We start from the raw sequence: 55,535 nt of genomic DNA, 5'->3' as shown, positions 1-55,535 counted from the left end.
TGCAATGATTGGTCAAATAATAACTTACGATCACAATCGGTAAAGTGTTTGAAAGACTACTGTGCAATAGTCAAGCGTACTTTTAACTAATGCAAAACACCGATTGTTTACCGCAACAAAATAGATGACACATCTATTGAAATGAGATGATTGATGTACGGTACTTCATAAATATCTGAAATAAGATCAATATATCTCATACATTAAAGAATTTTAATTCCATTGGCGTTACACGTATGAGAAAGAACTGCCTAAATCGTTCGATCTCGCCACCAGAGCTATCGAAAGAACGTTGCATTACTTGTGGTTTCGATCACGTCAACTGCCAGTCACAAGTATGCAAATGATGGCGATTAACACTCTCCTAGTACAGGTAGATAATCTGATAATTAGGTCGACGGAAACAAAAGACTGACTGATGTACCTGCGGGTAGTTGTTCACGGGTTGCTGCGTGCGGGAAGGTGAGGCACAGCGAGGTGTGAAGTCACATGTGCCTGTGGTCATAATCAAATGGTCAATTAGTGTTAATTTAGTGGTCGTTGGGACTATTAAAATTGGTCGTAAAACGGAATAGCGGTGTGATTGTATTTCTGAAGAGAAAAAAAATCGGAACTGAAAATAAGTGGCCGTAATAGTGGGATGTTCGTAATTTAGTGTATATGCTATACATGTCTATGTTTGGAATAAACTTTTGGAAAATAAAAATGAAATAAAACAAAAATAAATATAAAGACAAAATAAGGAATATTTTCAAGCATGGTGAATTAACAACAAAATAAAAATATGAATTAAAAAAAAATAAAATTAACCTGTCGACGATAAGGGTTGAACCCGGGCCGTGAGCTTAGAAAGCTCAGGACTTACCACGACACCACTTGTACCTGTTGTTTGCCACGGGAATATTATTAAGCTACTAATGAAATGCAGTTCACTATATTTTCTTATTTTCTTCGCAATCCACTTAAAATGATATTGATGCTGCTGAATAAGTTTACAGAATGATTCTAAACTAGTTTATATTGTATCTGGGTGCAAATTACAACTACATATACCACAAATGTGTGGTTATTCAGTTTATTCTTCACGACACCAGCCGGGGGGGTAAAAAGCTAGTTCCGGAATTGCGATACCAATACTGGTAAAACCAAGTTTTACCGTAAAAATCTGTGACTTAGGGTTAATTCACAGTATAATGTACAGTATATTACATTAGTCAGATCCACATATGAGTATTATTTATAAGACAGTTATTAGTATTTTTCATGCAATTTAAGGGAGCCCTATAGCAATCACCAGTCTGTCATAAGGGATCAAAATTTCAAATATATCTGATTGTAATGAAAATTGGTATATTGTTATATTAGGTCTTGGAAACACTGAATACCTACAATGATTATTGTACATGTATTGAATAGTCTCGAAATGTCACTAGTCATTCATTATTATATTAATTGGACCACTCTTGGTAAATTGAACATACTGAAGCGGAACTGAACGGGCCCAAAAATGTGTGACCAGTATCCCAATCACAGACTACTGTATAATTAATAATTGAAGAGGTCTGGAAATGTCACTAGTCATTTATTGGACCACTCTTGGTAATTTGAACATACTGAAGCGGAACTGAACGGGGCCAAAAAATCTGTGACCAGTATCCCAATCTCACACTACTGCATAACTAATAACTGAAGAGGGTCTGGAAATGTCACTAGTCATTCATTGGACCACTCTTGGTAATTTGAACATACTGAAGCGGAACTGAACGGGGCCAAAAATCTGTGACCAGTATCCAAATCTCGGACTACTGCATAATTGATAAATTATGCAGGTGTAAAATTTTGCAATTTACTGTTCAGAAATTATTTTTGTAGCCTTGGACAAAGTTTGGAATGTAAAACCTTGCCTATGAAAGGTTATGATATTGTACTAATTTTGGACCAATCCATATATTTAGTGAAATTCAAACCATGTTTTAATACATGTATTACCAGACAATACAATAGTATTCAGAGGGCTCGGGTTCGAGCCGCGGTCTGGCCTCAACATTATCTCCTCTCCTGTTATACACACTATTACATAATTTTCAGATGGAAATAAATTCAAATGAGAGAAAAGAGGGCGATATCAACATGGAGCTGGTAAGTAACATTTTTAATCAAAATAGGTTTCTGAAAATCTTGATTATAAATATTTCCATGTTTTTACAGGTATGCTTCACGATACTTTTACATGTATATACTAAGTACATATGAAAATGGTATCATCTCCCTGCAGGCAAATATCAAAATAAAAATTAATTGAACACTTATCTAAATATTAATTATAGTTCTTTATACTTTTCTCCAATGGATAACTTTACCAAGGATACGTTAAACCTCCGGTTAATTTGAACCACTGGATAGTTCAAACACACAATTTTTTCCGGAAAAACTGTAATTTTTTAACTAGTGATAGTTTGAACACTGAATTTTTATAATAGATCATATTTCGGATAGTTCGAACACGTCAAATTATGAACCTAAAAGTAAGATTTTTTGTCGTCAAATGGGGTCCCCAAAAATGTCAATATGTTTTGCATATTGCAGCAAAATTGTTTGGAATAAAGATTGTATAAATGATCATTATACAATGACCATACGACAGATAAGGAATTAACATGAACATTTTAAGTCAATTTAATGCCGATATATCGTACACAAAAACAGCAAGGCCAAATATTTTAATCATAGGCCCTGACAATGTAGATTTGAACTCGCTGTACCTGATGGAAACACACGGAAGAAATTGCCAATGTTTTTTAAGTCCAATCTAGATACAGATATCAGTTTAAGTTGTCATTAAAATTATGCATTCAGTCTTTCTTTAGAAAGCCAATCAAGGAGTTAAATTATCTGTAAACACGTGCCTCATACTGGATTGGACAGGCAAGTTACGAGGTGTCACAGCGAGCATCAAAAGCCAGCCGCTGGGTCACAGCAAATGGGTGTGATTACATATTCAGCTCCAGCCCAGAAATCCACTTGTTGGCAAATTAAACAATAGTTATCATACGAAGCTTTTCATCAGTTTAAAACTAGTAACGTGTCTTAATTAAGAAGCAGACAATATGTGCAATCAGATTTTGGATAATCTGACAGTCACAGTGCGATTGTGATCTAATTTTACGAACTGAATGGAAACAAATATTTTCAACAGCAGTTTTGTAAATGCAACGGGATTTTCTTAAATAATTTTTTTTTTATTAATTAATTAACTTTTGTAACGAAATATGACAAAGATCTAAATAGATTTTCTGAGGTTTGAATAAAAGTTTCTATCTCACTTAGCGGGTCACGTTGATTTCTACATTCTAGGCTGCGATCGTGAACGGTGCTGTTTGCAGGCCTTTCCACGTGCACATATGCATGCGGCATTCACTCTGCAATTAATTATAAATACACAAATTAAATGCTCATGTTTACGAGAAATTGATTGAATATTATCTTTGATGTAAATTAGCATTCTATATACGATTCTATTATCTTTGAGGTAAATTAGCATTCTATATACATTTCTATTATCTTTGAGGTAAATTAGCATTCTATATACGTTTCTATTATCTTTGAGGTAAATTAGCATTCTATATACGTTTCTATTATCTTTGAGGTAAATTAGCATTCTATATACGTTTCTATTATCTTTGAGGTAAATTAGCATTCTATATACGTTTCTATTATCTTTGAGGTAAATTAGCATTCTATATACGTTTCTATTATCTTTGAGGTAAATTAGCATTCTATATACGTTTCTATTATCTTTGAGGTAAATTAGCATTCTATATACGTTTCTATTATCTTTGAGGTAAATTAGCATTCTATATACGTTTCTATTATCTTTGATGTAAATTAGCATTCTATATACGTTTCTATTATCTTTGATGTAAATTAGCATTCTATATACGTTTCTATTATCTTTGATGTAAATTAGCATTCTATATACGTTTCTATTATCTTTGATGTAAATTAGCATTCTATATTACGTTTCTATTATCTTTGAGGTAAATTAGCATTCTATATACGTTTCTATTATCTTTGAGGTAAATTAGCATTCTATATACGTTTCTATTATCTTTGAGGTAAATTAGCATTCTATATACGTTTCTATTATCTTTGAGGTAAATTAGCATTCTATATACGTTTCTATTATCTTTGAGGTAAATTAGCATTCTATATACGTTTCTATTATCTTTGAGGTAAATTAGCATTCTATATACATTTCTATTATCTTTGAGGTAAATTAGCATTCTATATACGTTTCTATTATCTTTGAGGTAAATTAGCATTCTATATACGTTTCTATTATCTTTGAGGTAAATTAGCATTCTATATACGTTTCTATTATCTTTGAGGTAAATTAGCATTCTATATACGATTCTATTATCTTTGAGGTAAATTAGCATTCTATATACATTTCTATTATCTTTGATGTAAATTAGCATTCTATATACGTTTCTTATAGATTTTCTGCTAGGTACTTTGGTACTCAAAACTGATTTTTACCGATTTCAACTCAAATAGTTCAAACTCACAATTTTTTCCTGAAGCTTAATTTCGGATAATTCGAACTGGTCCATCGATATTTATTTATTTTGTTCGAACTAACCAAAGGTTTACCATAATCTTTTCAGAATTAATATTTTGAAGTTCAATAAGAGTAATCTTTTAGATAAATGTGAAATGCAAAACATGGTCTTTTCATATTACAGTCTAAACTTGTTATCTCAAACTCGCTTGAATTGAAATTCCGGATGAGTCAAATTAATTTTGAAGTCCCGTTTTTTCCCTTCTTTGTATATATATATGTTATTTTAAGATCGGATGACTCGAATTTCAATGACTCGAAACTCTGGTTAAAATATGTATTTTAAGATCGGATGACTCGAATTTCAATGACTCGAAACTCTGGTTAAATCAATGTCAATGCCTGGTCCCTAGAACGGACATTCAGCGAAAAAAAATAGTTGCTTTCTCGAATTTATTTCAGTCAAAATTTTAAATTGAAAAAAATCAATTAGGTAAATATACAATGTATACAAATAATAGGAATTCACCTGTGGTTTGTCGTAACGCTTGTTTTTATTTGTTCAACTACTACATTTTGTATAAGTTTTTTGTATGCACCACTGAAGTCAGTATACCACCTACGGGAAATCAGGGCGTATGCCTATTATCGTGACAATCATATTATCGTAATTCAAGTTTTGTTATGTATTAGAAAAATCCAAAACCTTATGAAAACATATAACCAAAAATGATTTAATACAAACCTTATCAATTGGAAAATCATGATAATATGCTGATAACAGTAATAGGCATGTACCCGGCTTTAATAGTCATTAGATAAAAAATCGTTAAAAAACATGTTTTTGATCAAACCTAATGACATTACGTTTGAGTTGAATTATCCGGATGAGTTGAATTATTTTTGTTGGTCCGTTGAATTTCAAGATAACGAGTTTTGACTGTACATGTATGTAAAAATAATTTTAGATAGCTCGTGTTTGGTTTATACTTTTTGTAGAATCCAAATTCCAAGAAAATTCACCGTCTTCCTCCGTCTCCACTGGTATGTACACCTAGAATTTTATGTTTGATTCCAGAGGATTTCACTCAAACTGATCTGTAGAATTTACATTTATCGTATTTGACCCTATAAGCGCCCCTCCCCTTTTCGAGGGCACAATTTCACTCACGTTGATTTTAATGCAGACTGAAACTATGAAGTCTCTATTTGATATCTTTTGCAAATTAATTAATGACTTAAAGATGCTCAACCACCAACAGAGCATAAATGATATTCATTATTTGAACAATAATTGGTGTTTTATCGTGTATATCTATGTCTAATTAACACAAAAAAATAATATAAAATAATTTATTTTACCTTTTGGTGCATGCGCAATCAGTACTTCATTCCATATAGGATATAGTGCCACGGATTTTTTCTTCCTACCGGGATGCAATTAATTATTTTTTATATTTTCAACTTGAAGTAAAATAAGAAGTTCAAATTTTCCAATGGTTGGTAATGGTGTAAAGTAACTTACTTTTGTAACTGAAGAAAAATACTAAATCGTCTGCTCCGGTTTTTGATAGTAAAAAAATACCATATGTCGGCGGTGGGACCATCTTTAAATTGTGTGGTTAGTTCAAATTTGGTCCTATCCAATACCTCATCATTTATTGGGTCGAATACGGTACATAGAATACTTTATTATGTGAGTTTTATGGTAACATAAGATAGATTACGAAGTAGTTCTCCTCATTTTGTGGTGATTTTAATCTAAAATATAGACATTTTTTTTTTTTCTATCATTATTTCAATCTTAAAATAATGTTTTTGCTTATCAAAATGACAAGAATGAAACCGATGAAGGCGGTTTATGATGAGAGTACACTCAGATTTTTGTGTTATATCTCCATAACAATAAAAAAATTATATCAAATTAAATACCTTATAATTCAAATTTACAATTTAAAGATAATCTCTTCAATTACTCAAAATTTATTTTGCGGGACTTCCGTCAACCTTTTTTGTCTAATGAAATCATAACGCTGTCATCTCAGCCAAACAGAAGCAACGGTCACAAACGGCAACGCCAGTTTTTCCTTTATGGGCTGATAAGAGTAAAATTTTATAAGACCGAGTGAAAATGCCTCGTAACAATGCAAGCAATTGAGATTAAGATATATATGTAAACAGGAACATAGAGAAAATTATAATTATATTACCGTCCTGTTGGAGCTTTGAGTGCACCTACCAGGAATCAACGCTTGATCTTTTGCATAAAAAAATTGTTGAGAAACAGAGATCGTTGTTTTTTGCTCTGTAACACTTTTGTTCTTAGATGTGCAGGACCATATTCTGGGCTATAGCATATTATCATTACTTAGTGCATATGATCAGTTATATTTACTAGTAAAATTTTTTTGGGTTGGGACCACTACAATTGTCTATCGGATATCGATGAGAAATAAAATAATTAACTCCGGCAAAACTTACCAGCTATAATAGTAATCAAGTGAGTAACGGTGTGTGTTTGTTTTACAGAAACCTGTGTGTGATTAAAACTGTGTGAAATCCTTTCTGGATTCTTATTACACGCTAGTTGTGGCAACTTCCTTTCGGGCCTTGAAGAACTTCAAGGTGTGTTTCAATAATTATATAATCATCTTTCGCAGATATGGTTTGTCTGTCAGCTCCGCACAGTTGAAGAAAAATTGTCCCTGACAACTTCACAGCATACTGGGCTTTATAATTCAGTGAAATTTCACAGCAGGGGGGCGCGGAAGTATAATGTTATGCAAGTACCGCTTTGCCAAATAATTTGGTTCCCTATGATATACCAGTGTCACTGATGTACACAGTTAATTGTAATATATGGCAGATAATACATAAGGATTATTGTGGGTAATGGGGGGTTGGATTTTGTGTCACTTGTTGTAACGAAATTGATGGGCGACACTTGGACCAATTCACATCGATTAGTCAATACTGGATAACAAGTACAGAGGTTACTTATTTCAGACAAAATGAAAGGTACATCATGTTTTTCCTTAATCGCATATAGTGTATCTGTGACTTTCAGGTAGTTGAGCCACTTGACCCGTAGCATTGATTATAAGAAGGGGAAGCTGGTGTAGGGAGGGTAAGAATAAACTTGTTGTATGCAGTATAACTTTACGCTTCGGTGGTTTATGTGTAAATGATGCATGTATTTTAGACATTTTCCACGCATACAATACCGCGATGCTGGATAACAGCATTCTGTCATTGCAGGGTACGGAATACCAACACAACGAATGACTTAAATTAGGGTAGATGGGACAACAAATTGGCGGCATTTGTAGTGTGAGGTGGAACACGAGTGGAAAGTTAGATATCATCGATAGTGACTTTTATATATTATTAATTAATACGGTTTTACAATATTGTAGTAATAATGATAATCATGTAAATATAGGCACTATGAAAAATTAATTAGACACTTCTTCATATAGGAGAAATGAAAACATGTAAATTAGAGGCATCCAAAAATGGAGCTGTCACCGTAGCATTGGAAAATCAGTGGTAGCTCTGCCGTCGTCTCCCTCACAAATATTTTATAGGCTTATCTGTGTACATTTATCCTAAAATCAATAACAAAATAAGAAACACCAAAACATTAACAGTTTACTCTTAGTTCCATTATCTGAGCAAGCGTACACCGGACAATGACTTTTGTACCCGCAGACATTTCTACCCAGGTATTCTCTGCCTATAAGTGTCACCGCAATGATGGAAAAATTGCCGCTACATGTTAAAAATATCGCGGTTCACATGACGGCAAACGTCAAATGTTTTCTATCTTCCTACCCAGAAGAGTTCCTTGTATCCCATTCTGATTAGATGGAATAAATACATGCAATGATATTTCGAAGTGAATTCTAGAAAATGTCATACGTTTACTTTTAATCAACTTATTCCTTTTGGGGGGGGGGAATAGTCCTAGAAAATGTCCACTTACTTTTTGGAGGAGAGTTACCGGAATAAAAAAATAAGAACTCATATATAGGAAAATTATAAGCTCATGAACATACATAATAAATTCTCTCTAATCTGCCTACAAAACTGAGTGAGAGTTGACTTAATGTTCTCTCATTACAACCTTGACATTTTAGTTGCTGCCGCCACACGGCTATCCCGTACAGATGTGGTGTACCGCGACCCATCTCCATGACTGGTGCTTGTAAGATCAAATACTTAGCGTCATCGTGGTATTAGTTTATTTGTATTCATCGTAAGGAAAGTTGAAGCGGCTTTACATTTTGGAATGAAATTGGGGACTCAATTGATGTTCATCATGGTCACTAGAGCTTAAATCAACTGAAGGAAGTGTTAATATTATTAGGGTAGAAATTCAACAGGATAAAGGTCAAGGTTACTGAACAGTAAGGTCACTTAAGGTAACAGAATCAACTGACTGAAGGTCAAGGTCACTTAATAACACAAATTGATATTAGTTTCAAAACTAGTTTTCAAATCAATAAGTTTAATGAAAATGTTTTTTGTCGTGTTTATTTAGTCAAGTTTAATATTGACCAAAATACAAACTTTCTTTCAGGTTGATGCTAATTAGCAATGCCTCCGAGTCTGGGGGATTCAATGGCTTCACTCCCGTCTTGGGAAGCGAGATGGGATCTCATTACAAGCATTAAACCATTACAATTACAGAGGTACATTATTCGTGCCTTGTTAGATCCACCTGCTCCAGAAATGGAAATCCAAGATTAGCACCCTGTCTATCAGTCATTTGTTTGTGTAACAAATGATTGGACTGATAACCTCCAGGGGACATGGGAGCAAAATTTGTCATTTTTGTTATTTCCCATAACATAAAAACAATTCTTCTCTGTTTTGTGGCCTCTTGTTTTATAAATAGAAATTATTCTTGCATGGAGCCTATCTCTAAGTTTTATATAAACCTCTAAAACATCCAATGTTGCCCTTTTCATTTTCCAGATGTCAACAAGCGCCAAAGTATTTATAGACAACTGGAATGCTCAGGCTGTGAAATGGTTCCAGATATGATGTGTGTTACACACGAAATTCCCGTTCCAGCGAACCCAATGTTTAACGTTTGTACTCAGCGCCCTCTGGCATGGATTTTCCCTCGGTTACTACTTTACCTTCATATAAGCAGCTTTTTTTTTATCACTGTGTCACGACATGGTTAGAAGCTCAAATCTTCACAGAGTCACGATAATGGTTAGAACAAATATATAATACGTCCAATTTACACCGGTCTTACTTTACCCCTTTCGCGCGTACGGTACGTATTGGTATCTATCCTGTGTTCGTAGTGGAGAACTGCCTCCGAAAATCAACTTGGGCAGTTTTCTAATACTTCTTTTGTAGGGTTTTTCCGGGATTCTATTTTATGCGTATACACTGCATTTACATATTATTTTTGTCCAAAACAAACATAACTACCATTCTTTATATCTACCGTACCGCTTCAAAGACTGTCCAAATTCACAATTTGTGGACTAATGCTCTGGTATAAATTCCCTTCAGAAAGAGCTACATATGTATTATGTAAACCCAAAAAAAATAATGCCATCGCACATGAAGAATTTGATATTTGCATAACTTTGCTCCATTAGCATGTAATAGGAACCCAATTGTAGCTCTAAAGACTGTTCATTTTCCTGTCTGAAAAGTGCTTTTTCTGAGGCTACATTATTGCAGCTAACGTCAATGGTAAGCTCAAATCTTACTCGACCTCAGTGTCACCAACATGGTAAGCTCAATCTTCAGAGTAAAGAATAGTAAGCTCAAATCTTTCAGAGTAAAGAATAGTAAGCTCAAATCTTCAGAGTAAAGAATAGTAAGCTCAAAAATGTTCTTCCCGGATGTGTGTCATGAATGGTAAGGTAAAAGTTTCACAGACTAAGAATAGTAAGCTCAACACATGTCTTCCCAGTGTCATAATGGTAAGGAAAAAGTTTCACAGAGTCAAGAATGGTTAAGGTCAAATCTTCACACGAGTTCAAGAATGGTAAGCTCAAACATGTCTTCACAGGTCACGAATTGGTCACCATTCTTAAACCATGAAAATTTTCATTTTGAAACTTTTCTCTCCCCTGAAATGTTTTTTGTATTGTCAAATGAATATACAGATGTATTTAACTGATGATGCCATTTTAAATATTTTCTGTTTTGTAGGTTCGAGCAAACGATTCGTCCATATTTCTTACAGTCAAATTCGTAGTGGAAGATGTTTTATGATTTTTATGAAACCTTCTTGGCTCACCTATATTGCCATATCCTATGTTGGTGTACCATTCAATGTCCTCTCTTACGAAAAAATTCAATGACATTCTAATAAGTGAGTATTCTTTATCTTCCATCTGCCGTATTTAGTTTAGTACATTAATTTCTGTGGTAAATGAACAAATTCATATGTAGAGAAAATTTTTAAATTCAGTCAACTTGAAGAATGTTTCAAATTTATTTTTGTTTCAATAAGAAAGCATTAAAACAGTTAAAAAAGGTATATCAAACCCTTGTGAATGATTTTGGCAAGTTAGCACTCGGCAAGCCTTATATTTTTTCAGTCTTTTGGTGATCAATCAATATTTCTAATATCAGACCAATGTATTGATTTCTTTGTTTCAGTAAACATGTATTGGTACCTGCATATAGCATCGGTGATAATGATGCTGGTTTGTACTTTTCTCCTTCCTAATCCGCCACGACAATCTGAGGTCAACGGTCACAGAGGCACACAACAACGATCGGAGGTCAAGGTCACAGAGGCACCACAACAATCGGAGGTCAAGGTCACAGAAAAGATAAAAATCCAATTAAAAAATGGCATTACTGTTGTTATAAATTATTAGTTTTTTTAAGTGTTTTTTAGGTATTAACTTTCTGTTAGATGTGCTCTATCATGTAATATATAATTGTTTGAACTGTTAATTCTTATATAAAGCTCTGCAGTAACATACTCAGGTGATGTTTGTATTTTATTCAAATATTTTATTCGTTTTTTACCAGTATGATGGTGGGCTATGATTGATGGTGGGATATTTCAAATAGCTTTTCATCCGTGGTCCGTGGTTTGTCCATCCATACCAGTTAACAATTCTTGTTATCGCTTTTTCTATTCTCAGAAGAAACTGCTGAAGGAATCTTTCTCAAATTTCATGTGTAGGTTCCCTGGCCGCTTGGGCCCTAGTTGTGCATATTGCATTTTGGGATCAATTGGTCAACAAGATAGCCGCCAGGCAGCCATCTTGGATTTTGATAGTTAAAGTTGTTTATCGCTATTTCTCAGAAAGTACTGAAGGGATCTGTCTCAAATTTCATATTAAGATTCTAACTAGGGCCCTAGTTGTGCATATTGCATTTTGGGACAGATCGGTCAATAAGGATGGCCGACAGGCCGTTTGTATATAGCTACCTTACTTGGAAAGTTAACTGTACGTATCTGGTCTTTAAAAATCCATAAGTAAGCTCGTTCTCCTAGGTCATTAGTAGCTGCATTTTGTACTTTAGGGACACGAAATGGTCAACAAAATGGCCAACAGTCCACCATCTTGGATTTTGATAGTTAAAGTTTATTTATCACTATTTCTCAGAAGTCACTGAAGGGAAATCTCTCTCAAATTTCATATAAAGGTTTACCTGTGGCCCTTGCAGTGCATATTGCATTTTTGGAAAGATAACTCATCCAGATGGCTGACATGCCGCCATTTTGATAGTTACAGTTTAAAAAGCAAAGAAAAATATCCCTCTTTCCAATGTCAGACATAGATCATTTCTTTGGTGGGGCGCCAAGATCCTCCTGTGGATCTCTTGTGATATGTTTAAAGTTTGTTATCGCTATTTGTCAGAAAGTACTGAAGGGATCATTTCTCAAATTTTGTTTGTAGGCTCCTCTAGGGCCCTTGTTGGGCGTATTGCAATTTTTGGAATACAATCCATCGACAAGATGCGTCGCCAGGCAGCCATCTTGGATTTTGATAGTTAAAATTTGTTATTGCTATTTCTCAGTACATGAAGGGATATTTCTCACAAATTCATATGTAGGTTTCCCTAGTTGTGCATACTGACCTATGGGGACCTATTACCCCCCCCTTCCGATCAGTCAACAAGATGGATTGGGGAGTCCGGTCGCATTCTTGAATTTTTGATAGTTGAAGTTTGTTACCACTTCTTCTCTAAAAAATTACTTTTAAGGATCTGTTATCTCAAATTCCAAATGTACGGTTCTCCTTGGGCCCCAGGTTGTGCATGGTGCATTTTTGAACCGAATATTGGTCAACAAGATGGGCCATCTTGGATTTTGAAGTTTGAAATAGTAGAGAAAAGATCCATGATTGTCAGTTAGGTCCATCTGACAATTATCAGACATTAAATCAATCTTTGGTTTCACGTCAAGATCCCTCTGGGAGGCTCTCTTGTTTACACTCAATTAATGGCACAGGGTCAAAGAATATTTTTGCATTTATTCCTTTACCCCTTGAAATTTAATAATGGGCTGTTCCAGTCTTAGACCCAGAAGATTTCAAATGTTATTATTTAGGGAATGAATTAATTAATACTTCTATTTTATTTATTGATGATTAACGGTTCTCTGTTTTACCTACTATCGAGTAAGGCCATTCGAATCGGTCTTATTATCATTGTTATTTTGTCACAGAATGACATGCTAGAGGTAAAAAAAAATGACTCATCAGTTGAATTAATTCAGAGCAGAATAATTAATTTTTTTTCTGGCCACCCCCACTACCATGGAAATGGGGGTTGTGCCGTACTTACTTTCTTCATTTCAATCTTGCCCAATCATGTCACGTTTTAGGTGCTAATTTAATCAGTGATTACCTAGACTGCTTGATTAATATAAAGCTTTATTTTTAATAGAGTGAATGAAAGTATATTTGAGCACTTTCCCCTGCCTTACATTATAATTTTTTGGATTTTTTTTATAATATCTAGCTGTAGTAGTGTCTCCCCTGTCTGCATTTAATTAATTCTCCCCTGCATATAATAATGATGCACAATATGATAAATAGTTTTTTTTACTAAAATGGTATTTTTTTGGTGGTAAAGGGGTTTTAATTATAAAAAACTACCTTGTACTCATCCATTGGTTGTTGTTCGTTTTTTGGTCAATATTTATTAGAAAGGTATTGCTTTCATAACTATATCATCCTGCCATAGACTATATAAAGTGCCTTTCATATGGTTGTTACAGAATTGTTATTTGATAAGTAAAGCTACTTTTTTATATAAAATTTTAGAATCTCTGCCCTAGACTTTGGTGTTGGTATTTGATTATCAATGTGAGTTCATATATTAATATGAAGTTCACACAAATGATTACCCATTTATTGAACTCAAGATCTAATTTTTGAAATTCATCTGCCATATTGTATTTTCTATTTTTACATGATATCTGTATTTTGTAAGTTGGAGCCCCAGTGGTTTTTACTTTTATAAAGATGTCTAATGATATACTGTTTAAACCGGTTATGAATGTTATGTAAAAAACAGGAAAATGTAAATTTTTGCTGATTTTAAATTTATGTGATATCAGGCTTTCGGGGTAGATGTTACATGTTATGATTCAATCGTCGATTAGAATAAACATCCCTTGCTATAAACAATCCATTCATATAGAGGATCTGATAACAACTTCCTAAAGGGGTCATGTTCAGATGACCTTTATACCACCTGTACTTCAGCTCAAACACATTTAACTACCCTTACTATCACATATCAATTTGAAAACTCCATTTATCTAGTATACATTTTCTTTGTGCTCTTTGGGGTTAGATGATACGTACACGGAAAACAATTATGACAAGCTTTTGCAAACACTATTTTTTCCCCAGTCAGGATAAATAGGATGTACGTCGCAGAGCGCTAATTTGAATGGCATCGATTTCCAAAGTATTGGTCACCAGAACATGACCCCTAATAGGGGTGTTTGTCAGATCCTCCTATCCAACTATTTAGACACAATAAGGATTTTTTATTTTAATAGATTTTATGTGATTCAGCCATGCGAATTCTCCATATTTCCTGGATCTTAGCAAAAAATATTATACCTTGAAAAAAATTGGCCGGCTCTCTAAATTGAAATACGTAATGTATTTCAATGTCTGTGGGCAGGGAGCTCAATATCTACAAACTTTTCATTTGCTTTTACACAAATGGAGCCCATATATGACACAAAATCAGCTGTATTCATCACTTGAGTGAGTTATTTGTTTGTAATACTTCTTTTTCATTTATATCAATATCATTTTTTATTAATATTAGAATTGCTTATCGCAAGATATAGTTTCAATTCATTTGCTTTAGAAATGAAGAATGTTGTGTTCATATATAGGGAAAGGATATCTTATATGTATATATTTATATTTTCATGTGTATGGGCAATTATGAATTTTGAGGAGGTATCTTATATTGTAGATATCTGCTTGTTTCAATTATTCAAGGTTTAATCTGTGCTATTCAATTAGCTTAGGTGTTCCAAAGTGCCTGCTTGGCGGATTTTTGGTCTTTGTTTCTCCCAGGATTGCAGACGCCGAAAATTGTAAGTGAATGAGCATTATTTCAAGCTTTTTTGAATACCTGCTTTCTTGGTCGGGATTTATTACTTTGATTCTGAATGAACTTCAAACTATAATGGCCTTTCTTCAAAAATCTTAATTGAAAGTTTGAAATCATAATTGAAAATAAGATTATTTTTTTCAATATTCAATTTGAATTAAGATTATCAATTTTACATGAAATGTGGTAATTAATAGTTTTATTTTTTCAACCAAAATCAATATATGAAATACCACTTATAAATGTTAATTTAAAGATGTTCCACAGCTGACGAATGGTATTTTTTCTCTATCAAAAAACAAGAGCAGAAGAATTAGTATTTTTCTTCAGTTACAAAAATAACTTACTTTACACCATTACAGGGAATGAAAAATTTCAGCTTCTTTTTTTAATTTAAGATTGAAAATAATCAATTGCTTCTCGAAAAAATACCATGGCACTATGGTCTATATGGAATTAAGTACTGATTGACCATGTACCAAAACCAAATATATCTTAGACACATATTTAAACATGATTAAACATCAGTTGTTGTTCAAATGATTGGCATCATTTATGCGCTGTCGGCTTTGGAGCATCTTTAAAGTATATCGGTAGTTATTTTTTAAATACAAACCTGCAAAGGTCTTTCGGATCTAAATAATTGGTTATCACAGATAAAGCAGAAATGTTTCTTATTGACAATTCATACACAATGTCCACACAAAGTAGTCCCATTTTTCGCCCAATCAATCGATCTGGCTCCTTAGGGGAGAATTTTTGCAGGACTTCATTAAAACGGTCAGCAAGACTAGAGGCAATGAGAGCTGGACTAGTGCTTGGGGAATAATGTTCCTCACTACATTTGCAATCACATTGTTCAACATTATCACATTCAAAATTCAGTCTAGAATATGGTGGATTTGTCAACATTTGCTCCGTTTCTGGAACACAATATTGACTGATGTCCCTTCTCTCTGCCACACCTTCCACAAGACTTGATTTTTGGGAGTCACAAACACTTTTACCATCAAAACAGCCATCACTTTCATCATCTTCCTCATCAAAATTAAGTCTGTGCTGGGGTGTAGTCCTGTAGGAATGATCAAACTTGGGTTTGTCCTCAGGAATTTCCCAGTCTCTGTCATGTTGGATGTCTAATCGACTACTGACCTCAGAAAAAGATGGATGATATTCAATTGTTCTCTCACAAGGCACCGGACTGAGTGGAGTGAAGGCTAGCTGCCGACCAGGATGTTGGAAAAATCCAGAAATTGGTGTTTGAAATTCTTGATCAACAGAATTATTAATAGTACTTGTGATGGACGTGTACCCACTGTCATCCACAGGGGATAAGGAATGATGATGACCATAGTTTAGTTTATGGTAAGGGGTACTAGTAACACTCTGGGTTCGGAACCTCAGATCAATGTCTGCTTGGTGTCTTTTCTCTAGGTTTGATATTGCACATGATTTGTTGGGTATTCGTGGGTAAAATGTTTTTACTGGTATTCCAGACATCTTGCTGAAAACAACAAAATGGAAAATTTGAATGAATGCTTATGTATACCTATACTAGTACAATCAAATTTAATTTCAGAAAAATTTTAACTTGACTGATGTTCCAATGTATGCTATCATTGTATTTCTAAAGTATAAAGCAGCTAAACTGATTTGAGCAAACAAAACAATAGTACCATGAAGGCAGAAGCATGTCTGGAATTCATATATTTTATTATTTTGATAAAAGAAGTAAAATTGAAAGTAGCAAGGACAAACATCCATGTTTCAAATTTCAATACATGTTCATATAGTTCTACAGTGTGTTGAATGAAGATCAAATTTTATATTATATAGTTATCAAGTTATATGGAGAGAATCTCCGATAGAAAAATGATGCATTGATTTAAATATGATTTGCTGAAGATTAGGTGCACATTCAAATGATAAAGCTAACTGTTGATCATGGCATGTGGCTTCAGTTCAAACCCAGAGATAACCATTTATAATGGGTTTGAATGATGAAATAGTCTTAAATCAAAATCAATGTGAAGGTTATGATCATCATATCACACAACAAAATATTATAACAATTTATCAAATACATGTACCATTTGGAGATCCGATCGCGTTTGCGTGTGACGATCGCGACTGAGAGGCAAACCAGGATGGGCGGGCGCTTTTTATTAGGACACGTCAAATTCCCTCCTAATTTTAAATCGAAATCAAAATCAAGCGCAGTTCGTAATAAATTTGTCTTTTAAAATGCTATTCTTTAGTTAATTACCATTAAAGTGTGTCATGCGAATATTGGGAATTATGTTATTTGCGTAATTATTAGACACAAGCGAGCGGGAAGTTGGGCTTATGTAGGACAAGTGCACAAATGAATGGAGTTGAAAGACTCGAAGTGGCGAAAAACTCACCTTCAGCGAAAAAGATTATTTGCAAAATATATCGGTAATCGTAACACTTCATGGGGAAACATGGACTCAAAAATATGGCAATGTGTTGTCGAATCGATCAGATTCGTCTTATTCGTGGAATAATCGTAGTAGCGTCCTCTCGTGTTGTTGTCATAAATTTTTCTGTTCAAATCGGTCGCCAAAACCGTAGAACCAATCAAATGCGAGCATTGAACTGACACAAGGTCTCTGGACTTTTGGCTCACAAATATCGATAAGTCCAGAGAGATCCGAAGGCCGTGTTTATATCTCGCGAGAGGTAGTGTCGAGACTTCCGGTTGTAAACTCTCACATGTGAGCGATTACTACAGGATTTGTAAGAAGAATCGTTCCATTTAATGCGGTAAGGGATGTCATATAGCCTAAAATATGCGCGAAATCATAATCCAATATTCTTATCCACTGTATTTTATAGGAAGATAACCTTGTGGTGTAGATGCTACCTTAAAGATGTTGAGTACAAGTCGTGTACATATGTACTAACGTTACTTTCATATGCTGTGCTCAAATATCGACTCGAGAGTATTTGGCAAAAATCATTTAAATGGGTATCATTATATAATTAAGCTAAAAACATCGTGGTATTAATCCAATACTTGCACCTTACATCACAGGGCCATGTATAGTTAGTCTTAAAAAATAGCCAGAAATACATATAAAATATTGTACTATTTTTCTATGTTTTCTATTATGTTTTTCTATATTCTGTAGTATTTGTCTTTACATCATTATTTAGCGTTTTTCTATAGCGCATCTATCTGTTGACATCTGGTAATTAGATGGGGGACACGTTGGGCCCTTAATCCGTGAAGTAATGAATTATCTACGGCCGTGGCACTTATCGTCTGCGAGGCTCCCTCAATTTTATTGCCCCCCAATTTGAGAGGTATTAATCGCCGCCCATCCCCATTATCTATAACAAATGGCTACATCGGTCTGGAAAATCTGCCAGTGTCCACATCTATATTACACATGGTCAACATTTACTTGTGGCTAATCGTTTTTCCAAGTGTTATGTTTTAGTGTTATTGTCAATTTTGGTAACCAGAGCCCACCGCTCCTGCAAAGGAGCGGGGTGCTCCTGCAGCGCTCCTGCAGGGCTCCTGCATGTTTGGTATAAAGGGGCACGAAACTGAAGCTCGGGGAGTTCAGGTGTTAGCTTGTTTGAATGACGGAGTTCAGGTGTTAGCTGGGTTAAATGACGGAGTTCGTATGTTTGCTGGTTTGAATGATGGAGTTAGTTCAGGAGTTAGCTGGTTTGGACTATTGTTTAAGTGCACGTTTCTATGCTAGAGAGAGCGGAGTGGTTATCCTGTGAACTGTAACTGTATCCTGTAAATGCTATTGTTGCTGAATACACGTGGATCATTATTACGGCGTTGAATTGTGTTTTACTCGACGACCCACTCTACTTTAATCAATCTACTGGGAATACGTAATTACACGTAACTCCCGCAGTTTTTCGCTACAATATTTTATATGTATTTCTGGCTATTTTTTTCATATAGAAACTTTACATGGCCCTGTGCTTACATCAAGGATTCATTCATTTTATTAGACAAACATATACACTACTAAAAAATCAATACCTGTAGATGTTTGTAATTTAACTGATGTTTTTTTTCAATATTTTTCACAGATTGGCGAGATGGATCAAACAAAGGATGAAACTGCAAAAACGGCTGTCCCAGGAAAGCAACCAACAATGATCTACATTTGTGGAGGTGATAACTTATATGTAGTGTAGCAGGTTCAGTTGTAAATATATAGCAATAGAGTCGCCTTCTAGATACACAGTAGGGGGTATTTCCCTTTACGTCAGCCGGTAGAGCCACTTACCAGTATGTCCAGGTGTCTTGGGTTTAAGTCCGAATGGCGGCACATTTCTGAGACTTAATATATAGTGGTTTTGTGAAAATATTATTCACACAAATTTGAAATTTACAAATTTTAATACATATAACTGAACATACCACATTACGATGATGATGATGATGTATGGAGGTATGTACGGTATACTTCAGCTAAAGCTACAAAACATTTTGAAAAAAAATCCATCCGATCAGTTTATAAATCCCATACAGTATTTTAGTCATGTGACTAAGCATTATCTGGAAACACAATTGAAGTTTATACTTAACAAGAGAAGAACAAAAGTTGAAATTAATGTAATACAGATTGATTTCAAAAATAATTTCACTCATTGGTTTGTCTTTACATTCCAGAATGCCACCAAGAAAATGAGATCAAGGCTCGTGACCCTATCCGATGCAGAGAATGTGGATACAGAATTATGTACAAGAAAAGAACAAAGAGGAGTATCCTTAACTATGGTGTTATGCTGCTTACTTACCCATTTTCCCAGATCCCTGATTGGTTTCCTGTCTTTATTGGAACCCTCCATGTCGTTTTATCTTGACTATTTCCTCTGTTATTGAAGGTCTTCTCTTTTGTAAACATATATATGTAGTGTCTTTGATGAAGGAATTTGTATTAATCAGGACATCCAGTTGACTCTTTGACTTTTTAATTATAAAACACCTGAAGGGTCAAAACATAGAGCAAATACTCCCAAACTCAAGAGTCTTAACAGATTTTTGAGTCTTAACAGATTTTTGAGGGTCTACTGGATGCCCTGTTAATTCTTAAACTTTATCTTACTTTTATCAGAGGGACTTGTTATAAATGTTAGATACACTTTTGTGTATATGAAAATTACCACAGTCCATCTTATTATCTTACATTCATAACAGGTCCCTGTGAGTTGATTTTTCTGAAGACAAAAATAATAATTTGAAATCTATTTTTCATGTTTTAAGTCCCCCCTTTGCTTTCTATTATTGTGTGTTGAAGCCTATTACCTGGTATACACTGCCCTCCAAAAGTTCTATTACATGGCAGTTTTACAAATATACATTAAGTCCAGAAATATGTAAATGGTTATAATACAGACATCAGTAACTATATATTATTTATCATCTTATTTACCTTCTCTAACTCTTTAATTTTTTTTTTCGATAGTTTTCTTAGATAAATTGTCAGCAAATGTTAACATATGTAACTGAATTTTAGGAGGACAGTTTATACCGAGTCAATATCATGATAATTCAAATCATTATCAATTCAGTTTTTCCTTAACATTGATTCAGTGATTGTGTTTGATGCAAGATAAAAGTGAAATATTTAAACATCGGACATTATTTATCTGCCACAGACAACTGGAAAAAAGTGCTTCCTGAATAGGGGATTCAGCAAGAACAGATGGACTTTAGAATCTCTAACATTTAAAAATTTGGAGGCTATCAAGACAAATATTCTATTGGTGCAGTTAATATAATTTCATGTTTTTGTAGGCTTTACATGAAGTGATAGAATTATTCAATTCAGCCACATGCCATTTACTTAACTTCATCAACAAAAATTTCATTTTCTTTTCTATATCAGAGCAAAATTTCAAAAGTTTATTTCTTTATTTTTTTTCCTACACGGTGTATATAATGTCATATTATGTCATGTTTGATTGTAGTTGTTAGTGAGTGATTAGTGAATGAGGTTGAGTATGATTGGTATGAAAGGATGTGTGCTGAATGTTTCAGAAAAATGGAAGTTAGAATAAAGAAGTGTGAAATGTAATGGTTTGTTACTTTTTTCTTTGATTTTATTGCCAATTAAGGCTTTACTGAAGACAAACATAAATTGCTATGAAGGCCCGTAATCGGAGATGAAGGAGCCTGTTAATTATGACTGTGTCTGTCTATCCATCTGTCCATCTATTTATCTAACCACCCACAGCTGCTAAATCCCCTGAAGGGATCATACATTTTAAAATCAATTGCAATGGAAATTGGAGTGAACCAGGGGTTGAGTAGTGTTTAGTTCACTCATCAGTTATCTTCCCTGTGTACACCAAAACCAGTAGATTTCTAAGGGAATGAACCAGTCTTGAGTAGTGTTTAGTTAACACATCATGATCAGTTATCTCCCCTTAGCTGCAATATTGTAGCTCAAAAGACTTTTTGACAGAAAATGGTGTCGTCTTTAGAGCTACAATTGGTGCCTATTACTGCTAATGGAGCAAAGTAATGATTATGCAAACCATTATAAAACGTTTGTTTGCATTTTTATCGTACTTGTTTGATATCGCTTACCTACTAGGCAATAAAACTGAACCACATAAAATATCAAATTCTCATCGAGGCATTATTTTTTTACATAATACATATGAACGTCTTTCTGAAGGGAATTTATACGGCAAGTCCACAAATTGTGAATTTGACGTCTTGTGAGCGGTACGGTAGATATTAAGAATGGTAGTTATGTTTGTTTTGGACAAATATATAATATGTAAATGCATGTATACGCATTAAATAATTGGAAACCTACAAAAAAATATAGAAAAATATGCCCGAGTGATTTTCGGAGGCAGTGCTACACTACGACACATAGGGACCAATTCGTACCTGGCCGAAGTAGTGCCGAAAGGTAAAGTAGGCCGTGTACACCAAAACCAGTAGATTTCTAAGGGATGAACAGTCGTGAGTATATTTAGTTCACACATCATGATCTCCCCTGTGTACACCAAAACCGTCTTGTAGATTTAGTTATCTAAGGGAATGAACCAGTCTTGAGTAGTATTTAGTTCACACATCATGTAGTTATCTCCCCTGTGTATACTAACCAGAGTAGATTTTAAGGGTGAACCAGGAGTGAACCGGTTATCTCCCTGTATATAGCAAACAGAGTAGATTTTAATGGAGTGAACAGTCTTGTATTTTAGTTCACTCATCAGTTATCTCCCCTGCGTATACAAACCAGAGTAGATTTTAAGGGAGTGAACCAGTCTTGAGTAGTATTTAGTTCACTCATTAGTTATCTCCCCTGCGTATACTAACCAGAGTAGATTTTAAGGGAATGAACCAGTCTTGAGTAGTATTTAGTTCACTCATCAGTCTCCCCTGCGTATACTAACCAGAGTAGATTTTAAGGGAATAACCGGTCTTGAGTTGTATTTAGTTCACTCATCAGTTATCTCCCCTGTGTATAGCAAACAGAGTAGATTTTAAGGGAGTGAACCAGTCTTGAGTAGTGTTTAGGTCACTCATCAGTTATCTCCCCTGTGTATACTAACCAGAGTAGATTTTAAGGGAGTGAACCAGTCTTGAGTTGTATTTAGTTCACTCATCAGTTATCTCCCCTGTGTATAGCAAACAGAGTAGATTTTAAGGGAGTGAACCAGTCTTGAGTAGTGTTTAGTTCACTCATCAGTTATCTCCCCTGTGTATACTAAACAGAGTAGATTTTAAGGGAGTGAACCAGTCTTTAGTAGTAATTAGTTCACACATCAGTTATCTCCCCTGTGTGCACCAAAAACAGTAGATTTCTAAGGAAATGAACCTGTCTTGAGTAGTGTTTAGTTCATGCATCAGTTATCTCCCCTGTGTATACTAAACAGAGTAGATTTTAAGGGAGTGAACCAGCCTTAATTTGTGTTTAGTTCACTCATCAGTTTTCCCCCTAAGTACTCCAAACACAGAGTGGAATTTTTAGGGAGTGAACCAGTCTTGTGTGTTTAGTTCACTCAGCAGTTATATCCCCTATGCACACCAATCACAGAGTGGTTTTATAAGGGAGTGAATCAGTCTCGAGTGGTAAGTTCACTCAGCAGTTATCTCCCCTGTGTAGACCTAACACAGAGTGTAATTCGAAGGGAGTTAACCTGTTAACACTAGTGTCCAACACCACAGAATCTACCTACCCTACGCAAAACAAAAGAAGGTATATTTCTAAGGGAGTTAACCAGTCTGGACTAGTGTTAGATTCGCTCCTCAGTTACCTCCCCTGTGAACTCCATGACTAAATAGATAATTATTTTACCTCAGCTGGGCACGCCTGGCAGACAATAAAGAGTAGGGAAAGAGTGTGTTTTGTTCTATGTTATAGTTAATATCCTTTAGCCTAAATGATTAGCATTAATAAGTCATTGTTGTAATCCCATTTACCACCTTTCCCATATTAAAAAAATACTACACATTAAACTTGAGGCAAGCTTAATAATGTTCTTCTGAAATTTCTTCAGCATGTTGGTGAAAATAATTTATTGTATATTTTTCCCTTGGGCATATACATGCACACACATTGAAACCGTAGCAGCCAGCCACAAATGTAAAAAAAAATACCTGCTTTGTGGTTATTAAGACCACTTTCTGAGGATTCCAAATGATCACGTAACACAATTTGACCTGTATTTTACAGACATGTTTGAATGTACGTGAATGTATGTACATTGGACGGAAGATCCATATTCCCATACACGTTAATTAATGAAAATGTCCCTTTATAAGATATCAAATGACACTACTGGGCTATGTTGATGCTATGTACATACATCATGACAAGGTGTTTCAAAGCATTCAGTGCATAAACTCCGTTGAAAATTTAATTTATGAAATATAAAATGAGACCAAAGATTTAGCTTTATCTCTGATGAGACAAACGAGGTTTTAATACATGTAAGTTTTCCAAATGATGAGCCTGAGGGTAAAACCACAGGCGAAAGCATTTTGTTTGTGCTGAAGATATAATACATGTCTTGGTAGTATTCCCTGAAGTCAGAGTAATATATTTTACAAACTTGACATGGGCTACTCTGAAATATACCATGTAGATGATATAACGTAAATTAGCTTTATTGCATCGTTACAACTCCTATCAAAAACAAACACGTTTTACTCATGGGCATTTGCACACTATATTATCTACATGGGTATATGTATATTTCGGGAGACCTATTACATCGGGGCTAATCACAGGGCCTCGTTACTAATGATGATATATTTAAGATAGGTCACGTCTATTTATAAGTATGTAAATAGACGTGACCTATCTTAAATATATCTCCACCGCCGACAGACCAAAAATGATATTCATCATTTGAACAATAATTGGTGTTTAATCGTGTATATAATAGTCTAATTAACACAAAAAATAATATAAAATAATTTATTTTGGCTTCGGTACATGCTCATTCAGTAGTTCCTTTCATATAGGATATAGTGGTACGGATTTTTTTCGGGATGCAATTAATTATTTTTCATATTTTTAACTTGAAGTAAAATTAGAAGCTCAAACTTTTCAATGGTGGTAATGGTATAAAGTAAGTAACTTTTGTAACTGAAGAAAAATACAAAATCGTCTGCTCCTGTTTTTAATAGTGAAAAAATACCATTTGTCAGCGTGGAGCATCTTTAAATATATAATCATTAGTAACGAGGCCCTGTGGGCTAATCGTACAAACCGGGCTACGCTATTTACACTCGTGGAAACGCTTCTTATACACAGAAAAATGACGTCTGGGAGAGCGTACGTGACAAATATGATTTGCTTGGTGTTCAACTCACGGCCAAACGTTACTTGATATGTTATGTGGCCCGCTATCGCCAAAAGAATCAAAAATACAAGTTGCCCACGGAACAGTAGAGTGTTTCACCAATGCGTAGAAGCAAAATTGATGTTTTATTGTATCAGACTTTGTCCTGTATTTCGCGCACAGAATGGACAGATATGTCATGCATATCATGGATGAAAAGTGTGATTTTTGTTGTATATTGAAACAGATGTAAATCTAAACGAGAATCAGAGATAAAACTGGATTCAGATGATAACAGAATCACATATTTCAATGATTAGGTAACAATTTTACTGTTATAACTATAATTTCTAAATTACGCATACGAAAACGCTAAGCGATATGTACATGTACTCTAAACATCTTACAAGGCAGTGGATACATGTTAGTTCCTAAATCATTTCTTCATTTTTTTTCACGAGAATAGCACGTGCTGCCCCTATTGCAAATTTGAAAAACTATGATTTGGATTGTTATCTTTTCTCTTCATAACTTATTTTCTGCTTCGCTTAAACTGTAAACAGCGACATTAAAATTTGGGGGAACATTCTATTTTATACTTTGTGAACCAATCATCTAAGTATGCATTATTTAATATAACGAGACGTACAAGACGAACCGGTTTCGTTCCAACGGAACGTCGTATTCAATTTGACGGAACGTCAGGTTCGTAATAAAAACAGAAACGTTTCTCTAACTGGGACATGCTGCTAGTTCAATTCTTGGGAATATCAAAATAAATCGAACGTGATCCGTTTCCATAAGAAAAGGTTAAAGTTATTCGAACAATTAAACTGATAAAATATCGCGTGTATACATATATGTGTTGTCATGGAAATGGCTTTTGACTGAATATATATATATATATATATATTCTACACTGCCTTGCATATTGTTTCAAGTGTTCCATATGCGTACAGCTATACCAGTCCGTAGCGTTTTCGCATGCGTAATTTAGAAATTATAGTTATAACAGAAACATTCAACAAGAAAAAGTTACCAAATCGTTGAAATCTGTGAAATTTAATTAACTGAATTCAGTTTTATCTATGTTTCCCGTATAGATATGCATCTGTCACGAATATACAACAAAGATCACACGTTTCAAACATGATGCGACATATCTGTCCATTCTGTGCACATTTGTAATATTTTTAATCAGAAGTAGCTGTTAACAACACATGTGTATATCACTTATTTGTTATACTTGATATATATTATTATTACTAAATTAAACTGATATGATTAGAGACTTCCTTAGAGTATGCTGACTTTTTATCCGCTCAGACAGAAAAAGAAACACTGTAACTAATATTTTTATCTTAACTGATAGTAGTCGAGTTAACGCATTAAATACTTGATAAAAAGTGCATCCAGAAACATTTAGAATCTATGTCCAGCCATAAGTTACATTACAGATTAAATTGGTAGATATTTGTTTCGAGTTGTTTGTACTGGAGACATCTGACATATTTTGATATTTGTTCTCAAAATGTCGAATTTCTCCAGTACAAAACAACTTGAAATAAATATTTAGCAATTTAATTTGTAGATTCGGTGTCATTCCTAATTACCACACGGTGATATCATAAGGTTGAAAAAGTACTTACAAAATGTACACGTGTACTGTGGATAAATGTGTAATATAATATCTTAATATAATGCAACTTCGCTAGCCAAGGGTCTAAGCCGATATTCTACTTTTAGTAGGAAGAGAATCGGACTTAAAACCCTTGGCTAGCGAAGTTGAATATAATGTTTCTTAGAATATTCCTAATTTATTCTTTTTATTTTGATTTGATGCAACGGTGTGCATGTGTTGTAGGCCTAGACAAGGACCTTGGCCTAGACCATGAAAAATGCAATGAACATCGAATTTTAATTAGATTGTGAAAAAATGAAGGTTTTTGGAAGAGAAAAGGTGCTACACACTTGTGTACGTGACTAGAAACTTGGATAGTCGGGTCATGACCCTGTACGATTTACGTACGCTACGCCCTCTGAACTTTGCCGTTTGACCCGACGTAAGCCAGCGTGACGTTCCAAAAGCTCAGCAACTACATACATGTTGTGGCCTCAACTATCAGCAACATGTCTACGTTACTCAAATCTCTGTCCGACTCACTCGAGATACCATTGATGCAGGTAGGTATATTTAACCAGAATACACATAATATGTGTCACAGAATCGAAGTGTGAACACATCGCTACAACGACAGGAGCAGCAACATGCTCATCTTAGGGTGGGACCACATTGTTTTTGTTGTGGTCTTGAGGCAAGTTTTGGCTAGGCCCCTGTGCTTCTTTTTCTCATGTTTAAGTTTGGGATTTGATGTTTTGATTTGGTTTATTTAAATCAGTGGCGTGATTCAACACCAAGAAAGTGTATAGATATAATGATATGCTTTCTATGTTTACATGTGTGTACTACTGTAGTGTACATATTTTATTAGTGTGTATTTATTGACACTCAAATATCCATGCTAGGCCTACATCTGTATTCGGTACAGTTATATATACATAACTGTACCTGACTGGTTAAGTTAAAAATAGGACCAATTTAGCTATAAAATTTAAAATTAAAAAAAAACAAACATGGGTCAATGTTTTTTTAAAGTTCTCATCAGGTAATATATTGTACATGTATAAAGATTACTATTCAGTGTACATATATTTCAATATGGAAGAGAAAGTTTTTTTCTTACAGAAAATAAAATCCATTTAAAGATTCATTGTTCAACTCTAGTGCTATGCAGTAGGCTATATGTGCAGGTTTTATAAATACTGTATGTGAAGCATAAGTAGACTTATACAATATTGCAACAGCTTGTGCTTTTATACAAAAAGCAATATTAGTTGTACTAAAAAAACTACTCTGACAAATCAGAGGTTTATCACGGCGAGGAGATCTCCATAATGTGGAGACTAAATCAGCAATATAACATCCAATATGTGGATGTGGCGCAGTGGTAGAAGGCGCAGGTATGTTTGGCTAGGCGATTGGGTGCTGTAGATCGTGAGTTCGAGGCCCGGATAGGGCATGAGTCAATAAATTGTCATGCTTTGTTAAATTTTGTTTCTTTGATATCCAACAATATAAAGACTGGCCAGGGGCCTCGCTGGTTATGGGAGAAATGAAAACTAGTCAGAGATGATCTGATGATGGATTTATACTACCGTATCTTCTGTAATTATCACCTAGACTCTACCAAGAAAAGGGGGGCACTTATTATGGGGAACCAAAATATATATGTTATGGACAAAAATCACAGCCATGTTTTAACTCTTTCTGTGCTCATGAGGCATTAGTATTATCTTTACAGTAAACATGAACAGAATTATTTCCTATGAGACACATTTTTACGTCGTGTCATACACATACATTTCATGTACATGTACATGTAATAATATGGGATACAATGTTAAAAGCATCAAACAGTTCTAATATATTGTTTAATCCATGGGATGGGAAAGGAAGGGCACTTATAGAGGGAGGGGAGCTAATTACAACAATTACGGTAGCATTAATCTATCAGAACATCTCAGATTTTAGATCGCCAGGGATAAGCTGGTTGGTTTCCAGTCTAAGCATCAAGCATATTATGTGTACCGGTATTTATATATGCACAAGTGTATGGAAAGGGAAAATGCAGAATTTTATGTGTATGACATTCACCACTGTTAGAGCCATAGTGGCTAACTATTTAGAGCTTTCCAACACAATAGACCTTGGACACTGGGTTTTGTAGCTGGAAACCATGTGGAACAGCTGTTGGGTACTGTACATGACCTTAGTGAGTGGTTTTTCGCTGGGTACTCTGGTTTTCTTCTATATGAAACATCATTCCTAGTTAATGAGCCTGGCTGTTGATAGAAGGTAAAATAGACCTTGGGTGATATTATAAGCAGGGCACAAATGTTTCTAATGTTAAGGAATTCCTTTTCTTACAATGTAATACAATTCCATTGGAATGCATTACAGATGTTATGAAGGCTCCTTAACTTAAGATTTTTAACTTCTAAATTTTCCAATAAATCTTTAAAGGCCCACTACCTTTCCGGAGCAAAATTTAAAGGTTTCTTAAAAACATTAATAACAAAAGAAAATATATGTCGATGGCTTAAGATGAGGTTACAACACCAAACATATGCAAGATTTCCTGTCTAATGTACGATAACAGTGGAGATTCATTTCGCTGTTTTGTCGTCTGGCGCAGTGATAGTCAACTACCGCGCGGCATTTAGGACGACGGCGGGAAACATAAAACGACCCGCGTTATGAAAATTAACATTTTATTTATTCTAATTAAACAGTTCTGAAGGTGATGATAAGTGTGCTAGTAAACGTATAGTTAATAACTTCTGCGACTCTACAAAATTATTGATCTCGTTTTACATTCCTATTTTAAAAATTAAAAGCCGTTTCGGAAAGGTAGTGGCCCTTTAAGGAATTTTTTAAAAATTCTAAGTAATGTTCGTGAAGGAGGGCCCATCTAGCATTTGATAAATATGTTCTTGTAAGCTGCAGACAGAATTGTCAGGAAACTTTTCCAGCATAATTTGATACAATTCCTTTGTAGATAATTTGTTTCTCCATGTGAAGATATTATGCTTTAGCTTACTAATCAGAGCTTTTTGACTGATAAGTTCAATTTTGACTAAAATTCCCTAAATCTGTAGGTTACTCCAGTAAATTGCTTTCCCAACTAACTTAATTTTATTCCCAAAATGAAGTGAAAAGGTCATTTCCCAATTCAGCCAGAAAAAGGCAAAGAGCCCTGCTAATTTTCAATTTTGAATGTAGCAATTTACACACAACTTTGTGTCAAAAAACTTTCACAATTATCTCCCCATATGATCCCCTAAATTATGGATCTACATTTTGGTCAGGGAAAAATGGGAGGCTCAAAAGCAAAAGTTTATCAACCAAAATTCAGAAATGCCAGGAATCATTCATATAGTCCAGAGGTAAATCATGTGTAAAAACAATTGAAGAGTAACAAGTAATAATATAAAATAAATTATTTACTGGTGTACATGTTAAATAGGCATAAGCCATAAGATTAAAAGTAGAAATTTGAATTTTTTTATCATAATCTATAATATGAAGGGAAATTCATGAAAGATCCTCTATTCCGAATTTGCATATTACAGGGTTATGTGCACTTGCGGGTAGGTATTGATTGTTACGTCATGTGTTTGCGAGCGTAACGTCATACGTTTCGGAGAAAACGACATGAATTGCTCTCACAAAATAATGACGTAACAATTGATACCTACCCACAAGGGAGCTAACTCTGTAATATGCAAAGACGGAATATAAAGGGATGTATTATTGATTTATTTGTAGCAATATCGAAAGCTGTATAACCTGGAGTTTTTATACATGTATAGTAGCTACTGTAATATGCCTATCCCTTAGACATCTGGTTTAGACAAGTTACACCGTAAATTTAAACATAAATTAAAATGTCTATTGAAGTCGAAGTGGCTATTATATGTACCTGTGCTCATAGGTATAGATGCTTAGATACAGATTTTGGTCTCTTAACTTTAAAACCTGTTATGCCGAAGCATGTTTTTGTGTATATATTACCATTATAAATAAATGTGTTTAAAATTACAAATATTGCCTTTATTCAACTTGCAAGTTTTAATTGAAAGGCACTATTCAAAATTAGTTCATATGAATTTTGCTCCTAATTTGAATCCCAAAACACTTTTAACACCTCTAAAAAGGTTTAAATGAATGACAATGATACACTGTTAGCATGCTATCTGTAGCACTGTAAATTCTTTATTTGTTTATTTATTTATGTATTGGCAAAATAAGGATAAGTAAACAAATTCACGAGGTAAAAAACAGCATGCAATTAAATCATTGTATTCACTAAAATGCCTGATTTTTCAAATGATAGAAAGGTATGTCTTCAAACAATTGTACATGTACTTCCAAATAATAATCAGTTGCTCTTGATTGTGGAGTGTTTGTTACATAATAATTACATTATATGTGGACATGAACTATCAACTTTATATTTTTCATCAATTGCCAAACAAGTTATATAACTTATACAAATAACTTTTAATGGCAGCCTGGATGTAAGCATGCCAGGGGACTCAACGTGGAAGGAAGGAAACAGAGTGCCCACAGAAAATCCATGTGATGGACAGTTAACCCTTGACCTTTTCATGTCTGTGTCGGGGATGAATCCCAGTCATCTCAGAGTGCCCACAGAAAATACAGGTGGTTTAAGCAATACAGTGAAAATTACCACCTGATCACACAAACAATCTGACAACCCTCTGGCCTTCTAAAGAAATCAACTTAGTGTCAATACCTCGTGATTCTTTTGTCACATGATCTATGACCTAGAACGCATCGGAAGCCATCACACTTATGATGTTCTATATGAATAGTTTTGCACAAAGGCCAAGTGAAAGCAGATTTCTGTTACGGTTCATGAATAAATTATGAACACATTGATTAATCAGTTGTTTGTTATTGATTGACAATAAATTGTTTAGTCTTGTCTGCAACTGTTGTAAACACAAGGTGTAAACATACAGGAGCTGCGGTGGCCAAGTAGTTAAGATGTTTGGACATATTACCACAAGCCCTCCACCTCTGGGCCGCGGTGGCTGAGTGGTTAAGATGTCCCGACATATTACCACAAGCCCTCCACCTCTGGGCCGGGTGGCCGAGTGGTTAAGATCTCCCAACATATTACCACAAGCCCTCCATCTCTGGGCCTCGGTGGCTGAGTGGTTAAGATGTCCCGACATATTACACAAGCCCTCCACCTCTGGGCCCGGTGGCCGAGTGGTTAAGATGTCCCGACATATTACCACAAACCCTCCACCTCTGGGCCGCGGTGGCTGAGTGGTTAAGATGTCCCACATATTACCTCAAACCCTCCACTCTCTGGGTCAAGAGTTTGGATCCCATGTGTTGCAGTTGCCAGGTACTAACCACTGGTCGAGTGATTTTTTCTCCGGTTATTCTGGCTTTTCTCCACCAACAAACTTGGCACGTCCTTACATAAGCCTGGCTGTTAAAAAGACATAAAACTAATAAAACCCTAACTCTGTTAAAATGCCATTTATTGTCATTGTATACAGATTATTTCACTAATCTAATTTAGATCTTAATTCTCAAATAAATTTGGCATCAAATTGGGAGGCATTTATCCTCATATGATACAACAAATTTGGTTGGTTGGCTGTGGTTACTAGTAACTTCTAATAGTTACCTAGCTATAAAGGACTCCCTAGCTAGTGCTCCCCTTTATACAGACAATGTATAAAGTATGTTTTGGAAGACTGCAGTATATTCATGTTGCGTATCTTTATGTGATAGTTGTCTCACTTGCTGATTTTATAGTGTTGTCTCACTGAAGCACACAGTAGTACTCTATACTGACAACAGGCAAATCAGTCGTCCTACTTTGGTGGGTCTCGGCCAGGGGACAGAACCCTTCAGAGCCTTCGTAAAGAAGAACACACAAAATTTATAGAATCTTTTATTGCCTTTATGGTGAGATAGGATTCTTCAGTTGTCAAACACCAGGGCGTTACCGACAGCTTTTAAAATAATCATGTCCCGAGGGTTGAGATCTCCTGTCCAACCCCAAACAGGTGAATGATTCTTGTTCTCTTATTCCCCCCAAGTGTCCAATTTGCGTCTCTTAAATGATGTGTCAGCAGTGTCAAGCAAAAATGACATGATCTGAATGTGGTGTCGTCGTCGTCGCCGTCTTCGTGCCGTCATTGCATTTTTGTTATGACGTCGTGCTACTGTTACTGCAGCAGCATGATACTATTGTGACTTCATACATTTGTTAAGAATGTGCAAATATCTTGTGTATATTGTCTTTACCTTATGGTGAAATACAAAAATTCACATGCAGGTAAACTTGACAATGTCCCTATCCAAAGTAAGATTAAATACAATGTCTCCCAATGAAGCAATCTGATTGAATACAGACCACCATTAATACACTACATTGTGAAGAAGTGTAACGTATTGAATTAATGGTGATCTGTATTTCAATGAGATTGCCAATTTAGTTACTTTTTACAATCATACAATGAGGGCAACACTCAGGTGAAATTTTGACCTGTAAAGTATGAATGTAAATTGTAAAAGTTATTTCCACTTTGGTTGTTAATGCAACATAATGTTTCATCTGTCTTTCATTTCTGTTGTTTCAGTTGAACGTGTTAGCTACAGAGATACTTGCCCTAGCTTTAGCCTTTGTCTACCGTCACTATCTGTGTCCTACTAAGGTTTCCGTCCTTACTCGACATGTCTCGGCCACCAGTCTTGGAATATGTCTGCTGTATTTTGTGTACGGAAGGTGAGGCATTTATGGAATTTTTTATTGATAAAATGTTTGGCTTAATTCATAAATATCATTTATACCTTGATATTCATGCTTCAAAAGGATAAAAGATTCTCTAAAAGCAGTTATTTAATTCAGCATCAACCCTACCATGGTGAGCACATCCGTATCAACACCATCTGAATAACCTGAATAAGGATTCTTTTTTTAGGGTTCGACCAATTTCAAGTCAATTTGACCTGTGTACAAAGACCACTTACCTATAATTAGAGGATCTTACATGAGTGGCTATGTGATACAAAATTTATCAAACATGTTCAATAATTGGATATGCCTTGAGCCTTTAAATTTATCAAATTATTTAACGAGCTTAATTTTTTTTTATTACATAGTCAAGAGTGTAAGATTCTATTTATCACATAACTAATTAATAGAAATATCAGTAATACAATTCCGTCTACATATAAAGCAGTAGAAATCCAGCTCAGATGTGACGCTTCCGTCTACTGAATCATGTGACATTATATACATATAGATTGTGATGTCAAAACTACATGTGATATCATAAGAGTGTTCTTACACATGTGTCTTACGATATTTTGACATCCAGCAATACTATATTGCAAGTGTGACTAGGCCTTGAACAGGTAATAATACTTTATCAGTGCATGGATTATCACATCCTCAATACTCCAGGAGTTCCTATCACTTACGATCTCTACACCCCTGGACTATGACAATAATATTAGTAAAACTGGAGGCAACATAACAGAACAGGTAATCAAGTGGTTTGATGTACATCAAAAGCCGTATAACGATACACTGGAGTTGGTTGTGTGGCTTTGATATCTGGTGTCACTCTCTATGTTTAGTCTTCAAAGGAAATTTTTCCAGGCCTGTGATTGGTTCAGATTTTTCTCTCGCTGAACTGCCTCCAATTTTACTACGAGATTGTCCAGGAGTGGAGAGTTCGCAAATGATCGAAAATCCCTAAAGTATCCAGGATGGGATTATCAATATCCAACCCTAATTCTGACAATTCTCATTGTTCTAGAAATTTATCAGATTTTGTATGCATCCCTAATACATATATGTGTATCCATTTCAGTCAGAGTATCCATATGTTCCTGCTGTCTGGTCTATGCTATGTGGCCATACTAGTCTCACCCACATCTATCATCCACATGTAAGTACAACGATTTATTCTTTCATATTCCTGTAAAAAGGTCATATGCCTGTGTGTTTATTGCACTATAGCATCTGGGTAAGAAATCGTGATATCATAATGATTATATGGCATTTAACGCATTATGCCACCTTTAAAAATGACAAACTCAAAGGCCAAACCCAGGAGCAGAAGACATAATATTACCATCATATTTGATGAGGTGCTATCACCATCAGTAATGTATAAATAAACTTCTGTGTATAAGTTTAATTTAATTGGGAAATTCACAAAAGTAAATGGCAGGCATAAAACATGTTGATATACAGTATCTAGGAACAAGTTTTGTTATTGTTGTGTATTTCCAGTGTGACGTTTATACTATCAATGGCCTACCTGACGAATATACACCTACAGAGAGTCCTGGAAACGGAGCTGGACAAGTACCCAGTGGATGTCTCGGGGTAAGGCGTATTAACGTAAAAACTTGTGTAATTTACTCACTTTTCTCCCCGTGGATGTCTCGGGGTAAGGCCTATTACGTAAAAACTTGTAATTTGCACACTTTTTCTGTGCAAAAAAAGAAATTTGAAGTTGGAGGTGGAGAAATTACCTTGAAAGAGGAGGTTTAAACATTTTTTGTGGAAAAAACACACTGATTCTTGACGATGTATGAACGTTGAGGCACAGGTGGTAGGCGAGTTCCTGTTATAAGGCCGTGTATCGGCAGAACTTTCAAATCTTTATTTTTGAGTCACAGGAACTTGTCTACCACCTGTGTGTTGAGATACTGCTCTGTTTATGGTAGTCTTTTCTTATAGTAGAAATTATTAAAGATGCTTAAAACAATACCTCATCAGTCATGATCGAATACAGTGGATTATCTAAGGCTAATTAGGGTCTGAAGCTATGACCACTTTTTCTCCCATCATTCACTGATATGTCACCGGTTTTAGCCCTGAGAGATTTCTCTGTCAACTCCTATTATGTGACGTCATGACTTCATGCGGTGTGTACATGGCATTGTCGACGACGTCATCAATATTGACATTCAGACGACGGAACCATGTTTATGTCGTTGTGAAAATGCTTCTATTTAGGATATTATATCTACTTTTTCTTTTGTATATGGGAGAAAATGAATCATTCCCTACGTAGAGGGTATGACAATGAAATCACAACCTTTGAGGGAATTCTTGAACGTCCAACCCTCGGCAAGCCTTGGGTTGGATGTTCAGGAATTACCCCTCGGGTTGTGATTTCGTTGTCACACCCTCTAGGTAGGGAAAGATTCTATTAGTCTTATTTCCATTTGCCCTGATAATTCAATGGCAACTGACTGAGAGCATGGTACTTTTACATTGTATGTACTGTATATTTGTAAATTTTTGTGATTTATTTAATTTTCTTTATGTTAGTATTTTTATTTCTCTACAGTCCACTCATGCTGACCACACTGAAGGTGACCATTGTAGCGTTTGGATTACATGATGGTTTACATCGCAATCAAGAGACACTTATAGAAAGTCATAAGAGACATTCTGTACGGTAAGTCTCAGCCGTGATCTTTATCTTATCAATCGGAATGCTCCACTTAAATATGTTTGTGCTAAATGTATTTTCTCTGTATCATTTTCATATCAATATACATAGCTATTACAGTGATTGCACAAATTGATTGATGTGTTCAGAAACATATATACATAGAGATTGGAAACTCCTTCTTTGTATTTGTTAACAGGCAGCAATACCTCTGGTTTATAGGCATTTTCCCTTGGCTAACTACTTTTAAGTGTATTCTTTTAAACATGATATTTTTACATCAATACAAAGTTTTAACATTATATCATGGTTTGATATGACCAATTGTCCCGACTTATATCATTTAATATGATCTTTGAAAACATGAATATGACCAATTTTTTCTGGTTTTTCAAAAATCGGACAGTCAAAACTGGAAGAGAATTTTATTTTATTGGTAGATATATTAAAATATTATTTTTTTCTTTCCAAAATGTTACTCAAACCATTTGAAAATTACTGAACTTTTGTAACATATCAAAGTTATTCTCTTGTATTAAACTATTTACGAGTATATAAAAAAAAACTATGCACACACAGAGGAACTGCCTATTGTAAAAATCATGTGGAGTTGCCAGTCTCTATAATATATATTTCTGGTGTGCTAAAATGTTTAGGATTGCTTTTTCTCTAGTTTGCTTGCACCAAATGTTTATGGTATGTTCACTATAAGTTTATTTATGTTTCAGGAGAAAGCCTACCTTCCTAGAATTCTTCAGCTACATGTTTTATTTCCAAGGCGTTGTGGCGGGCCCACCAGCATTTTATTGTGACTACCAAGACTTTGTGAAAGGAGAGAACATCCACCTCCCTGTCAACACACAACAAAGGGAGGTAAGTATTGCTCATCTTATTGTGAAGCTGGAATTATGTATTGTTGAGGTTTTTTGTATAAATGTATCTGGTATAAAATTTGGAACCCCAACGCAGATTGAGTGGATGGTACGTTTATTGGAGTCTTAGGAGTCAACAATATACAAAGGTTACTGCCGAATTATATAGCAGTACACCGGGAATAACAAATGTCAATATTTGGGTATGATACCCAATACCTGGAACAGTTGATACCAAAGTAGCTGCTGTATAACATAGGGAAAACATGGATCATCATTAGGACTTATCCGTATCATAATTATCAACATGGCTATGTAATTAGTAGTCATACATATGCTATTGTAAAAAAGAAACACTACATAATGTTACATATACTTGAACACTGCACATGTAAATGTAGATAATTATATATTAGTCCAAATTTCTAACTCTAAAATTCTTATCATTATTATATTATACCACAATTATTCACAATGAATAATCTTTAACTTATTTAGCCTTCATCATGGGACATGGGAATATTTCGAAGAAGTTGTACAGAGAGAAAATAATCACATGGTGATCAGTTTAAGAACTGACTAAAGTTGTGAACAAACACAAAAATCTGTGACTTACGGGTTAATTCACAGTATAATGTACAGTATATTACATTAGTCAGGATGCACATATGAGTATTATTTATAAGACAGTTATTAGTATTTTTCATGCAATTTAAGGGAGCCCTATAGCAATCACCAGTCTGTCATAAGGGATCAAAATTTCAAATATATCTGATTGTAATGAAAATTGGTATATTGTTATATTAGGTCTTGGAAACACTGAATACCTACAATGATTATTGTACATGTATTGAATAGTCTCGAAATGTCACTAGTCATTCATTATTATATTAATTGGACCACTCTTGGTAAATTGAACATACTGAAGCGGAACTGAACGGGCCCAAAAATGTGTGACCAGTATCCCAATCACAGACTACTGCATAATTAATAATTGAAGAGGTCTGGAAATGTCACTAGTCATTTATTGGACCACTCTTGGTAAATTGAACATACTGTAGCGAAACTGAACAGGGCCAAAAATCTGTGACCAGTATCCAAATCTCGGACTACTGCATAATTGATAAATTATGCAGGTGTAAAATTTTGCAATTTACTGTTCAGAAATTATTTTTGTAGCCTTGGACAAAGTTTGGAATGTAAAACCTTGCCTATGAAAGGTATGATATTGTACTAATTTTGGACCAATCCATATATTTAGTGAAATTCAAACCATGTTTTAATACATGTATTACCAACTATACAATAGTATTCAGAGGGCCCGGGTTCGAGCCGCGGTCTGGCCTCAACATTATCTCCTCTCCTGTTATACATACTAATACATAATTTTCAGATGGAAATAAATTCAAATGAGAGAAAAGAGGGCGATATCAACATGGAGTTGGTAAGTAACATTTTTAATCAAAATAGGTTTCTGAAAATCTTGATTATAAATATTTCCATGTTTTTACAGGTATGCTTCACGATACTTTTACATGTATATACTAAGTACATATGAAAATGGTATCATCTCCCTGCAGGCAAATATCAAAATAAAAATTAATTGAACACTTATCTAAATATTAATTATAGTTCTTTATACTTTTCTCCAATGGATAACTTTACCAAGGATACGTTAAACCTCCGGTTAATTTGAACCACTGGATAGTTCGAACACACAATTTTTTCCGGAAAAACTGTAATTTTTTAACTAGTGATAGTTTGAACACTGAATTTTTATAATAGATCATATTTCGGATAGTTCGAACACGTCAAATTATGAACGTAAAAGTAAGATTTTTGTCATCAAATGGGGTCCCAAAAATGTCAATATGTTTTGCATATTGCAGCAAAATTGTTTGGAATAAAGATTGTGTAAATGATCATAATAATGACCATACGACAGATAAGGAATTAACCAATTTTTACCGATTTCAACTCAGATAGTTTGAACTCACAATTTTTTCCTGAAGCTTCATGTCAGATAACTGGAACTGGTTTATCGATATTTATTTGATTTTGTTCGAACTAACCTAAGGTTTACTGTAAGCTTTTCAGAATTAATATTTTGAAGTTCAATAAGAGAAATCTTTTAGATAAATGTAAAATGCAAAACATATCACAGTCTAAACTTGTTATCTCAAACTCGCTTGACTTGAAATTCTGGATGAGTCAAATTAATTTTGAAGTCCCGTTTTTTCCCTTCTTTGTATATATATATGTATTTTAAGATCGGATGACTCGAATTTCAATGACTCGAAACTCCTGTTAAGTCAAAGCCAATTCCTGGTCCCTAGAACGGGCATTCAGTGAAAAAAACAGTTGCTATCTCGAATTTAATTTCAGTCAAAATTTCAAATTTAAAAAAAAATCAATTTACGTAAATATAAAATGTATACAAACAATTTGAATTCACCTGCGGTTTGTCGTAACGCTTGTTTTTATTTGTTCAACTACTACATTTTGTATAAGTTTTTTGTATGAACCACTGAAGTCAGTATACCACCTACGGGAAATCAGGGTGCATGCCTATTATCATGACGATCATATTATCGTAATTCAAGTTTTGTTATATATTAGAAAAATCCAAAACCATATGAAAACATATAACCAAAATGATTTATACAAACCTTATCAATTGGAAAATCATGATAATATGCTGATAACGGTAATAGGCATGTACCCGGCTGTAATAGTCATCAGATAAAAATCGTTTAAAAAAACACATTCTGAACAAACCTAATGACATTACGTTTTAGTTGAATTCCAGATGAGTTGAATTATTTTTGTTGGTCTGTTGAATTTCGAGTTTCGACTGTACATGTATGTAAAATCATTTTAGATAGCGTGTTTGGTTTATACTTTTTGTAGAATCCAAATTCCAAGAAAATCCACCGTCTTCCTCCGTCTCCACTGGTATGTACACCTAGAATTTTATGTTTGATTCCATAGGATTTCACACAAACTGATCTGTAGAATTTACATTTACTGTATTTGACCCTATAAGCGCCCCTCCCTTTTTTGAGGGCACAATATCACTCACGTTGATTTTAATGCAGACTGAAACTATGAAGTCTCTATTTGATTTCTTTTGCAAATAAATTAATGACAGAGTATAAATGATATTCATTATTTGAACAATAATTGGTATTTTATCGTGTATATATATGTCTAATACACAAAAATAATATAAAATAATTTATTTTACCTTTTGGAGCATGCGCAATCAGTACTTCATTCCATATAGGATATAGTGCCACGGATTTTTTTCGGGATGCAATTAATTATTTTGTATAATTTCAACTTGAAGTAAAATTAGAAGCTCAAACTTTTCAATGTTGGTAATGGTGTAAAGTAACTTACTTTTGTAACTGAAGAAAAATACTAAATTGTCTGCTCCTGTTTTTCCTAGTGAAAAATACCATATGTCTGCGGTGGAGCATCTTTAAAGAATTAATTAGGTCCATTGATCCTAATGCAGACTGAAACTATGAAGGCACTATTTGATTTCTTTTGCAAATTAATTAATGACTTAAATTGTGTGGTTAGTTCAAATTTGGTCCTATCCAATACCTCATCATTTATTGGGTCGAATACGGTACATAGAATACTTTATTATGTGAGTTTTATGTAACATAAGATAGATTACGAAGTAGTTCTCCTCATTTTGTGGTGATTTTAATCTAAAATATAGACATTTTTTTTTTTCTAATCATTATTCAATCTTAAAATAATGTTTTTACTTATCAAAATGACAAGAATGAAACCGTGAAGCGGTTTATGATGAGAGTACACTCAGATTTTTGTGTTATATCTCCATAACATAAAAAAATTATTCAAATTAATCCTTATAATTCAATTTACAATTAAAGATAATCTCTTCAATACTCAAAATTTATTTTGGGACTTTTTTGTTTATGAAATCATAACGCTGTCATCTCAGCCAATCAGAAGCAACGTCACAAACGGCGACGCCAGTTTTTCCTTTATGGGCTGATAGAGTAAATTTTTAAGCCAGTGAAAATGCTTTTAACAAGCAAAATTGAATTATATATAGATAAAGAGGAACATGGAAAAATATATATATCCTGTTGAGCTTGAGTGCACCTAACCAGGAATCAAACCTGAATCTTTGGCGTAAAAAATGTTGAGAAACAGAGATTATTTTTTGCTCTGTAACACTTTTTGTAGTGTGGCGACCATATTTGGCTATACATATTATAGTACTAAGTATATATGATATTTATATAACATAATATTTTTTGGGTTGTGACCACACAATTTTCTTTCGATATCGAGAGAAAAGAAATAATCATCTCCACAAAACTTACCAGCTATAATAGTAATTATAGTAACGGTGTGTTGTGTTTGCTTTACAGAAACCTGTGTGTGTTAAACTGTGTGAAACCCTTTTCTGGATCTTATTACACGTATTTGTGGCACCTTCCTTTCCTGCCTTGAATAACTCAGGTGTGTTATTGATTAATAAATCTTACCTAAAGGTAGCTTTCCAGGTATGTTTGTCTGTCTGTCCGCACGTTGAAAAAAATTGTCCTGACAACTTCAAAGCTACTGGGTTGATATTTCAGTGAAATTTCACAGCAGTGCCGGAGATATATGTATGCAGGTTCCTTTTGCCAAATATTTTGGTTGCCATGATAACCAGGTCACTATGTACACAGGTTTTGTAATATGGCGAATAATACATAAGCTTTTCAATTAATCTTGTTTGAATTTTGTCAATTGTTGCAACATATGAATGTCTACAATTTGACATATCATATGTATCAATACTGGTTACCATGGAAACAAAATGAAGGAACATTTGGTTTTCCTTATCGCAAATAGTGGTAGCTGGGGAATATCAGGTAGGTCGCCATTGACCTACAGTTATTATATGTTTGTCTTTTATTGTGAGTGTAGAATAATAATTTTACATAATACTTTACTCAGTGGTTATGTGTGAATTTAGATGCATGTTTTATACATTTCCACCATACAATTGATGGAAAGTGAAGTTAGAGCGAGATATATTCAAGGAATTCTAGGGAAATGTCAGTACTTTTTGCTGTTGAAGCAACGTTTTTCCTGATTATTTTTTTTCATATTTCAAAATTCCACTGTATTTTGGAGAGGTTACAGAACTTGATAGAAAATTAAACTACTGAACATCATAATAATTCTCCTAAAACTGAGTGAGAGGTGACTAATGTTCTTTCATTACAGACCTTACTTTTATTGCTGCCCACAGCCTCCCGTACAGAGTGGTGTACGCGGCCATCTCCATGACCTGCTGTAAGATCAAATACTACGTCATCTGGTTATTAGGTAAGTTTGTCTGACTTAAGGACAGTTTGCGATTGCTTTACATTTTGAAATGAATTGGGGACTCAATTGATGTTCATGGTCACTAGAGCTTAAATCAACTGAAGGAAGGTTAATATTATTAGGGTAGAAATCAACAGGATAAAGGTCAAGGTTACTGAACAGTAAGGTCACTAAGGTCAGAATCAACTGACTGAAGGTCAAGGTCACTTAATAACACAAATTGATATTAGTTTCAAAACTAGTTTTCAAATCAATAAGTTTAATGAAAATGTTTTTTGTTGTGTTTATTTAGTCAAGTTTAATATTGACCAAAATACAAACTTTCTTTCAGGTGATGCTATTAGCAATGCCTCCGGCCTGGGGTTCAATGGCTTCACTCCGTCTGGGGAAGCGAGATGGGATCTCATTACAAGCATTAAACCATTACAATTAGAGGTAATTATTTGTTAGATCACCTGCTCCAGAAATCCAAGATTAGCACCTGTCTGTCAGTCCATTTGTTTGTGTAACAAATGATTGGACTGAACCTCCAGGGGATGGGAGCAAAATTTGTCATTTTTGTTATTTCCATATAAACAACTTCTTCTCTGTTTTGTGGCCTCTTGTTTTATAAATAGAAATATTCTTGCATGGAGATCTCTAGTTTTATAAAACCTCTAAACATCAATGTTGCCCTTTTTATTTCCAGATGTCAACAAGCGCCAAAGTATTTATAGACAACTGGAATGCTCAGGCTGTGAAATGGTTCCGATATGTGTGTTACACACGAATTCCGTTCCAGCGCACCCTGTTTACTTTTGTACTCAGCGCCCTCTGGCATGGATTTTTCCTCGGTTACTACTTTACCTTCATATCAGCAGCTTTTTTTATCACTGTGTCACGAATGGTAAGCTCAAATCTTCACAGAGTCACGAATGGTTAGAACGAATATACGTACCAGGCCTACTTTCGGCCAGGTACAAATTGGTATCTATGTGTCGTAGTGGAGCACTGCCTCCGAAAATCACTCGGGCAGTTTTCTATACTTTTTTGTAGGTTTCCAATTATTTCATGCGTATACATGCATTTACATATTATTTTTGTCCAAAATAAACATAACTACCATTCTTTACATCTATCGTACCGCTCACAAGACGTCAAATTCACAATTTGTGGACTTGCCGTATAAATTCCCTTCAGAAAAAGCTACATATGTATTATGTAAAAAAAAATAATGCCTCGATGAGAATTTGATATTTGATACTTTGCTCCATTAGCAGTTATAGGCCCCAATTGTAGCTCTAAAGACGGCATCATTTTCTGTCTAAAATCTTTTGAGCTACAATATTGCAGCTAACGAATGGTAAGCTCAAATCTTCTCAGTGTCACAAATGGTAAACTCAAATCTGCACAGAGTAAAGAATAGTAAGCTCAAACATGTCTTCCCAGTGTCATGAATGGTAAGGTAAAAGTTTCACAGAGTCAAGAATGGTAAGGTCAAATCTTCACAGAGTCAAGAATGGTAAGCTCAAATCTTCACAGAGTCAAGAATGGTAAGCTCAAACATGTTCTTCACAGAGTCAAGAATGGTAAGCTCAAACATGTCTTCACAGAGTCACGAATTGTCACCATTCTTAAACCATGAAAATTTTCATTTTTGAAACTTTTCTTTCCCCTGAAATGTTTTTTTGTTTTTTGTATTGTCAAATGAATATACAGATGTATTTAACTGATGATGCCATTTTAAATATTTCTGTTTTGTAGGTTCGAGCAAAGATTCGTCCATATTTCTTACATTCAAATTCGTGGAAGATGTTTTACGATTTTTTGACCTTCTTGCTCACCTACATTGCCATATCCTACGTTGGTGTACCATTCAATGTCCTCTCTTACGAAAATTCAATGACATTCTATAAGTGAGTATTCTTTCTTCCATCTGCCTATTTAGTTTAGACATTAATTTCTGTGGTAAATGAACAAATTCATATGTAGAGAAAAATTTAAATTCAATCAACTTGAAGAAAGTTTCAATTTTATTTTTGTTCAATAAGAAAGCATTAAAACAGTAAAAAGGGATATCAAACCCCTTGTAAATGATTTTGGCAAGTTAGCATTCGGCAAGCCTTATATTTTTTCAGTCTTTTGGTGATCAATCAATATTTTAATATCAGACCAATGTATTGATTTCTTTGTTTCAGTAACATGTATTGGTACCTGCATATAGCATCGGTGATAATGATGCTGGTTTGTACTTTTCTCCTTCCTACTCCGCCACGACAATCTGAGGTCAAGGTCACAGAGGCACAACAACGATCGGAGGTCAAGGTCACAGAGGCACCACAACAATCGGAGGTCAAGGTCACAGAAAAGATAAAATCTAGTTAAAAATGGCTTTACTGTTGTTATAAATTATTAGTTTTAAGTTTTTAGGTATTAACTTTCTGTTAGATGTGCTCTATCTATGTAATATATAATGTTTGAACTGCTAATTCTTATATAAGCTCTGCAGTAACATACTCATGTGATGTTCGTATTTATTCAAATATTTATTCGTTTTTACCAGTATGATGGTGGGCTATGATGATGGTGGGATATTCAAATAGCTTTTCATCCGTGGTCTGTGGTTTGTCCATCCATCCGTTAACAATTCTTGTTATCGCTATTTCTCAGAAACTGCTGAAGGAATCTTTCTCAAATTTCATGTGTAGGTTCCCCTGGCCTTGGGCCCTAGTTGTGCATATTGCATTTTGGGACCAATTGGTCAACAAGATAGCCGCCAGGCAGCCATCTTGGATTTTGATAGTTAAAGTTGTTTATCGCTATTTCTCAGAAAGTACTGAAGGGATCTGTCTCAAATTTCATATTAAGATTCCCCTAGGGCCCTAGTTGTGCATATTGCATTTTGGGACAGATCGGTCATTAAGATGGCCGACAGGCCGTTTGTTATAGCTATTTCTTGGAAAGTACTGAACGAATCTGTCTAAAAATCCATATGTAGGTTCTCCTAGGTCCTTACTAGTGCATATTGTACTTTAGGACGAACTGGTCAACAAAATGGCCTACAGTCCACCACCTTGGATTTTGATAGTTAAAGTTTTTTATCACTATTTCTCAGAAGTCACTGAAGGGATCTCTCTCAAATTTCATATAAAGATTACCTGTGGCCCTTGCAGTGCATATTGCATTTTTGGAAAGATAACTCATCAAGATGGCTGACATGCCGCCATTTTGATAGTTACAGTTTAATAAGCAAAGAAAAATATCCCTCTTTCCAAAGTCAGACATAGATCATTCTTTGGTGGGCGCCAAGATCCTCCTGGGATCTCTTGTGATAGTTAAAGTTTGTTATCGCTATTTGTCAGAAAGTACTGAAGGGATCATTCTCAAATTTTGTTTGTAGGCTCCTCTAGGGCCCTAGTTGGGCGTATTGCAATTTGGAAACAATCCATCGACAAGATGGTCGCCAGGCAGCCATCTTGGATTTTGATAGTTAAAGTTTGTTATTGCTATTTCTCAGTACTGAAGGGATCATTCTCAAAATTCATATGTAGGTTCCCCTAGTTGTGCATACTGATCTATGGGACCGATCAGTCAACAAGATGGTTGACCGGACCGGTCGCCATCTTGAATTTTGGTAGTTGAAGTTTGTTACCACTTCTTCTCAAAAATTACATTAAGGATCTGTCTCAAATTTCAAATGTAGGTTCTCCTTGGGCCCAGGTTGTGCATGGTGCATTTTTGAACCGATTGGTCAACAAGATGGGCCATCTTGTATTTTGAAGTTTGAAAAGTAGAGAAAAGATCCATGATTGTCAGGGTCCATCTGACAATTATCAGACATAAATCAATCTTTGGTGGGCGTCAAGATCCCTCTGGGAGGGATCGCTTGTTCACACTCAATTAATGGCACAGGGTCAAAGAATATTTTTGCATTTATTCCTTTACCCTTGAAATTTAATAATGGGCTGTTCCAGTCTTAGACCCAGAAGATTTCAAATGTATATTTAGGGATGAATTAATTAATACTTCTATTTTATTTATTGATGATTAACGTCTCTGTTTTACCTACTATCAAGGCCATTGAATCGGTCTTATTATCATTGTTATTTTGTCACAGAATGACATGCTAGAGGTAAAAATGACTCATCAGTTGAATTAATTCAGCAGAATAATTAATTTTTCTGGCCCTACCATGAAATGGGGGTTGTGCCGTATTACTTTCTTCATTTCAATCTTGCCCAATCATGTCACGTTTTAGGTGCTAATTTAATCAGTGATACCTAGACTGATAAAAAGCTGTATTTTTAATAGAGTGAATGAAAGTATATTGAGCACTTCCGCCTTACATTATAATTTTTTGGATTTTTTTATAATATCTAGCTGTAGTTGTCTCCCCTGTCTGCATTAATTATCTCCCCTGCATATAATGATGCACAATAGTAAATAGTTTTTAACTAAAATGGTTTTTTGGTGGTAAAGGGGTTTTAATACTACCTAGTACTCATCCATTGGTTGTGTTCGTTTTTTGGTCAATATATTAGACAGGTATTGCTTTCCTATATCCTGCCATAGACTATATAAAGTGCCTTTCATATGGTTGTACAGAATTGTTATTTGATAATAAGTTATTTTTATATAAACTTTTAGAATCTCTGCTGATTGGTGTTGGTATTTGATTATCAATGTGAGTTCATATTAATATGAGGTTCACAAATGATACCCATTTATTGAACAAGATCTAATTTTTGAATTCATCTGCATAATGTATTTTCTATTTTTACATGATATCTGTATTTTGTAAGTTGGAGCCCCAGTGGTTTATTTATAAAGATCTAATGATATACTGTTTAACCGGTTATGAATGTTATGTAAAAAAAGGAAATGTAAATTTTTGCTGTTTTAAATTTATGTGATCAGGCTTTTGGGGTATGTACATGTATGATTCAATCGATTAGAATAGACATCCTTATAACCACTCCCTTCAATAGAGGATCTGATAACATCCTAAAGGGGTCGTGTTCGGATGACCTTTATACCACCTGTACTTCAGCTCAAACACATTTACTAACCCTTACTATCAATTGAAAACTCCATTTCGTCCTAGTATACATTTTCTTTGTGCTCTTTGGGTTAGATGACTACGTACAGGAAAACAATTCTGACAGCTTTTGCAAACTATTTTTTCCCCAGTCAGGATTATGGCAGCAGCAATTTGATTGGCTATTTCCAAAGGTCACCAGAACATGACCCCTAATAGGGTGTTGTCAGATCCTCCTATCCAACATAGTGACAATAAGGATTTTTATTTTAATCAGATTTTATGTGATTCAGCCAATTCTCCATATTTCCTGATCTTAGCAAAATATTTTACCTGAAAAAAATTGTCGGCTAAATGATACGTAATGTATTTCAATGTTGTGGCAGGGAGCTCAATACTACAAACTTTTCATTTGCTTTAACAAATGGAGCCATATAACACAAAATCAGCTGTATTCATCACTTGAGTGAGTTATTTTTGTAATATCCTTTTTTATCAATATTTATTTTTTATAATATTAGAATGCTATCGCAAGATATAGTTCAATTCATTTGCTTTAGAAATGAAATGTTGTGTACATATATAGGGAAAGGATATCTACTATAATATATTTATATTTTCATGTTATGTGCAATTAGAATCAAGTATATATTGTAGATATCTGCTTGTTTCAATATTCAAGAAGTTTATCTGTGCTATTCAATTACTTAGCATTAAAGTGCCTGCTTGGCAGATTTTTGGTCCTTTGATTCTCCCAGGATTGCAGATCAAATTCAATGATGCGCATTATTTAAGCATTAAACTGCTTTCTTGGGGGATCTATGGTACTTTGATTCTCCCAGGATTGCAGATCAAATCTAATGGTGCACGTTATTTAAGCATTAAACTGCCTTCTTGGGGAATTTATGGTCTTATAATTCTCCTAGGATTGCAGATCAAATTGAATAACGCGCGCGACGTACTGCTTCATGGTATTTACATATATATACAACTGCATGCTATTTACATAATATTATATACATGGTATACAATTGTGTGCTATTTACATAAAAATATTTACATTTCCTTGTCACTTCTGCTATATAAACTAACCAAGGCAAAGTGAAGTATACGATGGTATAACTGACACCCAAAATGTGACCATTATGTAGTCACTTATGTTGATGTGGTGACGTATACTGATCACCGTCAAAATGGCTGTTCCATCTTGTGGATTAAATCGTCATTGATAAATGGTTTTCCTGGTCTAGCTTAAATAATGTTAATGCTGAGACCCTAAAATGAGCTGATAATGTAAATATAAACATTAAAATATCTTCCTATGGCATCTATGGTCTATATAGAGGCCAGATCTTTGCAGACAATCATCTCATAATAAGTTAGCACGCTTTATGAAGATTGTCTGCAAAGCTCTGGCATCTATATAGACCATAGATGCCACAGGAAGATAGTTTAATGCTTAATCATGTACCTGGTATACAATTGTGTGCTATTTAAATTTATATTAATATATGATATTAAATACCTGGTATATAACTCTGTGTTATTTATATACCGGTATATACTGCTGCATTTTTAAAAAATCTATTGTACTGTACTTGAAGTTGAACGTTTTCACATGTATTTAAAACTAATCACTCGTGAAATTTAATTGTACATGAAACTGTCTGTTTCTAGTTCATGTCTTCGATAAAAAGCACAGGGACTTTATGGTATAAAATATATTGTATCTGCAAGTTATCTACACATATATATAAGTATTTATTGAAAAATGTGCCATAAACCTGTGATATATCAAACAAGACTTTTCATTGCAAGATTGTGTACTGTTGCAATCTATATACCTTTTATTTCTTATTTTTTTAACTAGTTTTTGCAAATATACCATGTTGATACCATCCAATATTTTATGTTGCATTTATATCATTTTTGTAAGCTGTGGTTAGTAAAATTATACCATGATTCAATCCAAGATCAAATGAACTTCAAGCGGATTTTACTGCCTATAGAGTTTGTCCAGATTGTAAGAATGATTTTTTCCTTGATTGTTTCATACAGAGTTTGAATCTGCAGATACATTTGAATATGAAATATCTTTTTGGCTTTCCTGCTTCAATTTTTATTTTCTGTATATTTTTACAATTTATTGATGAGGTCATGTTTTAATATGTTATATTTATAGCTTTTAGATTTAAATCCCCATTATATTACATGACACTTTTAGTCCTCGAGTTATCTCATTTAGCCCTGAAACCTTATAATGGACTGCCCTGAAACGTTATAATGGACTGCCCTGAAACGTTATAATGGACTGCCCTGAAACGTTATAATGGACTGCCCTGGGCCCGGTTGTTCAAATAGCTTAATCACATGTTTAGTAAAACGTTATATTGGACTGCCCTGAAACCTTATAATGGACTGCCCTGAAACCTTATAATGGACCTGCCCTGAAACCTTATAATGGACTGCCCTGAAACCTTATAATGGACTGCCCTGAAACCTTATAATAGACTGCCCTGAAACGTTATTATGGACTGCCCTGAAACGTTATAATGGACTGCCTGAAACCTTATAATGGACTGCCCTGAAACGTTATTATGGGACTGCCCTGAAACGTTATAATGGACTGCCCTGAAACCTTATAATGGACTGCCCTGAAACGTTATAATGGACTGCCCCAGAAACGTTATAATGGACTGCCCTGAAACATTATAATGGACTGCCCTGAAACATTATAATGGACTGCCCTGAAACATTATAATGGACTGCCCTGAAACGTTATAATGGACTGCCCTGGGCCCGGTTGTTCAAATGATGATATAGCTTAATCACATGTTTAGTGAAATTTTCAGTTCTCATTTGCTTCAAAATTGGCGATTATAATTGATGATTATATCTGCACTAAAATCAGAAAGTAAAGAATTAGGTTCTTAAGAATCTTATAAAAGTTTGTAAAATTTGTATTACCAGAAATTATCTTATCTTGATTTGAAAACTGTTGTTAAACTGTGATGAGTCTATTTAATTACCTTCTTTGCTTTAGAAGAACCTAAATGTGTCCTAGGAGGTGAATTAGTTAGTGCTTTACTTTTTCTACATATTTCCTGTATCCTACAGACAGCCTCAATTCTCCGAGACTATTCTGTCTTTGCATATTACAGAGTTAGCTCCCTTGCGAGTAGGTATCGATTGTTACGTCATTGTTTTGTGAGCGCAATTGACGGTGTTTTCTCCGAAATGTATGACGTTACGCTCCCAAACACATGACGGCACAATCGATACCTACCCGCAAGTGCAGATAACTCTGTAATATGCATATTCGGAATAACCACAGCTGCTGTTATCATGCAGGCAAAGAGAATGTTTCTGATATTATACCCTCAACACTGAGAGGAGGAATTGCTGTAGGATAAGGCTAATTCTGGCTATTTTTGATATAGTATAATATAAAAATCCAGTGCCTACAATCGATTAATTTACTTCCTTAAGAAGTTAAAGTAAAAATTTTATTATACTACAATGTATTACCGCAAAGTATTGTATAATTTACACAGAAATATAAGGTTGATTTTCACAAGTCTGCTTTCTTACTTTAACATGCTTAAAAATACAACAATAAAAATGATTTTTAAATAAATGTTGTGTTTTTGTTTACATACTGATAACCTACGTGACCATGAATAAATCTCAAGGTCATTCATGTTGAACAAACTTGGCAGCCCTTTATCCAAACATGTTGCTGCTTTAAAATGTTTCATAGCTTCTAGTCCTGGAGAGAGTTAATTCAGTCTTCTAGTCCTGGAGAGAGTTAATTCAGTCTCCTTGACTCCTGCGACTTTTACTCCTTGAATTGAGTTCAAGGTCATTCATCTTCATAATTATCGAATCAGATTTGATTAGTTTAACAGCTAGGGTCTTCTGATGGCGTGTCAGGTTTATTGGTGGAGGAAAGTCATAGTACCAGGAGTGGGTACCTGGGTACCTGGCAACTGCCCCAGATGGGATTTGAACTCAAACCCAGAATTGGAAGGCTTGTGGAAATATGTCGGGACATCTCAATCACTCGGGAACCTTTTACCCAAGGATAACACAGTTATAACACCTGGTTTTCAAAGTTTGTTGATTATTGAGAGAAGCAACTGATGTTTTAAAAATAAATAAAACAACAACAGTATAAAATTCTCGTCATTTATTCAAAGGAGATACAGTATTACAATGATACAATCTCCACTGTCATCTATCACAGGTATGTGTACAAATACACAGGTATGTGTACAAATACACAGGTATTACAATGATACAATCTCCACTGTCATCTATCACAGGTATGTGTACAAATACACAGGTATGTGTACAAATACACAGGTATTACAATGATACAATCTCCACTGTCATCTATCACAGTATGTGTACAAATACACAGGTATTACAATGATACAATCTCCACTGTCATCTATCACAGTATGTGTACAAATACACAGGTATTACAATGATACAATCTATACTGTCATCAATCACAGTATGTGTACAAATACACAGGTATGTGTACAAATACACACATTGAGAGTCAAACACACTGCATCATGTAAATTTGAATACTTTGGTTCGTGTACAAATACACAGGTTCGTGTATAAATACACAGGTTCGTGTAACAAGAGATCCCAGAGGGATCTTGGCGCCCACCAAAGAATGATTTATATCTGACAAAGGAAAGATGGATCTTTTCTCTACTTTTTGAACTTTTTCAAACATACTACATATAAAATTTGAGACAGATCGCTTCAGTACCTTTTGAGAAATAGCGGTAACAAATTTCAACTATCAAAATCCAAGATGACTCCTTGGCGGCCATCTTGTTGATCAATCGGTCCAAAATCACAATCAATATGCACAACTAGGGCCCTAGGGGAACCTACATGTGAAATTGGAGACAGATCCATTCAGTACTTTCTGAGAAATAGCGATAACACACTTTGAATAACAAAATCCAAGATGGCTGCCTGGCGGCCATCTTGTTGACGGATCGGTCCCAAATCACAATATGCACAACAAGGGCCCTAAGGGAACCTATATATGAATTTTGAGAAAGATCCCTTCAGCACTTTTGAGAAATAGGGATAACAAACTTTTAATTATTAAAATCCAAAGATGGCGGCCTGGCGGCCATCTTGTTTTTCCATTGGTCAGCAAAAATGCTGTATGGCACAACTAAGGACCAAGGGTAACCTCCATGTTAAATTTGAACAAAATTCCTTCAGTAGTTTTTGAGAAATATCGATAAGAAACCTTATCTATCAAAATCCAAGATGGCCGCCTGGCGGCCATCTTGTTTTTCCTATCAGCCTCAAATTCTGTCTTAACTATCAAAATCCAAGATGGCCGCCTGGCGGCCATCTTGTTTTTCTTATCAGCCTCATTCTGTATACTGTATGGCACAACTAAGGACCAAGGGTAACCTCCATGTGTAGTTTGAACAAAATTCCTTCAGTAGTTCTCAAGAAATATCGATAACAAACTTCAACTGCCAAAATCAAAGATGGCTGCATGGCGGCCATCTTGTTTTTTCGATCAGCCACAAAATCTGTATAGCACAAATATGGACCAAGGGGACCCTCCATGTGAAGTTTGAACAAAATCCCTGCAACTGTTTTTAAGAAATAGTGATAACAAGCATTGTTGACGGACGACGGACCACGTACGCAGGGCGATTTGAATAGCCCACCATCTGATGATGGTGGGCTAAAAATACACACATTGAAAGCCATACACACCTCATCAGAACCAAACACACTGTAAAATCAGGATACTTTGGTTGGTTTGGCTAGGGGGATGAATGCTCCTAAATAAACACTCCTAAATTATAATCAGCATTCATTAGATAATGAGGCGCTTTAACTGTTCCAAGTTTAACAACAAAACACTGTCCATTCTGTATTGACATGTTACAAAGTTACCTCCCTTACAGGTAGGTATGGATTGACTTCATTATTTTGTGAGTGAAATTCATATTGGGTATTTTTTTTTTTAAGTATGATGTTACGCTTGCAAACACATGACGTCGCAATCAATACCTACCAGTAAGGGCAGATAATTCTGTAATACGCAGTACAGAATGCTTTCTGACACAAAAACATCCCAGTTTTCTGAACCAAAAGTAGCAGTTTCAGATATATATATATCAACTTGTGCATGTGCATATAATGAAATAATTATTAATAATAATGCATTTCTATATTATTTGGCCTTTATACTGATATCATTTTAGCACGGTGTCGTGTCGCAATAAAAATGTTTCTAATATCTTACATTATGTCTTATTTGAATGTAGCATAGTCTTATCAGTCTTGTTTGTGTGCACAAGAACTGATGACAAATCATACTAAGAGCACAAGAATTGATGACAAATCATATTAGAACAAGGACAAATCATACTAAATGCACAAGAACTGATGACAAATCACTCTTAAGTGCACAAGCATTGATGATAAATCATATTAGAACTATGAGAAATCATATTAAGTGCACAAGAACTGTTGACAAATCATTCAAAGTGCACAAGAACTGGTCACATATCATACTATGAGCACAAGAAATGATGACAAATCATATTGAAAGTGCTGTAAGAAGCTGATGAATTACAAAATCTCATTACACAATAATCAACTGCCATGAATAACTATATATTGTATGTGCCCATTAATTGATAGTAAATGTATGTGTAAGTGATAAAATGTTTAAATGATACAATCAATTAAAATCATGTACAAAATTTGCAAGATCACATCATATCAATTTCTCAAAATAAAACATGCACTTAAACAAAACAAAAGCACTAAAAGAGAATATTGCAAATTTCACACAATTAAGCATTGTCTAGTTCATATTAATCACAATAAAGCAATGCCTGACATGTATTGTAATACATGTATACAGTTACATGGAAAATAAATAACTTACATACTCATGATGCTTTGTATTTCTGCTAACCAATTATGAATATTACTTCTCAAAACTATCACTGAAAATTGAATTCAAGCCAAACTTAGGCATAATATACATATATTACTACATGTGTCCAAAACTAAAATTTAGATAATTTTGTACACATCATTTTCACTGCATTGTAGAAATATGAATTTTCAATTATTATATATTAATTCAAAACTTTATGTACATAAAACAGCTGTAACAATAATCAGAACTAAAATCTATATACCGTAGTTGATCCAATAAGCCCCCCCCCCCTTCCCTATAATATGAAGCCCACATTAAATCTCAAATTATATACAGCTTGAATAATATAAATCATCTATATTTCTTTATTTGATCTGTTTCACAAATTGATTTATAGCTTAGTTTGTACAATAATTTTATGAGAGGCCAGTCCAAATTTTTTTTATTAATCACCCTCATATTTCATCATTTTCTAAGCAGCCTTGATGCTTATTGGGTTGAGTACGATAAGATAGTTATATAAGTACATAAACATTATGAAAGGATAAGACATTATAAAGGAAAGGATAAGACACTTTAAACTGGTATATTAGACTGCCTTTTATAGACAGGATGCAAAAATTTTTAATTTAAATAATTTCATTTTAATAATTTTTCAATTGAGAGGACTACACCGTGTATCAGTAGTTTGTGCCCTTTTTGGTTCCCGATTTAAGAAAATTTTAAATATGTAGTTTTGTCCTATAAATATTTCTTATAACAAATCATTATTATATATACATATACATGTACTATGTAGTTACAACAAATGAGGACGTCGGGAGAGATCAACAATATTTTTCAAATATCATGAGTATCTCGGATATGATTGACGTGTGTTACACTTCACAACTCAGCAACTTCATATTTATTTTTATCAGTGCTCCACAGGTCAGCACTGTAAATGACCTTAGCTGTTAATTGGATGTTTAACCAAACCTACATTTGAAAACATTCCGACACTAAAATCGTAAAAAAGTCTCCAACTAAAATCGTAAAAAAGTCTAAACAAATTTGACTATGAATGTTGAATAGTAGTTGCTTGTTCAATAAAAAGTGTTATTAGATGCAGATATAAAATTGATTCCATCATTATTTCAACAAAATCTTCACCATAAATACTAATAAAAGTGAAATCTTTAGAAATATAAGAGGCCCATTGGGCCTTAACGGTCATCTGACTGTTAATACAATATCAAGTAAAACTAAAGTATATGTATCATACTTTACCCCCTG

At 34.5% G+C, this 55,535-nt stretch overlaps 2 protein-coding genes across 2 annotated transcripts; one reads left to right on the top strand and one right to left on the bottom strand.

Annotated features, from left to right (window-relative positions):
* Window positions 1-15,697: 15,697 nt before the first annotated feature.
* LOC138309159 (uncharacterized) lies at window positions 15,698-17,878 on the bottom strand. Its single transcript, XM_069250315.1, has 2 exons — window positions 17,554-17,878; window positions 15,698-16,652 (listed from the first exon to the last, which is right to left on the bottom strand). The coding sequence occupies exon 2, from the start codon at window positions 16,646-16,648 to the stop codon at window positions 15,746-15,748; it is 903 nt and encodes a 300-aa protein (XP_069106416.1). The 5' UTR covers window positions 16,649-16,652; window positions 17,554-17,878; the 3' UTR covers window positions 15,698-15,745.
* Window positions 17,879-27,014: 9,136 nt separating this feature from the next.
* On the top strand, window positions 27,015-49,687 carry LOC138308886 (lysophospholipid acyltransferase 1-like). Its single transcript, XM_069249932.1, has 14 exons — window positions 27,015-27,142; window positions 33,212-33,357; window positions 34,451-34,528; window positions 34,876-34,971; window positions 35,945-36,055; window positions 36,778-36,922; window positions 38,315-38,365; window positions 39,832-39,876; window positions 41,340-41,430; window positions 42,187-42,288; window positions 42,620-42,723; window positions 42,977-43,174; window positions 44,032-44,183; window positions 44,466-49,687. The coding sequence occupies exons 1-14, from the start codon at window positions 27,089-27,091 to the stop codon at window positions 44,650-44,652; spliced, it is 1,560 nt and encodes a 519-aa protein (XP_069106033.1). The 5' UTR covers window positions 27,015-27,088; the 3' UTR covers window positions 44,653-49,687.
* Window positions 49,688-55,535: the final 5,848 nt, after the last annotated feature.

The sequence above is a fragment of the Argopecten irradians genome, chromosome 15 (assembly GCF_041381155.1).
Source record: "Argopecten irradians isolate NY chromosome 15, Ai_NY, whole genome shotgun sequence".
Taxonomy (NCBI): domain Eukaryota; kingdom Metazoa; phylum Mollusca; class Bivalvia; order Pectinida; family Pectinidae; genus Argopecten; species Argopecten irradians.
The sequence above is the reverse complement of the archived record's forward strand: the minus strand, read 5'-3'. Positions and strand labels throughout refer to the sequence as shown.

What these genes read in the sequence shown, in the direction of transcription:
- LOC138309159 (XM_069250315.1), bottom strand. Translation starts at nt 16,648, where the DNA reads ATGTCTGGAATACCAGTAAAAACATTTTACCCACGAATACCCAACAAA.
- LOC138308886 (XM_069249932.1), top strand. Translation starts at nt 27,089, where the DNA reads ATGTCTACGTTACTCAAATCTCTGTCCGACTCACTCGAGATACCATTG. An exon ending in TCCTGCCTTGAATAACTCAG is followed by an intron (nt 41,431 to 42,186) that starts GTGTGTTATTGA and finishes CTTTCATTACAG; the next exon opens with ACCTTACTTTTATTGCTGCC. An exon ending in AATTCAATGACATTCTATAA is followed by an intron (nt 44,184 to 44,465) that starts GTGAGTATTCTT and finishes TCTTTGTTTCAG; the next exon opens with TAACATGTATTGGTACCTGC.